General features: G+C 38.0%; 4 protein-coding genes across 8 annotated transcripts; 2 read left to right on the forward strand and 2 right to left on the reverse strand.

The window, feature by feature from the left end:
* The first annotated feature begins 4,117 nt into the window (after positions 1-4,117).
* Positions 4,118-9,251, forward strand: LOC121264089 (transcription factor-like protein DPA). 4 transcript variants are annotated; one of them, XM_041167138.1, is made up of 11 exons: positions 4,118-4,303; positions 4,580-4,826; positions 5,384-5,548; positions 5,715-5,785; positions 5,967-6,010; positions 6,706-6,768; positions 6,868-7,008; positions 7,157-7,225; positions 8,179-8,277; positions 8,738-8,808; positions 8,890-9,251. In XM_041167138.1, the coding sequence occupies exons 3-11, from the start codon at positions 5,454-5,456 to the stop codon at positions 9,059-9,061; spliced, it is 825 nt and encodes a 274-aa protein (XP_041023072.1). In that variant the 5' UTR covers positions 4,118-4,303; positions 4,580-4,826; positions 5,384-5,453; the 3' UTR covers positions 9,062-9,251. The 4 variants fall into 4 exon arrangements, with proteins under 4 accessions (XP_041023072.1, XP_041023073.1, XP_041023074.1 ...); XM_041167139.1 differs by having other exon boundaries at positions 4,580-4,822; XM_041167140.1 differs by lacking the exon at positions 4,580-4,826 and having other exon boundaries at positions 5,380-5,548.
* A 16,827-nt stretch (positions 9,252-26,078) lies between these two features.
* LOC121264859 (dof zinc finger protein DOF5.1) lies at positions 26,079-27,981 on the forward strand. Its single transcript, XM_041168178.1, has 2 exons — positions 26,079-26,283; positions 26,436-27,981. The coding sequence occupies exons 1-2, from the start codon at positions 26,233-26,235 to the stop codon at positions 27,435-27,437; spliced, it is 1,053 nt and encodes a 350-aa protein (XP_041024112.1). The 5' UTR covers positions 26,079-26,232; the 3' UTR covers positions 27,438-27,981.
* An 8,762-nt stretch (positions 27,982-36,743) lies between these two features.
* Positions 36,744-42,543, reverse strand: LOC121264858 (U-box domain-containing protein 13-like). Of its 2 annotated transcripts, XM_041168175.1 has the most exons (6): positions 42,032-42,526; positions 41,560-41,676; positions 39,707-40,159; positions 39,126-39,405; positions 37,583-38,452; positions 36,744-37,149 (listed from the first exon to the last, which is right to left on the reverse strand). In XM_041168175.1, the coding sequence occupies exons 1-5, from the start codon at positions 42,302-42,304 to the stop codon at positions 37,584-37,586; spliced, it is 1,992 nt and encodes a 663-aa protein (XP_041024109.1). In that variant the 5' UTR covers positions 42,305-42,526; the 3' UTR covers positions 36,744-37,149; position 37,583. The 2 variants fall into 2 exon arrangements, with proteins under 2 accessions (XP_041024109.1, XP_041024111.1); XM_041168177.1 differs by lacking the exon at positions 36,744-37,149 and having other exon boundaries at positions 37,334-38,452; positions 42,032-42,543.
* Positions 42,544-55,577: 13,034 nt separating this feature from the next.
* Positions 55,578-58,697, reverse strand: LOC121264731 (H/ACA ribonucleoprotein complex subunit 4). The gene is made up of 2 exons (XM_041168026.1): positions 56,742-58,697; positions 55,578-55,958 (listed from the first exon to the last, which is right to left on the reverse strand). Exon 1 carries the CDS (start codon positions 58,612-58,614, stop codon positions 56,770-56,772), a length of 1,845 nt encoding a protein of 614 aa, XP_041023960.1. The 5' UTR covers positions 58,615-58,697; the 3' UTR covers positions 55,578-55,958; positions 56,742-56,769.
* Positions 58,698-72,089: the final 13,392 nt, after the last annotated feature.

The raw sequence follows: 72,089 nt of genomic DNA on the forward strand, positions 1-72,089 counted from the left end.
TTCTTGCCCATCATCAAGCTTTGATTTATCAAAGACTGACTTTCGTTTATGCAATACTTGTAAACAATTTAACCACAACAAAAGTATACAATCCTTTTTTAATGAGTATTTAAAGCCAATAGGGAGTATTTGAAAAACATAATTTGAAAGCTATTGAAAGTCCTTAATTTTTAAAACAAGACAATTGGTGAACTTTCTTCATTTAAGCTATTTAAGCAATGCTCACCGCCCCTTGTTTTGTTTTATGGTGCAGGAGATGAAGATACAATGTGATGAAAAGAGGTCATTCAATGGAGAAGTTGAGGCCATTTCAGAATCTGTGTTGTTTTCATTTAATTGTTATTGTGAAGTAGTTGGTAGTAATGTAATTTTTAACTTCTTGTAATATTCTTTCTTGGCATGAGTTTTATATTCCAGCCCCGTGTTTGTCATTGTATGCCAAAATATGATATTTGTATGATTGGTAAATAAATGTAATGGTTGGAGACTCCAGATTAGATTTTGATGCTTGCTAGTTGTTGGCTATTGCACTTTATTTTTGCCTGACCATGATTTGTTGTTCAGTCAAAAGAAAGAAAAATGTTGTTCAGTCATGGTTGCTTTTGCAACAATTAACTAGATTTAACTTGTGCTTAATATATTCAAAAATTCATGAGAAATCCATGGGACCTCCTTTAATACATTACAATCATAATCTCAATCACATCCTGAGCTTTACACTCTTATAAAACAATTGAGAGAAAAAAATGTACTAAATTCAACTTCAACAATTTCCTGATTATTCTAAAAAGCTCTTGGTGAAACAAACCTAATTTAAGTAAAGGAAGGAAATAAATAATTACGTATCCTATATAAAACCTCAACCAACATGGAGTTCTAGCACCTGTATCATCTTGGTATGGTGGGAGAGGTAAAACATAATGTATTCAATCACTTTCAACACCTATTATAAGCAATACATTACAAGAAAAATTACATTGATCAAATCTGTAGAAGTAATCCAAAACGTGTACAAGAAAAATTACATCTATCAACTCTAACATTTAAAACTACATTCATCACCTGGCAAATAATTCTCCAACTCATCTGCAACCCATAATTTGCCTATGCATTCACATCCATCTATTCTTAAAATCAAAATAATTACACCAAGGTTGGATACAATAATTCTCAAACTACTACAAGTAGCAAAATACAAAGTTTGGATATAACCCAATGCCAAACAGATTACACTACAAATTCAAACATCTCAAAATTCTTCAACTTCCAATTTGTCAGTTGCAGTGACATAGTTCCATAAACTATGCATTATTAAGTGAGCATCAATCCTCTCATTGGAAAGTAGGCTTTTGAACTTCTAGCGTCTTTGCACGTTGAAGCTTCATTGCTTATACATGTATCAACAAAGGGAAAAAAAAAGTCATGACAATAATATATACACTAATTGCTACGTATATACCTGTAACTACAATCCGCTAAAATAAACTCATATTTACTAAGAGCATTAGTATTGGATTGACAATTCTATTCTTCAAATTTTGACTAATATGTAACTTTTTCACTTTTAGCTAATCATTCAAAACTTAAAGTCTACATTAGATTAGTCATCACACTCTTTATAATAATAAAATATTATTATTTATTATTTATATTTTTTTAATTAATTTATATTTTATTTGTATAATCTTCAATAACCTCCAACAATCATATTTATTTTTATTTTCACAATCTAACAATTTATAATATAATAATCTCATATGTATATAGATGGTAAAATCTCATATGAATAAAAATCTCATATCAATAATATAATAATCTCAAAAAATACTTTTAGACTTGCTATAGTTCTTTTAATATTTGAAAAGAAGAATGGATTTACTGTAACTTATAGTTTGGATGAAAACAATTTAGCTAATTCAATGTGGAGCAAATATGGATGATATTTGTTAAATTTGAAGATGAAAATGTATTTGGCTAATTCAATGCCAATGCTTTAATATATAAACACTAACAGCTATGCAAATTCACAAGGATTGATTCGCACCAAGTTCGAAGTGGCATGCATGACATTATCAGAAAACTACTTGAACAGCCAATGCCACCAGAGTTTCTCTTTATTAGTGATAACATATTCCTTAAACAAAAAAAATGCAGTTGATATTTTGGTTTCAACTCTACTTCATCATCAAACTCAGTGTTGATATTTATGGAAGAAAAAAATGGCTATAAATCCTTTTGCTGCAGCTAGCAAAGATAACAATTAACATCAAAGTATTTGAAAAATGTGTCTAGTTATAATATGGGGCCTAATGCTCACTCTTCCCCCTTCACCCATCACACTATTTAACTCAAATTCAATTACTGGTGACTAACACCCACCCTCTTCAACTGCAAATACAAAAATAAAGATATAAATAACAGAAATAATAGAGATTTCCTTTTGTGCCTAAGCAAAGGCTAATATAGTGGCATCCAGCATATCATTTACCCTGGTCCCTTCTCTCTTTTCCTGTTGGGGGGGGGGGGGGGGGGGTTGATCTGCTTCTGCTAATTAAATTGACAAAAACAAAAATAAATTGGTCAAGTTTGAAGTGAATTGTTAAGGTTTTGAAGCAACATTGAGGTCATCAAAACCCCACAAACTCACAGATCAACCAATGCCATGATTTCTAGACTCGCACAACAATGCCATGTCTAGTTGCAGTCTTTAACATTACAGACAAATATAATGAACACAAACCACGGATTAACCAAAAGCCCTACAAAAATCGCGAGAAAATTTGCAAGCTTTCCTGTTATTTATGCAAACTCAAAGATCAAATAAAAACCCCACAAAACACACTTTAGTACCACACAAAACATAGATCAAAAAATAAAAACAAACTCACAGATCTATTAAATACAAAAACACTCAATATACTAGAAATGGAGAGACCTCATTTCAAATAGAAAAATAAAAATCATTTCTTTCATTTCTTACCGGACTTGTCTATAGAGCACTAGGAGACTGATGGTGGGTATCGGCAGCAAGATCAAGTAGTTGGGCAGAAGAGACGATGAGGTGGGCGGTGGGGGAGAAAAATGCCGAAGAGAAAATGGGGGGAGATCAACGCGGGAGGGGGATGGGGGGTTATTTCTTAGAAAAATTCTATTTATAAGCCTCTTACACCACATACTACATTTTTTATAATTTTTTTCTCTTATCAAATATGTGGTATATGAATGATAAATAAAAAAATTCAATTATTTTAAGAAAAATAAAACCAAATTTTTTTTAAAAAAAATAAAAAATAAAAAAAATTGTGGTATGTAATATGTAAGGCTTATGAATACCAATGCTAAAAAAAAAGGAAAAACCGTGTTTGGAAGTAGGGGAATAGTAGGAGGTTGTATAGCATACCCTTGATCTAAAATCATCTCATCTCATCTCACTATCTAAACGGAACCTATTCGAAAAGATTTAGGTCTGGCTTGGATAGTGAAAGTATTTCATTTCATTTTATCTCATCTCAACTCATTATTATAATTTTTTTAAATTCTCACATAAAATATAATAAACAATTCAACTTTTTCAAATTTTAAAATAATAATAATATTAAAAAATAATATGTTAATAATATTTTATTCAATTTTTAATTTTTATCTAAAATTATTTCATCTCATCTCAATATCTAAACTACACTTTAAAATCATTCTATTCACAATCCAGTACGTAAAATATATTATCCATATTATTGATGTGACATAATGTGAGTTGTAAAATTTAAATTTATAACTATTTTTTACAAATTAAATTTTACCACATCAACATTATATAGTGTGTATTCTATGTAGTGACTAATAAAATCTTTATTATATCTAATATTACTGAAAAAAAAAAAGGTAAAAACTTTAAAAAAATAAAAATAAAAAGTTGATTGAAATTTAAGTATAGTTTAGATTCGAAGATGAGTTGAGATGAGTTGAGATAAGTTATAAATAATAATAAAATATATTGTAAATAATAATGAGATTTGTAAGTTAAAATTAATTAATAATAATAAATAATAATAAGATAGGTTGAAATGAGTTGAAATGAATTAAGATAGATTACGAATATAAACCTGTCCCGGCGAAAACCAAACTTTAATACAAACGGGACCGGAGGGACAATTTGGCCATGTCGTTGAGCACTGTGCCATTTTGAATTCGAATGCTTCGGGTGGATCTATCCGTAGTTTGCGGGAAGCGGGAAGACATAAGAACATGTTGTTAACGTTTCTAGGGTTCCTTCTTTCGAGAGAACGAATACATTGATCGTCAGGTACGTCGCTCTTTTCCCTCGTCTATAGATTTTTCAAAATTTAACCGCAACGTATTTGCATGGATGCCATGTTGTTTAGGGTTTCCCTTTTTCTTTTCCTTTGTCTCGGAGGTTTTCACTTTAAAATTTGGAATTTCCAAGTACAGAGTTTGCTTTGCTCTGTTTTTCTCTCTACACACTATCTTGTATCCGATGGCGTTCCTTTTTGGCTGGGAATCTGGTTAGTCGAAATTTTTTTATTCCGAGAGTAAAGTGATCACATTGGGACATCTGTAGGAGTTGCCAATAGGCCAAATTCTACAAAGAGCCATGTGGAAATGTGCAAGATATTAATGGGACTATAGCCAAATCAAATCCATTGAAAAAACAAGATCATTGTCGGCCCCACCACCAGTTTTCAGGTGCAAACTGTTTCGAATGGGAGAAGATTGACAGGGGACTGAAAACAACGTCGATATCTCAAATAAAGAGATATTCTTGACCACTTCCATCATCCCAGACTTGAAAAGCATGATCTCTGTAGGTATTGGAGTATATTAAGTTTATATCCTTACCTTTTTCTGCCAGCTACCAAGGCCTTCTGTCAACTTTTTTTGAGTTATTATTATCAATAGAAACTCTTTTTTAGTTTTGTAGAAAAGTTCTAAAGAAGTCACGTTTTCACCACCCAATTTGCATGTTGTTTGGGAAGGAGAGATGGAGGAATGGAACCCACCATTGAGGGTATACAAGTTTTTTTGGGGATCAGTTTCATTCCTCTCAAGCCCCAATTTTTGTTTCAACCCAAATGTGGATGGGATACAAGAGACCGGAAAGCATTTTGAAGTGCTTTATTTATGAAATTACCTTTGAATCCGTCAAATTCCACAATACTCAACCAGACGTTTACCTTTCAGAAAAGAACATAATTACAACATTAGTTATCATCAAATTCCTTTCTTGCCTTTTCTTTTCCTCTTAAATTGTAATTTGAAACAAGAGATTGAAAACGTAGTAATTAACATATACAGCTCTTCCTTACAAATACTGCCTGGGGAGTGAGGGTGAATAAAGTGACTTCTGCAATCTGATGGAAGATAGGTACACTAGATACACTTTTGGCCACTTGAATCTGAAAACGTCTAGTGGAGAAGGTCCAGGTGCAGCTTCAATGAGTTGTGGTAATGTGCCAACTCATTGCCAGAGTAACCATGGAACAAACAATATGGCTTCCCATCGTGAGAATGCCAGCATCTTCAATGAGGGGTTAGTATCTTGCTTTTCAGTTGAAAGAAGTTACTCTGTTTGAGTATTTTTATTCAAGAATTTACATGACAAACAATAACTGGCATGCCTACACTGGAACAAGTTAATTGTTTGTTTGTGTTCTTATCAGCTTTGATTGTGTTCTCTTCTTTTTATTAAAAAACAGAAGCAGAGCAGCAAAGAAGAAAAGAGAATCAAGACTAAAGGGTGGAGGACTGCGCCAGTTCAGTAATATTGGTTTGTTCCATATGTGTTTCTTAAATCTCGTGATTTAGCATATTCTCTCAGTTCAGCTTTAAAATCTATCCAAAATAGGAATGTCGAACTCCCAATGGTCCTATGTTTTAGTAATGATGGTCAATGGTGCTACAAGTAAATCTTTGCTGGGCACTTAATTCATTGTTTTCCTTTTTTCCAGTTTGTCAGAAGTTGGAGAGCAAGGTTAGAACAACATATAATGAGGTATAATTTTATATTTTAATTTTGAATTAATTTTTTTGTAAGAAGCTTTATGGAAGAGAATCTAGAGCTGTTCTATGCACTAATTATCTCCTTAATCAAATTAGATAAGCTCTTATTTTCTGGCAATGAAGATATAAGAGTGATTGTGGGAGTTCACTATGACTATCCAAATAATAATTATGCTAACTCAACATAAGAATTTTTTTCATATTTGAGAAGCCATAATTTACTATTAATTTTTATGCTGTTTTAAATTAAAAATATTGGACTTTTAACGATTCACTTTCTATTTCCATCAAAACAATATTTCTGGTTGAAAGCCATAATTGTAATGTTTAAGTTGAATGTTATTAGTAACAGTACAGTGATTGTGGGAGTTCACTTAGGATTGTAGACTGCTGTGTGTTGTCCTCAAACAACTGGGTAATGTATCATGGAGAATATCAATGTTTTTTGGTTTGTCTTCCTTTATAAATCAAGCAATGGGCCTTCTGGCAACCTAGCTGAAAGACAAGAGAAGTAAGACCTTAGGAAATATTGTTTCCACTTCTCTAAATAAACTTACACCAAATGACTGGCCAACAATGGTTGGCCTCATGTTTTCACTAGGATTAGTAGAAGAGTCTTGCTTGTTTGATTGATTACCTCCTGTGCCTTAAATTTTTGAATTTAGTGAATTGATTGATGAGGTTCAGGTCGCAGATGAAATCGTTGCAGAGTTTTCCGGAGCACGTGGTGATGCGGCAGCATCGTCAGAGGTTCAATTCAACTCAATAATTCTAAATATTTATTCTAGAACATTTGCTTCACTTGAAGCTTCATGATTGTGTTGCAAAATGATCATTTTGGTTAATCAGTCTGATGAGAAGAACATAAGACGACGGGTGTATGATGCATTAAATGTTCTTCTGGCACTGGATATTATTGCCGGAGACAAAAAGGAAATCCATTGGAAGGGACTACCAAATACACGAATAAAGGATTTGGAAGAGATTAAGGTTGTGCACAGCCTCCTTGACCATTTGAGTGATACAACAATTATAGATCTCTCTTCCTCCTTCTCTGTCACATAAATATAAACGTACTAAAGAGCCCCATAATATTTCTATAATCCAATCATGTTAATTTTGCTGTTGATCTTCACAGGCATTGCGACTTCGGCTGGTGAATAAGATTGGAAAGAAAGTGGCCTACTTGAAAGGTCTAGAAGAAAAGGTAGTGCCAAGGAAATTATTGTTAATTTACTGTTACCTACAAGAAGTTTCCAGCATTAGTGTTCTACTTATTCTTTCAATCCCAAGGGGTGGCATAGTGGTCCTAGGGTGAGCCGCATAAACCGGATGTCCTGGGTTCGAAACTCTGCATTCACATTCTTAGGACCATCTGATTGGAGAATTTTCCTTTGAATTATCCAAAGTGCACTTGTGGGAAACTCCTTGCTGAGGGCTTGTGCACCCCTAGAATTTAGTTGGACACCTGGGTCCAATAAAAAATAGTTTTACTTATTCTTTCAACAAATAATGGTATCTATGTTGGACATTTAATTTCTCTCATAAAGTCTATTAACTTTCATCCTTGTCTTCATATGTAGCTACATAGTATGATCTGGAGATCCCTTGCTTTAAAAGAGAAATAGATAATTAGGTTTGCAATGTAATTATATTTTGAAGGGGTCTCCAGTGTAAATTTGGGAGCATTTAATTGGTTTTCTTAGTTTGTTTCAATCTTAGACACATTATGTGAGTGGAACACGTTCTGAATTGATTATTTTATTCCAAAAGCTAAAAGAAATGGCCAGTAAGTAGGGCTTTATATTTTAGCGAAGAGATGCTCCTTTGACTTTAGATAGAAGCTATAACCAACAGGAGATTTAACAATACTACACACAATTTATAAGCTATACCCATATCCATGTGATATTGGCATATTTTCTCAAGTCTAGAAAATATTTTGAATTAATTGGGGTTATATATAGTAATATTGTTGTGTTAAACGGGTACATTCATGGCAATTGGATGAGAGGGTGGGTCAAGTATTGAACTCTATGGATTGATCTGATTTCATCTTTTCTATTCTTGTAAGGAAAGATTGTATTTTATTTTATTTTTAATTATTTAAGGGCATAAATGTACTATTTCTCTGTATTTGTTTTCAATAAAAAAAAAAAGATTGTAGGTCTCCAAGATTTGCTGACGCGCAATTGTCAGTTACTCAAGTGTGGAAGTGCATCTCCAGAAGGATTTTCTTTGCCATTTATTCTGGTTCAGGTATATATTTTCTACCATCATTTTCCTTGTATTTGTTACCCATTAGTCTAAAGGAGAAATGTATAGCCGTACTGTCTACATTCCCATCTGATTCTATTTCTGAAGTACATGCTTATTTTGTTTATGGATTAGGATGAACCGAAAATTAGTTAGGCTTATTGATTTTGAGTTAAATAAATAAAGATGAGTCCCTGTTCTTTTCCCCCTCTTGCAAAATTGTTGAAGATTCTAGAAAGTTTCATTCCCCTTAAACTACAAATCAATTTTATTCTCTTTTCTTTTTGAAAAATATATTTCGTTGTTATTAATCAAATGCATGTAGAAGTCAAGTTATTGATTTTGGAAATGTACAGATATACATTTTAGGTGATAGGAATTGATCTCTACAGTTTCTGTTGATGTGGGTGGTGCATTGCCTGACTTTAACCCCTCTCTCTCTCTCTCTCTCTCTCTCCCCCAGACAAGCCCTCATGCTACTGTTGAGATAGAGATTTCTGAAGACATGCAATTGGTTCACTTTGACTTCAATAGGTACACCATTGATTTTGCTTACAGGGAAGAGAACTTGATAGCCATGAATCTCAGACTTGTTACATTGTTTTTGTTTGACAGCACACCTTTCTCATTGCATGATGATGCTTATATTCTGGAGTTGATGAGATACAACCAACAGCCAGAAAGTATAGATGCTTCTCAAAGTTTTTCGGCTCACTCTTCTTCAAGCTCAGTCACACCTCGAGGCACCAAACCGTTTCATTGGAACTCTGAAACACATCTCAAATGAATTTATTATACTTGGAAATATAAGTACATTTGCTGTCCAGAAGAAAAAAAAAGAAGGGAATCTACCAATGTGTATATATTCCTTAAAACGTTTTGGAGATTTCAGCATCAGTCGGCGTTAAAACGTTAGTGCTAATTGTAAGATTAGTCTCTTGAGTTCACACTTTAAAAGTAAAAAGCTTCAAGGATTTTTAATTTTTGCGCAATACTTCCTTCAAATGACTTGTACGACGACATAATATGGGATCCAGAAAATTGAGCGGGGGGTGTGGTTTCAACCCTGCACCCACAGGAGACGGGGGGCGGGGGCCGTGGCCCCCTACCTTGGTAGCAGGGGGTGGGGTTGAAACTGCAACCCGCCCTGCCCCTCGCTCAATCTAGTGATTCATTGGATCTATAATTTCATATTGCTTAAGAATGACTATTGTATTGCCTTGGTCTCCTCTATAAAGGTTGGCCTAGGAGATCAAGGCAATTTATTAACTTGAATTCAAGTTTTTAACAAATTGTATATATTTATATAAATATAAAAAATAATTTTTTTTTTATTATTTTTGAGATGGAGTGGGGTGCGGAGTGGGGTCCCGTTAGGGTCAGCCCGCCCCCTGCCCCTGCTATGGGTCCTTTATGCGGGGCGGGGGCCCTTACCCCTGCGGGGTAGCCTGCCCGCCCATGGGGGCAAGGCGGACGGGGGCGGGGTAACAGGGGGCGGGCCCCCGCTACCCACCCCTAGAATGGATGACGCAATGGTCTCATTTTATTAGAAAAAATGTCATGTTTTTAAAAATTGTTTTCATAAAGTTCTAATTATTATTATTTTAACAAGAAAACACGTCATTAACAGAAAACATTATGAATTGTTCTTGTCAAGCCATGTAGCTTGGGATACAGACATTAGAACATCATCCCGTCATATTTCAATATCCTCAACACTGCAAGCATAACAAGCAAGCCTATTAACTACCTCATTTCCCAATCTCTGAACTTGTTAAATTTTGCATTCTTTGAAAAATTTCATCAACCTTTATATAAAGTATAGTTCTTATAATATAATGAAAGTATCATATATCGTAATTTAAAATTATTATTATTGCTGCATTCTAGATGTGAGCATTTCTGATATTGATGCGGAATTTGGAACTTAATGGGATGGCATCTACCATGCGTATACTTCAAAAGTATATAGTTCTCCTGTAATTTTATCTTAGATTACGTTTGAATAATGAGTTAAAATGAGATAAGTTGAGATAAAAGTTGAAAATTGAATAAAATATTGTTAGAATATTATTTTTTTAATATTATTATTGTTTTTAAGATTTGAAAAAGTTGAATTATTTATTATATTTTGTATGAAAATTTGTGAAAGTTATAGTGATGAGATGAGTTGAGGTTAATTCTCAATCCAAATATTCATTAGTTTTGTTTTAATATTTAGCTCAATTAGTCATGAAGTACCTGTTTAAATAACTCGTAAAATATTTAATTAATTAGTTATTAAGTGTAGAATTAGAATTAGAATTTAGAATTTCTGCTGTGATATTATATAAAACTAGTATTTGTCTTGTAAGTTTAAGTTAATAAAAAGAGGTAGATTTATATATTTAAATTATATCTTAAAACTAAAAAGCTTTATTAAAAAAAATATATTAAGTACGAAAAGAGCTCCGAAGTTTTCAAAATTTTCCAAAAGCGTTGTTAAGTTTTTAATTATATCAATTTAAGTAATGGATTTGAAACCGCTTGCTGATGTAGTGCCTAACTAAGGGTATATGAGATATGCTTTAGATCGGCTGACAGCTTGGTAGTACTGTAGTGACGAGCTCGCCCATTGGACAGTAGCTATAGCTCAAATCGGAATTTCAAGGAGGGACTCTTATAGTCATGTCCAAGGAAGGTAGCTACGCTGGTCGCCCCCATCTCTCATTTTGCAGAAAAAAAAGTAATGGATTTGGAAAACTTAACCATTATAAAATTAAAAAAAAAAGAAATATTCATCATTATTTTTCTTATTATCTCATTGTCATCTCATAATATGATATTAGATGATAAATTTATAAGTAAAATATAATAAATAATTTCTAATTATTTAATGTAATATTATAAGATAATAAGAATATGATGAGAATTAAAATAATAAATAGAATTACTCGTATAATAATGCTCGATCAAATAAATTAATGAGTCTAATTGCCACTTGTATCCCAAACCCCCCAGTGACAAGGAGAGCACCGACATGTATATCGACCTTGTGTTTTTTGCATTTCATGTGTTGGGAAACGCGAAAGTGATTAGATAACGAACAAGTTTCCATTGAGCTGACGTGACAAACAGAGCAATAAAATAATAAAACTTTTTATTAAGCAGTAATACACCATACACTTATTTTTAATTTTTATATTTTTATTTTTTTCTACAGTAATTATATGGTATAGAATTGCCAAATAAAATAATTTTAAAATAATTTTATTCCTGTAAAGGGGATAGAAACTTCTCATAAGAAATATTTACCCATCAGCCAATTTACCACCACACACCCCTACACCCTACGTGGTAAATTGCATTTACTAACAAGTGAACTGATCCTGCCCTGATCCTGCCCTAACCCCTTCTTCTCCCCCCTCAATGCCTGGCATGTAGAAAAATTGATGAGAAAAAATAAAGTGAAAATAAAACCAACCCAAAATTGAGATTGAGGACAGAGAGGACTTGGTGTGTGTGAGAGAGAGAGAACTCGATGAGATGGAGGGGGTGGGGTTCGGTGAGAGAGAACTTGAGAAGAGAGAGCTTGATGAGAGAGATAGGGGGTTCGATGAGAGAGAGCTTGAGGCGAGAGAGGTCGTTGAGAGAGATGGCTCTGACATAATAATAATAATAATAATAATAATAATAAACCACATCAAGTGTGGAGTGTGGGGTGTGACTGATGTATAACATATATCCTCGGTCGGAAAGCCACATCAAGGGGTGATTACTGCGAGCATGCCATTCTAAGAGACCCCTTCGTGGGCCGACTTAAAAGGGATCAATGGATGGCTCGTGAGTGGATCTCATGACCGAACTCCATAGCCACCCCTCACAGGTGCGTTTCGATTCACCTTTTAAGGGATGACTCATGGGCTCCATATTTGGTCAGAGCCAGAGGTGGCTTTTCGGCCACTTCATTTAGGCGAGGGGATCTTTCCTGTTTGTACACTCATTTTATAGGATTTACTCTTTGAAACCAAGTTTATGCTTTTTATTATCCCTATTGGAGAGGACGGACAGTTATTATAACAATCTATTAGAGTAGTAACTCTCATCCCCAAGTTTGAATTTGAATAATAGATACATCTATTATCACTTAAGCAATAGAATGGTTCTGAGGCTCTATATAAGAGGATAACCTAGGTACGTAAAAGGGATTGGATTCATTAGTATTATTGTTATTATCTTCGATCACTGACTTAGGCATCAGAAGTGTTCATTCAAACCCCTAAGCCCTCAACTCTTTGGTTATAGGTAATTGTGAGGTGGCGACGGTGAAACACGTCCAAAATAGTTGGCACCGTCTGTGGAATTTGTTTAGTCTCACACTTAACGTGCTTTTCACATGCTCATTACCATTCGGTCTTAGGTAATTAGGGATTAGGGAAAAACTTCACAAAACATAGAGGAGAAATTTGTGAAAATGGAGGAGATTATAAAGAAACTTTCCATAGAGGTGGACTCACTGCGCAAGGAGAATGAGACTCTCAAGTCACGAAATGGGCCGTCAAGAGAAGACGTGACACCTAGTCAGGCTGTCAGGGTAAAGATGGAGGCAAATAGCCCAGGCGTTGGCAAAGGCCATCAAGAGAACGAGGAGGCGAAGAAGCTGTCCAGCACAAATCTACCATTCTCTACGGAAATTATGACAATGCCTCTACCTCCAAAATTTAAAGTCTTGTCGATAGACTTATATGATGGCTTAAAAGATCTGTGGAGCATCTGGAGAATTTCAAAACCCATATGATGCTGCATGGTTTCCCAGGAGAAATAGGGCTTTCTCTTCGACTCTAAAGAGATTAACGAGAGGATGGTTTGGTGCACTACAACCAAATGCCATAGAAAGTTTTGAAGAACTGGGCCGGTAGTTTTTCACCTAGTTCATGGTAAGTAGAAGGCGCAGGAGATCAGTCGCGTACTTGCTAACAATTAAATAGAGAGAGGATGAAAGTTTGAAAGCGTATTTAACATGTTTCAATAAAGAAAAGATGACAGTCGACGATCAAGACGAAAAAATCATGCTGGCAGCATTGCTGGGCGGTGTTTGGCCAAGGAGCCCCTTTATAGCCGAACTGGCCAGGAGGAACCCTTCCACTTTACGGGAATTCATGGATAGGGCCGACAACTTTGTCAACTTTGTCAACTCTGAAGACACCCTCATCCCCATGCTCGTGGCTTTTCGGGGTTTCTCTTTGGGGGCTTCTCACTACTACTCCTGTTTAGGCGTCTAACCCGAGGGGACCTCCTAGCCCTTATTTGTCAGGTTCATTGCATTCCTCACATGCTCGTTGTGAAGACACTCTCATTGCCTTGACCACCCAATCGAAAAGAATGAATGAACGGGAATACAAAGGAGAATTGGAGAATAGAGGAAAGACCGAGATGGGAACCAAAAGGTGAAGAAAAACCAACATGAGGTAAATAGAGATAATAACTTAAGAAGACACAATGGAGGGTATGTGCACTACTCTAGTACACAAAACTGCAACAAAACAAAGGAAGAGGAACCAAACAATGAGCAACAGACCGAGAAGTACTGCGCTTATCACAAAACAAGAGGTCACAGAACTGAGAACTGTTACAACTTGAAGCGAAAAGTAAAAGAAATGAAGGTTAGTGGCAAGTTGGAACGCTTGATCGCCCAGAACATTACCCCCCCAAGATGCACGAACGATCGAAAGTTAGAGTATAAAAGAAGGAGGAGTGAAAGCCCCAGGAGGCAGGAATCACCAAGAAGAAGGAGGAGGTCACATGAACCTTGTGAACTGAAACCGAGAACAGATGATGCCCGCAAAAACCCACCCGCCCCTGGGCGAAATTCATATGATTGTCGGTGGATATGCGGGAGTTGGCCCAACTTCTTTAGGAAGAAAGGCGTATGCTAGGTGGACGAGATTTGAAGAGGTTTTTTATGTGGAGAGACCCGTCGAGCAACCCTGAGTGCATATATCCCCTACAATATCCTTTGACGAAGAAGATTGTCGAGGGATTGTATATCCACATGATGATGCCTTGGTGGTAACAATGCTGGTGGCAAATTTTACCATAAGAAGGATATTAATTGACAACGGAAGTTCAGCAGACATCCTATTTTGGGATGCTTTCAGCAAGATGAGAATCAGCGAAAGTCAGTTGAAACCAGCACCAACTACGTTGAAAGGGTTCACCGGGGATGCGGTACAACCAATGGGGTCCATTACATTACCAATATCTATGGGCACAAACTCTTATGTCGCCACGACGATGAATGAGTTTTTAGTAGTGAGAACTCAGTCAACATATAATGAGATTATTGGACGACCCACGTTGAATGCTTTAAAGGCTATCACCTCGACCTATCATCTAAAGATGAAGTTCCCAATAGGCAAGGTGCGCGGCCCACGTGGAATAGGTGAGGTGAGAGATGAGCAGTTTTTAGCCAGAGAATGTTATATACAGGAACTCAGACAGGGATAAGGAGATGTCAGTGTTATGGATGCTGAAGAACACGCGATCCTCCCACTGGGACCCCAAGTAATGATGATAGAGCTAGATAATAGAGATGAAGATGCTTTGAAGCATGGGGCAGATGAGCCCTTGGAGTTGGTCACTCTTGAGCAAAATCATTCCGAGAGCCATGTGAAGATCGAGACTAAATTAACATAGGAAGAGAGACAACAACTAATAGATTTTCTTCTAAACCATAAAGATGTATTCACATGAAGTCATAAAGATATGCCCGAGATAGGCGAGGAGGTCATTGAACACAAGCTGAACGTAGACCTAAAGGTACGCCCAGTAAAATAAAAAAAGAGAAACTTCAGCACTGAGAAGTACGAAGCAATCGCGGAGGAGGTGAATCGGTTATTAGCAGTTGGATTCATCAAAGAAGCATAGAATCTAGAGTGGCTGTCCAACATGGTATTGGTAAAAAAAAATTTAATGGAAAGTGGTGAATGCGCGTAGATTTCACTGATCTCAACAAGTCTTGCCTAAAAGATAGCTTTCCATTACTACAGATAGATCTGATAGTAGATGCGATAGCAGGGTATAAAATGTTAAGTTTTATAGATGCTTATTTAGGATACAACCAAATTAGGATGAAGGAGGCTGATCAGGAGAAAAACCACTTTTATAACCGACCAAGGATTATACTGCTATAAAGTGATGCCCTTCGGCTTGAAGAATGTTGGGGCAACTTACCAGAGGTTGGTGAACAAAATGTTTAAAGACCAGATCAGAAGAAACATGGAAGTGTATGTCAACGATCTCCTAGTGAAAGGTATGGAGTTTAACTAACATGTGGAAGACCTTAGGGAGGCTTTTCAGGTTTTACGTCGGTACCAAATGATGCTCAACCCAATGAAGTGTGCATTTAGAGTGCAATCAGGAAAATTCCTCTGTTTTATAGTGTCAGAAAGAAGAATCGAAGCAAATCTCGAGAAACTCAGAGTAATAATAGAGATGAAGTCGCCTATAAACTTGAACGAGGTACAAAAGCTAGCAGGCAAGATATCCATTGATCCATTTATTCCGATCAATGGATAAATGTCTTTTCTTCTTTTAGGTACTTAAAAAAGCACGAGATTGAGATACCAAGTACAAGGAAGCATTTGCTCAGTTAAAGGAATATTTAGTTAAGCCGCCATTGCTTATTCACACCAAGCCATGAGAGCCATTATCACTATAATTAGCAGTGACTCCGAACGCAGTGTCAGTTGCATTGGTACGAGAGGAGGGGAAGGAACAAAAGCCGGTGTATTACATAAGCAGAGCCCTAAAAGGAGCTGAGGCCAGATATCCAAAGGTTGAGTTAGTCGCCTTCGCCATGGTGGTAGCAACAAGGCGATTATGGCCTTACTTCCAAGCCCATCCAATAAAGTTGATCACCTCATCACCTCTGCAAAAGGTGTTGTAGAAACTAGACATCTTGGGACGGTTGGTCAAATGGTCAATTGAGTTGAGCGAGTATGACATCAATTACATACCAAAAAGCACTGTGAAGGGACAGATCTTGGCCAATTTCGTAGCAGAGTTTTCAAACTTCAGAGAAGAAATCCATAAACCACCTGAGAAGAATTCTTGGCAAGTATATGTGGATGGATAAGCCTGCTAAGCAGGAGGAGGAGTTGGTGTGCATGTAGTAACGAGTGAGGGGGAAGAGTCGTACCATACAGTACGATTGGAGTTTAAGGTAACAAACAATGAAGCTGAATATGAAGTAGTACTTGCTGGGGTAGTAATAACAAGGGTATTAGGAGACAAGGCAGCCGAAATGAAAGCCAATTCACAGGTAGTAGTTGGGCAAATCACCAGGGAGTATTTGGCGAGGGGAACCAAGCTAATAAAATACATTCACTAAGTCCAGGAGTAGTGCAAAGGTCTCAAATATTTTCGAATCGAGAAGATATCTTGAGGAGACAATTTCAAAGCTGATCGATTGGCGCGCGGCCTCAGCAAAGTAAGATGAAGTGCTGCCATGAAAGGTTGATTTACAAAGGATGGCTAGTTCACCAGTAGGAGGGGAAAGTTTGCAGGTAGGTGAAAGTACACAAGGATGGGCTAATGATATACAATAGTATTTAAAGACAGGCGATCTCTCCCCATCTTAGGAAGATGCGAGAAAGTTGAAAAGCAGGGTGACCATGTTTTCTATAGTTGACGGAGTTTTTTACAGGCTGGATTTTTCAAACCCATTATTGCAATGTATAACAAATGAGGAAGCAAAGTACGTGATGAAGGAGGTACACGAGGGGATTTGTGAGAGTCACTCAGGAGGACGATCATCCTGAACGATCACTCGCTGCAAAGATTGTAAGGGCAGGATACTATTCGCTAAACACACTCAAAGATGCGAAGGATTTCGCGAAAAAGTGTGTCCAGTGCTAGATTCATGCACCAATCCCAGGTGCACCTCCCGAAAAGTTGCGGTCCATAACGTCCCCATGGTCGTTCGCCCAATGTGGAGTAGATTTGGTAGGCCCTATGCCCCCCAGCAAAGGAGGAACAAAATTCATCATCTTAGCCATCAAGTACTTTACAAAGTAGGCAGAAGCTGAGGTGATGACTACAATAACCACCCAAAGTGAGACAAAGTTCGTGTGGAATGTAGTAGTGTGTAGGTTTGGGATACCTTAGTGTATCATTTCTCATAATAGAAAACAGTTCGATTCTGAACATTATCGCCAATGGTGTGCGGAGCTAGGAATCAAGGTCAATTACTTTTCTCCAGGCCATCCCCAGGCAAACGGAAAAGTGGAAGCAACTACAAAACCATAATGGGGATACTGAAAAAGGAGATAGGCGACAGAAATGGGTTATGGGCTGACGAGCTCTCGAGAATTTTTTGTGGCCTTAAAGAACAATACCAAAAATCTCAACAGGCCAAACACCTTTCGCCCTAGCATATAGAAGTGTATTGATGGCACTAGTCGAGGTCGGGTTACCAAGCTACAGAAGGAAAACACTTTGATCTAGAAAAAAACGTAGCAAGGTTGGAAGAAAATCTAGACCTATTGGAGGAGATAAGGGCGGATGCAAAAATCAGAGTTGCATCTTCTAAGAAGAAAGCAGAGCAGTACTTCAACAAGTGAGTGAGGCCTAGATCTTTCAAAGCAGGTGACTTAGTGCTGAAGGAAATCAACGTCACCATGGGAGAAGAAGGGAAATTAGGCCCTCGATGGGGGAGGCCCTTACGTTGTAGTGGCAAGCCACAGACCGGGAGTTTACCAGCTCAAGGATGCTGCAGGGCGTCAGCTACTTCACCCATGGAATGCAGAGTACCTACGAAAGTACTACGTTTAAGGGAAAGATATGTAGTTTTCTTTTATTTCATTTGTTGATTTGCTTATTGATATAATTTTTCAATAATAAATGCCTACACATTTTGTCCACCTTTTCTTTAGTTCTTTGTTTGACAAATGCAAAAAATATGACCAAGACTTGAAGAGAAAATAAGGAGGTGGGATAAAAAGGCCGAGGGATCTCCTGTTAATACCTTCTCGCCTAAAGGTGATGTGGTCGAGAGATTTCCCACTAGCCTAAAAACTTAAAAGTTAAAATGGTCAAGGGATCTCCCGTTATCACCTTCTCGCCAAAAGGTGATGTGGTCGAGGGATCTCCCACTAGTATAAAAACTTTAAGGTTAAAACGGTCGAGAGATCTCCCGTTAGCACATTCTCGTCAAAATGTGACGTGGTCGAGGGATCTCCCACTAGCCTAATAACTTAAGGGTTAAAACGGTCGAGAGATTTCCCGCTAACACCTTCTCGCCAAAAGGTGACATGGTCGAGGAATCTCCCACTAGCCAAATAACTTAAGGGTTAAAATGGTGGAGGGATCTCCCGTTAACACTTTCTCGCCAAAAAGTGACGTGGTTGAAGGATTTCCCACTAGCCTAAAAACTCAAGAGTTAAAATGATCGAGAGATCTCTCGTTAACACCTTCTTGCTAAAAGGTGACGTGGTCGAGGGATCCCCCACTAGCTTAAAAACTTAAGGGTTAAAGCGGTCGATGAATCTCTCGTTAACACCTTCTCGCCAATGTGGTCGAGGGATCTCCCACTCGTCAAAAAACTTAAAGGTTAAAACGGTCAAGAAATCTTCCGTTAACACTTTCTTGCCAAAAGTTGACGTGGTCGAGGATCTCCCACTAGCCTAAAAATACTTCAAGGTTAAAATGGTCGAGGGATCTCTCGTTAACACCTTCTTGCTAAAAGGTGACATGATCGAAAGATCTCCCACTCCCACTCCCACTCCCACTAGCCTAATAATACTTTAAGTTAAAACGGTCGAGGGATCTCTCGTTAATACCTTCTCGCCAAAAGGTAACGTGGTCGAGGAATCTCCCACTAGCCTAAAAACTTCAAAGCTAAAATGGTCAAGGGATCTCCCGTTAACACCTTCTCGCCAAAAGGGGACGTGGTTGAGGATCTCCCACTAGCTTAAAAATACTTCAAAGTTTAAATGGTCAAGAGATCTCCCGTTAACACCTTCTTGCTAAAAGGTGACGTGGTCAAGAGATCTCTCACTCCCACTCCCACTAGCCTAATAATACTTCAAGTTAAAACGGTCGAGGGATCTCTTGTTAACACATTCTCGCCAAAAGGTGACATGGTCGATGGATCTCCCACTAGCCTGATAATACTTAAAGGTTAAAATAGTTAAGCGATCTCCAGTTAACACCTTCTTGCCAAAAGGTGAAGTGGTCGAGGGATCTCCCACTAGCCGAAAAACTTAAAGGTTAAAACGGTTTAGGGATCTCTCGTTAACACCTTATTGCCAAAAAGTTGACGTGGCCGAAGAACTCACCCACAAGCCTAACACTTAAGGTATGAATAGTTTCGCCTGGAACTATAGTTATGCGCAGGTTACCAAGAAACAACAAAGAGTGCTTATTATCCGTAAACAAAGTTCAAAAGAAAACAAGGCATCTATAAAGATGGTCACAAAGTATCATTAATAAAAGCAGGAAGTCTCATTGCATACAAAGCTTCACAAAAGTTAAACAAATCCCTCACGGGGTACAAAACTTTCAAAAATAAACAAGTCTTATAAGGGGCAAGGAAAAGCATCTGGCATTTCAGCACGACCAAAGAAGTCACAAATATGCAAAGCAACCTTGCTGGCACGAATAGACTTCCAGTCCAAAGTTTGCAGGTTTGTCTCTAGGTTGGCAAGAAGAAGCTTTTGGAGTTGTTTCACACCAAGTTTGAAACCAATACCCAAGGCTCGCGCCCGAACTTTGGGAGAGGTGGCTATTTGGGGAAGAAGCCAGTTGAGGTCTTGCTAGGATTCCTCCAAGGCGAGAGTTAGCTTGGATACCTTTTTTCTCAAAAATAGAGATTTTCTTTTTGGCAGAATCGACAGCCAAACTGAGTTGAAGATACTCGTTGTCGCTATTTTTAAGTTTTTTCTTCACCTCAGTCAAAGCCTTTTCAGCCTCTACTTTCACGCCCTCCGCCACACCCAAATTTATAAATAGCTCTAGCTGTTCGTCCTCTAGGGAAGCCAGGTGAGAGGCGTAGTCAGACTTGTCCATCGTTGCCTCTTCAAGCTCTGCCTTTATTCGGTCATGGCTTGTAACTAGATCATCTCGCGCCTTCAAAGCAAGCTCCGCTCGAGTGACCAACTCATCCTTCTCTTTGTTCAAGGCTTCCACTTGGGTGGCCAACTCATCCCTGTCCTGCGTAGCCATCTCAGCTTGGGGGAGACGAGCAGCAAGATCATCTCGCTCCTGTTCAATGTTCTTCGTTTGGTTTAGGTGAGCAACAAGATCATCTCGCTCTTGCTCAATGATTTTCGTTTGGTTTAGGTGAGTAACAAGATCATCTCACTCTTTCCCGAGTGCAACCACCTCCTAGCGGTAGTAGTCGGCATCTACAGTAGAATTCGCCAACTCTTCCCAAAATGACTCAACCTGAACATGGAGAGCAACCAATTCATTGTCAGCCGTTTGGAAACGAGCTTCCAGTAGGGCCAACTCATGAGCCATTCGATCTTTTTCCTCTTCTAGACGTAATCGTTCTTCCATCAAGTCGGTAGCAAGGCGATCGACCCCCTAAAACCATAAAAAAAAAGAAAAGAGACAGAATGTGTTGAATGTTATTATCTTTTCAAAAAAAAAAAAAAAAGGAAAAACACGAGGAAAAGGGGAAGTGGATACGAAGAGATTACCAGTGCAAAAATACTCTGAAGATGTTGAATGACGGTGTTGAAAGCCTCATCACGATGAGCATGCGAGGAAGGTGAGGAACCCGACAAATGAGGGCTAAGAGGTCCCCTTGGGTTAGACGCCTGAATATGAGTAGTAGCGAATAGCCCCTGAAGAGAAGCTCCATCGGCCTGATCAGGCGGGAGACTTGCAGGTGCATCAACATTTGGGTCCGAACACACTTCAACCTCATCCTGGTGAGATGGTCCCCGAGTAACTTGAAAATCTTCCTCAGGAACAATCAGGGGCAGCTCGCCCTCCCCTAGGAGAAACACTAAAGGGGAGGGGGGGGGGGGGGGAATGGATTAAAACCTTGCTCCCACTGGCGAGAGAAAGGGCTAAGAAAATAAAAGGTAAACTAGGAGTAGCCCCACCAGATATCGTCGAAGCAAGTGGTGAGCCAGAACTTGCTGCTACTCCCTCAACATATTCTGCTGCTACTCCCTCAACATATCCTCCAACATTTTCCACCTTAACATTTTCTCTCTCGACATTTTCCACCCAAGGAGGTTCCACGGGAACATCGAGAGACCAAGTAGCAGAAGGCAGGGGGGACAAAGGTAATGTAGGCAGAGGAGCCTCGAAAGATTGGAAGTTCGTTTGGGTAGATGGAGGCACCAACAAGTCAGGATTCAGAAGGATCATATCATCCTTTCCCTGAGGATTATCACCCCTTCTTTGTAGAAACATCTTCCGATGTGTTTAAGTGTTGTACAACGACTATAGCAGCAGAGACATCACATCATCCAAGGAAAAAGTTGATGGCACCACGAAGGTAGATAGTTTGCTCAATTTCTCCTGGGGCGCCGCCTCCATGCTCCCACTTGCCCGGGAACTCTTTCCACCTTGTTTAGACCGAGGGGGGCCATATTAATGTCACATTCATTTGCCTTTGGCGTCAATTCACTCAGTTGCTCCCGAAGAGGAGCCAACTTACTGCCTCCACTCAATGCAATGGTGAGCAAGGAGTCACGCTTCAAATAGATGGACATATCAGAACGAGGTGAGACATGAGCCCTTTTGAGTTTTCTCTTCTTTGATCCATCGACACCAGGGCGCTTCTTTTTCCTCAAGTCACCTGCCGATGGGGGGCATCCAAAAACTCACATCCTAATATATGGGCCCAACCGGGAACCATTAGGAACTTCTCAATATTGCCGGGGGTCAAAGGCACATCCGAAAAACATAAGTTGGGTGAACCTGAGCCCAGGAATCAACCAACCTCACATGAGCCTCCTCACAAGGAGAAATAATAACCTTAAAGTCATCCCCATCAAGAATAGGAGACCAACACGCCTTAACAGGAAACTCTCGAATAAGAGCTTCATCGGCTGGAAATTCCCAACCCTCGCCAGTAAGCAGTAAAAAAATTTATTGGTCCAATCTTTCACATGTGAATACTTATGCTCCAATTCAACCAATGCCCTCTTGGCCCTAAAACCATCCAAACGCCTAAACTCGTGAAGGGAGAAAAACTCACGGGCTGTTAAGTCTGGATATTGATTGCCCACGGGTTCCAGTACCCTTCGCCACAAAATGCAGCACGCCATCAAAATTCTCCAGGCATTGGGCACTAATTGAGCTGGGACAAGCCCTAGGACGTCTAACACGTTGCGGGCTGGTAGAATGAAGGGCAATCAAAGCCCCATGGTAAACATAGCAAAGTAAAGGGCAACAGAAACAACCATACCTTTGGCATCGATAGCCTTCTGGTTTGGAGTAGGGGCCCTCAAATTGACAGAGTAAGCCATGGAGAAAGAAAAGAGAATAAGAACTCAAAAAGAGAATGAGAACTCGGAAAGAGATCAAGAACTCAAAAGGAGAGCAAGAACTCAGAAATAGAGCAAGAAATGTGAAAGAGGCAGAAGTTTGAAAAATGAGGGAAATTAATAGCAAAGAGGCATTAAATAGGAATGAACATGAGGTGACAGTTGACATGCCCAAAAAATGAAGGTGAAACAGAGCTCAGACACTCCTCGAAAACTGAAACGATGCTTAGGTTCAAGTCCCATCACACCAGATGTAATGAGACTTCGTGGGGTAACTGGAGAGGACATTCCTTTTACCTAGACAATATGGGCCTAGGCCTTCACTTACTTATAATTTGAGTCCAAATACTGAAGGGGCCCATTAAAGCCGAGAAGGGCCCAACCCACTTCCCATTGCTGACTAAGTAACGACCCAGCGGCGATAAAGAAAGGACAGTTATTATAACAGTCCATTAGAGCAAGAACCCTCATCCCCAAGTTTGAATTTGAATAATAGATATATCTATTATCACTTAAACAACAGAATGGTTCTAAGGCTCTATATAAGAGAAGAACCCAAGTACGTAAAAGGGATCAAATTCATTATTATTATTGTTATTATTTTTAGTCACTGATTTAGGCATCAGATGCATTATCTTGAACCCTCAAGCCCTCTACTCTTTAGTTACATGTAATCGTGAGGTGATGGAGGTGAAACACGTCCAAAACACCTATACTAGAATTATATGGTATTACTGTACTTCTTTAATAATATTGTTATTTTTCAATGATTAATCCTAAATACAAGTTTAGAATGGGCCATTTTCGTGCAATTCTTTCAAAAAAGGTAGGATTTACAGTAAAAATAGATTTTTTTCAAGCACTTCCTCCTCCTCTTCTTCTTCTTTATTTATTTATTTATTTATATTTTTAATGACCTTCATGAGGAGGCTTACACGCCCTATGCCTTGCATAAATCATTTTTTTATAAATAAAATTACTTTATTAGTTTTTAAATATATATTAATACTTTTAAGTTGAGGTGGCACTTTTTTGTTGTTTTTTATACTTCAGGGTTGATTTTCTTACGTGTCACATTCTCATTGAGTATCGTGTGGGAGGACTACGAAGCAACCTAGCTAATTAATGAATTTTGTAAATCCAATGAAAAAAAATTTAAATTGAAAATCTATTAGGCCTTAAATAAAAGTTTTAGATTCATGGGACTGTCTTAATACTAAAAAAACAAATAAACCAAAGTAAACAAGCTGAGAAATGCAATACACTATCCAATCATTAGATGTCACATAAAGGAATGGTGATGAAGGAGACTGTGGATAGAGTTTGTTATGGGATCGGAAGGTAATGTTGATTAACGAGTTGGGGATAGAATTTTTCAAACAATCAGCTATGGGTTCGAAATATATATATATATATATATATATATATATATATATATCTCTATTATAAAAGCACCTATTAGTATATGAACAACGATTTGTGTTAATGGTTACATTACATTTAGGGTTGTGTTTTTTTTTTTTTTTTTTTTGGGGAAGGGGGAGGGGGGGGAACATATCTATGATGTGTCTATTTTGTTTTGCCTGATGGTATTCGTATGATTGTGAACTTAAGATTGCATGATTATCCTTATCAGATGTGAAAAAATGTGTCTTTTGCCTAAAATACCCCTAGTTGTGCAATGGAAGATGTGTGTTTGAGGCGACTTTTGGTCGTTTTGCTTGCCCTGTGTTCGAGGATCTTGATGTCTTCTTTTTGGCGCCTTTACACGTTTTTTTTTTTGTTTTTTTTACTTTTCTTTCCAAAAGTGTGAAGCTCTACTCCAGGAGGAAAAAAATCACGCTCGAGGCTAGCATAAGTATTTGCATATGAAGCGAGCAAAGGGCTCTCGCACCAGGTGAGGAACAACATCTCACATTCGGCGAGCAATGAGTGCTCGCAACCTGGGAGAGAAGAAATCCAAGGTTGAGATGAGCATAAGTACTAGCATACAGGCCTTGGTCCTGAGTTTCTTCTCTCTTGGGTTGCGAGCACTCGTTGCTTACTTGATGTGAGATGATGTTGTTGCTTTCCGGTGTGAGCACTCTTTGCTTGCTTCATGTGCGAATATTCATGTCTCCCTTGGGCATGATTTCTCTCTTGGAGGCGAGCTTCACACTTTTGCGATGCTCGTCTTAATACGAGTACTATTACTATTCAAAGTTCCACTGGGTTACGTGTACTTGCCCTAGGTTGCGAGTACTCTTTGCTTGCCCCAGTGAGAGATGTTGTTACTCCTCTCGGTGCGACTTGCGAGCATTCTATACATAATAATTCATAAAATATTTTTTATATTTCTTTTTAATATTATTTGAAAAAAATAATAATTATCTTCATTTTATTTTCTACAACAATTCATAAAAATAAATAATATTTGTTGGATTAATATTGTACCTATTTTAAAAAATGCAATTCTTTATTTGTAGGTTTTAATTTATGCATTAATTTATTATTGGTTTTTAATTTATCATATCTACTGTTCTATTTTGATAACGCGTTTCAATATATATATATATATATATATATATATATATACACACAAAGAAGATGGATGAGTGGAAGCACGGCCTTGAAGGGTGCGTGGAGAAGGCGGTGAGCTATAATAATATTCCCCATGCAAAAGAATTAAAAAAGAAAAAGAAAAAAAAAAGATGGGATGGATGGGGGAGGGAACAGTGCAGACCATGGAAAAGGGTTGCTGGGTCGGGACACTTTTTACACCTCCCCAAGAACCCACTTTTCTTAATTACTATTAACCTAATAATTCATCTTTACCACATGAATTCCTCACATATATAGTATTTTAGTACTACTATAATATAATCATATTTAAACTTGCAGGTATTGCCCCATCGATGATGGATGATATATGTATATGGCCATGCATGACATATCTATCTACAGTACTACTAAATTAATTACATGAATGTTGCTGCTCTCTCTCCCTCTGTGGGAGATTCATACATCACCTTTTCTTCATGCAAGAGGAGAACCACTAACCTCACTAACCTCTTTTTTTTTTTCCTGATCTCTGTCTCCGAGCACAGTTCCCAGAGAGAATACTAAAGAAGCTTATGTGTTAAGAAACTTGATAGCATTCTCTAAACCCCAAAAAGCAGTAGTAGTAGAACAAAAAGAGCCTAGTCTTAAGAAACAATAATAAACTAAAATTTATATACATATATAAATACATAAAAGGGTCCTAGCTACCTCCTTTATTTTTCCTCCTCATTTCCATTGATCCCCCCCCCCCCCCCCCCCCCCCCCCCCCCCCCCCCCCCCCCCAACCTTCCTTTCTCTATCTCCTCTCTTTCTTTCTTCCTTTCTCTTTCTCTGCAAACTCTCTCTCTCTCTCTTGTTGATTTGATTCTCCAACACAGTTCTCCCAAAAAACTCATCCAACCTTTACAAAAGAGAAAGAGCAAGAACCATGGTTTTTTCTTCCATCCCAGCTTATCTTGATCCAGCCAACTGGCAACAGGTAAGGGTTTCTTGAATTTGTTCCTATGGTTTCTTTGCCAAAAAAGCGAAAATTCAAAAGATAAATATTCCTGTTACTTTTGTAATATCTTCTTGAATATACCAGATATTTGAATTTTGTTTTCATCTGCTTTCTTTCTTTGTGTTTTACAGCAACCAAATCATCCCCCGGGAACTACTGCTGCTGCGAGCTCACAGCTTCTTCCACCTCCACCGCCACCGCCGCCACCTCCACAACCTCATGGAGGCGGCAGCTCCGGCTCGATCCGGCCTGGCTCAATGGCTGATCGAGCTCGCATGGCTAACATACCGATGCCAGAGACCGCATTAAAATGCCCAAGATGCGAATCTACAAACACTAAATTTTGCTACTTCAACAATTACAGCCTCACCCAACCTCGCCACTTCTGCAAGACCTGCAGAAGGTACTGGACTAGAGGTGGCGCTCTCAGAAATGTTCCCGTGGGAGGAGGCTGCAGGAGGAACAAAAGGAGCAAAGGGAGCAGTTCAAAGTCCCCAGCAAGCAGCGCCGATCGCCAATCCGGTAGTGCTGGTTCCACCAGCTCAATTCCCTCTAATAGTGGAACCGCCGGGGATGTAATAGGCCTAGGCCCGACTATGCCACCGCTGCGCTTCATGACTCCTAACTTGCATCAACTCACTCACGACTTTGCTGCAAGCGAGATCGGCTTGAACTATGGCTTGAATTACGGCGCGATCTCGGCACCAATGGGAGTGGCTGGTGACTTGAATTTCCACATAGGAAACGCTTTGGGAGGAGGTGCTGGTACCGATGGAGGAGGATCCTTGTTATCGAGTGGGGGTTTAGAGCAGTGGCGGCTGCAGCAAACACAGCAGTTTCCCTTCTTTGGTGGCTTGGATCCTAATTCAGTACCGGGGTTGTTTGGTAGTGGTGTTGATGCATCCAGTTACGTGGGTGGAGCGAGTCAGGGCGGAGTCAAGGCGTCTAGCTCGGGAGTTACTCAGCAGGCGGCTTCAGTGAAAATGGAAGAAAACAATCAGGAACTGAATTTGTCGAGGCAGTTCTCGGGAATCCCTGGCAATGAACAGTATTGGAGTGGTAATACAAGTACTACTGCATGGACAGATCTTTCTGGTTTTAGCTCTTCCTCCACTACCAGAAACCCCTTATAGAGTTTTGCTAGCTTCCACGTGGTTTGATCAAGAAGCTCATCTCCATGATCATGAAGCTTTGGTTTCTTTTTAGTTAGTGTGGCTGCAATCAAAAATTCAAAAATTAACTTCAAAGACGTAATTTCATCCAAATCCATAGCATCTACGTACGTACGTGCCTTTTAAGTTCCTAGCTTGTCCAAGATGAAGAAACTTGCGACGGATCCCGAGGACGTCCTTGTTTCCAGATCAACTCATGAAAACCCTAGAAATATGGTAGGTTAATTATTATTATTATTTAATTTTGGTAATTTCTTCCACTTAATTAGCTCTTTTACATTTTTTGTTTTTTCTTGTGATCATTTCTCTTTTAGCTTTAGATTGGAGTGTATGAACATGTTTACGATAGTGAGTGTTATGAGATCATGAAGTTTTTGAACCAACCAGACATGCTGTCATCATAAGCATTGTCTTGATCAAGGATTTTAATTCAAGCTGTACTTCTATGCTGACAAAATGGCCCATATATATATATATATATATAGCAGCTGACCTTCATTTATAAGATCTTGGTCAAACAGTTTATGTAATTTCTAATTTGACGATCATCCCAGAGATCCATTTTCTTTTTTGGGTAAAGATGACTCTCATGAACCTTTTCTCATATAATTAATTAGTGTTTTGATCACTTTTCCTATATATCTACAACATTGTCAAAGTTTCGTGTCGGTTACTATATATATATATAATAAATGAATGCTGCTCTGAGAAATAATCTTGGCAAAGTTTCAACCAATTAAGTTACTAATATCATGTTGAGAGTTGTAAATTAGGCCAACTTGACTAATTTTGACCTTTGCCCTGCAGTTTAGATATGAGTACTGTGATTTTAATACGATTAATTAATATTGCACAGTTAAAATTAGTTAGGCATGCATGATCAGAGGATTTTAACATACAACCAACTAATTAACAGCAGTATCTAAATACACTTCAATTAATTGGGTAATCAAACATTATCATGACGAATAGACAGTACTAATTAATATGCTACGTCGTTAATTCGTTTCATTCCACTTAACTGTTTCTATATATATGTGTGTGACAGTTGTAATTAAGGATATAATTACTTCCATTTTAAATCATGAAACAGACAGATCATAGAACGCAGATCAAACGGCATGAAACGGTACGGATGGAACATAGATCATGAATTAATTATCATGTTAATAAGAAACGCGATTAATGAAGCGTGCATGGCTTCTGCTGGCTATAGTAATGGTCAGGAATGGATATCTCATCACGTTTATGGCCCTCATGTGGGTTCTATTTCAACTACCAAGATGATGTTTTTTTTTTTGAAAATTTTTAAATATGTTTGGTACTGATTCTTGTTTTGACGATTACGTCAACAATTAATTATCAACTTACGTGAGGTAATTCATCTTGCATCAATCAGCTTCATCTCGATCAGGTATTGCAATATTGAGCTGTCTCCATCTGCATCGCTTTCTCATCTCTTATTTGGAAGTACTGTTTGAAAACCCATATTTATATGTGTGTGTGTGTGTGTGTGTGTATATATATATATATATATATATATATATATATATATATATATATATATATATATATGAGAGAGTCTGAGAGCAGATCACCCCACCCGTCGACAGATGTAATACTTGTTCCAACTTGAAATAATGGCTCCACTTCCACTACGTATAACATGTCGGCTCTTAGGTTCTTACTCATCGCCTCATCGGTTGTTCTTTTGATATCTGAAATTTGTCGGGTCGAACGTAGAGAATGCAGGTATTATCAGAATGAATTTTAACAAACCTGACCAGATCATGTGTCGATAAATATATGGACTTTAATTGATCCCTTGTTAAGAAACTGTACGTACGACACTGGATTATCATATTATTATATGCAGTCAATTGCGCAGTGTTGTATAAGCTGACATTCAGTCATGGGGAATGCGCTCGACCGCATGCAAGAATGCTTGACAGTGATCAGAAAACCCTTACGACCGCGGGGACGACCACCTTTTGCTGATACGATCTGACCAAGTCATCGTTATCGGAGTTAGAGACGGTCTTACTCTATTTTTGTAGTGAGTCTAGTCCTAAATTGACGGTCAGAAAATGGACTTTTTTTCTTTTTTTTCTTTTTAGCATTACGTGACTATCATAATCTGCAGATCATCGGTAGTGAACATTATCCCAAGTCGATCTCATGGCTTTACTAATATATCCGACATCACAAACTATTGCAATAGCAGAGATCCGTTTGGAATATTTCAGAATAACTTCAAATTCTGAGGGAGAGGGAAAAAAAATATTGACTGTTTCTTCTACCATCTTGTGCAGCCATACACAGAGTTCCAGAAGTTAATCATTTAACGGGATTCGGATACAGTGCTTGAGATCCAAAATCCCTGCAGTTTTCCAAGTCGACAACTTTAGTGACTTCCAACTGACTTTCCAAACAACCAAAATTCTTCCATATATATAATATATATGAAAAATAGTTTAGCCACAATTACATAAAATAAATTTAGAAACTAATATAACTTATCACATCAAATTATAAAATTATTTTTATTATAAAATAAATTTAACAAATTTTATGAAATCACGTCAATTTATAAATTTATTTTATATAATTTTTTATATAAACAGTTTTCTATATATACTCACATATATTATATATATATGTATGCATATTTTATAAATTATTACTTTTGCATGAGAAAGAGCATTATTATTATTATGTCCCCTCAATTACTAGTAATCATGAAATGGCAGTGACTGCATGGGTAGGTAAGACTGGATGACATATATATATATATATATATATATCTATATAGTAAAGGGAATGATTTTGTAATAATTTGTAGATGTGACCAAAGACTCAAGGCTATGATCAGGTCATTAAGCCTTAATTTCGTGATTTTGATAGCTATTATATTATATATACTAACACTTCTTTTCATTTCTTGAGCTTCCATCTATCTATCTCAGCTTGCCAATTAGTCCTTGGGGAGTAAGGCAAAGGCTGCGTCTCAAAAGACGCCAAAATGCCACTCAAAACCATGACCCAAAAAAAAAAAACAAAAAAACTCAGAAACAAACAAGGAAAAGGAAAGCCATAATAATTATAAATAGGACATTTGGGTCGTCTTTTGAAAACTGTTAAAGACAGAATTCTCGAACTTTGTTGCTGAAGAATATAAATGTTGAAATCTGGAGGGAAGAACATCACCTGCCTATGCAAACTCGTGAGTCAAAGAAGAATGTCTGTCCCTTTTACGTTTTCCACGCGCGTGAGGGAGTGTCTCGTCACGACTCGCAAGAAAATAAGGTACTGTTCTGTCAGTGTGAGGAAGCTGACAGTGGTGTCTTTTTCCTGTTGTACACGCGCTCCGTAGCAGCGTGGAAGTTTGAATCTGCCTCATTGTTATATACTACTCCGCTCCCATTCGATCGCTCATGTTTCTGACACTGAGAGTGGTCCAAACATCAAGGACTTCACTTGCGAACAGTTTCAGGGTTTGGTTGGTTGGTTGGTTTGTTTGAGGTTTACTGCTCATGAGCTTTTATAGGAATTTGAATGCTGGGTTTCATGTTATAATTAACAGATCGTATTTCAGAAACCAAATTGATGATGCCTGTCTTTTAAGATGATTATAATTATGGCGAAAAATTCTGATAGAAAATTCTATACATTATACTACCATCTGATTTTCATCTCGTTAAGTATGATGTGACACATTTATCACCATTAAATGACATTTATTGTACATTTTTTATCATCTAATGGTGATGAATGTGCCACATACCATATAATATCATCAAAATAGGATGAGAGTGTGGTGTATAACATTACTCAATTTTGAAATATATATGCAAAAAGTTGGATAGAAATGTCTGAAACTATCGAATATCTAAGAGAAATGCTTCGTCCATAAACAAATTTTATAAAAATAAACTCATAAATTAATATAACTTATTGTGGTATATGTGTTGGATGTATTTAAAAGAAAAAAGTTTTACAATCTAACATATCACATCAAGTTACATTAATTTGTAAGTTTATTTTTATGATATATCTTTGTAGATGTAAAAGAAATTATTCATCCACAAATAGATTTTACAAAAGTAAACTCACAAACTGATCACGTGATTATAATTCACCACGCCAACTCACATCAATTGGATGACATCTTTTTGTAGATGTAACACTCCTTTTATTGTAATGAATATATATATATATATAAAGCAAAAAAAAAAAAAAAAAAAAAAAAACAGTTTGTGAGACTTATCATCACTAACATTGAAATAAAATAGAATAAGGTGATCAGAAAAGATCAAGATGTTCGACCAGATTGAAGTTATAACATCAAAACTTTTTAAAACGTTTTATTGAGTGTACAATATATATATATATATATACACACACACACATATATAACATTCTTTGTTTGATGAATTTAGTGGATCGCTGCATTATTAATTATACACAATGCATGCTTATTGCAAAAAAAAAAAAATGTGAGCTAAATCTTAAAAGCAATAAAATAATTAATAACAAAGAACACGTACGCCATCTATCAGTCTTTAAGAAACTTCCGAGATATAGCCGCAATAATACTGTTAATACAAAGATGGAGTACTGTATTCATACATACAAACACACACAAATATATATATATATATATATATATATATATATATATATATATTCCAAACTTGGGGTTGGTCATCTTGAAAGAAAGGAATCTTGGGGAGTGTTTGGATTTGCTTTTGCAAGAACCAAGGCTGCTTGCCAGGAACGAATAAAGCACATTCAAAACCGTCAAAAAACATTGCAACTCTCTCTCTCTCTCTCTCTATCTCTCTCTCTCTCACACACACACACATCCACAGTCACAGTCACAGTCACATAGATGACTATCTTAGTCTATCTCACGGTTGGGCTGTCGGTTCCTTCATGCATGTGTTCAGTAATCAAGGGGAGGGGTACGTAATCATAGTGATCCGAAATTTTCGATATTGAAATGCGGGTATTTAATTTCGAATAATATATCTCAAACTGTATGATCTGCAAAGATAATAGGCGTAGCCGGCCATGTAAAGAAGGAACTTAACTGTACGAACGAATTAATTATAGAGTACTTGGTACAAGAAGGATTTGAAGGCTCGAAAATCCAAGCCAAATCTGTTAAAATGTTCCTAGATGATCTCTTGCCGGCCTTCCTTCTCTCTATTTTTTTTTTTTTTTTCTGTACGTTCAACAATATGATGATCTCTTCATGCATGTTGATCATGCCCACAACCCACATGCATGGATCGATGTGCATGCGAGTCCTCCCTCTATATGGCTCAGACGCGCGCGCGCGCGCGCACACACACAGCAGCTTTACTTTTATAAGGTTCTTAATAACTCTTTAGACAATCTCCATGAACGTAAGAGGCCGTGGAGAAATTAAGAAAGTTAGATATTCTGAGATTCCAAGATCGAGCTGCTTCTGATCAACTTCTCCTCGATCACGTTCTCCCACATGTGCTTAATCATGCACATGATGTCCAGGACTTTAGCTCAATATAGATCATTTCATGAATACCAAATTTAAATTTCCCGATCGACCCAGATGAAACTGGCGAGCTAGCTAGCTAGCTTAATTGTTTCCTAAACGATAAGAAAGTTCAATCTGATAAGGTTATTTTAAAGATTTGTCCCACCCGCACAGAATGCTTTCCAGAATAAGAAATTAATAATCTGGATGGAGCTGCATGGGTCCCCTGCCTACGGGCCAAACAACGCTCTATTTTTGCCAGCTTTTGTAGGTTAGCTTATATATATATATATTAGCATCCAATGAAGTTACTTTTCCAACAATATGTGGCATATATATATATATATATATATATATATATATATATTGCATTGTGTTAGCAGTCGACTGATGATGATTAGCAAAACTAAAAAAGCCTTAATTGATGCATCAATTGAATGGCGCGAATAATTCTGTGCATGCATGAGATGGCCATTAATTCAGCAATTATTATGACAGATATATTATCATTATTATATATTGGCATTATTTTAAGATTAAGTATGAAGAAAAGTACTAGGGCCTGCTATAGTACTAATTAGCCATTACATGATGATGGATGCTTTGTCATTAGTTAATGATCACTCCCACACATTCACATGTATCATTTCAAATTATATATAGTAATTGTGTCTTACCAAACAATTAGTATATGTATATATATAGTACCCAAATTAAGAAAAATTGTATGCCATCATGTATAATAAATCTTTACTTTTCTAGGTATTTGAAATTTGGGATCTTTCATATTAAAATTACAACCCTCGATCGTATTGATAAAAATATATGATAAACTTTGGTAAAATCACACATATATATATATAGGAATTCTATATATGCATCAGCCTAATGGTGTAACCGGTCCGGTTCGATCCAGTTTTGAAAAAAATCTAGGACCAAATCAGTATGTACTGGTTTTACATTTTTCAAAACCAATTACGCCCTGGTTATCCACTTAAACCGGTACCTCCGGTTTTACCGGTTTCCGGTCCGGTCCGATTTTCTGATTTTTTTAAAATGTAAAAAATATTTAATAAAATGTTATTTCTTATGATAAAATATTAGTAATAATTTAATATATATTATGTTTAAAGCATATGATCAATTAAATTTTTATCTTTAAGATTAAACTTTTATTTTATAAATTATAATAACATTATCTTATATATAATTATATTAATAACATATGATCAAACAAATTACAAATGTTCATATTTAAGATTAACATTTTATGTTATAATTTATATATTATAATATGAAATATATAATTATATATTTTTTTCCAACCGGTTCGGTTCGGTCCCGAAAACTACAGAACCGAAATCGGACCGGATCCGGCCGGTTTTCCTAATATAGAAATTAGTCCTGGACCGGACCGGTTCAAAACCGGACCAACCGGTCCGGTTCGGTCCTGTCCGGATTGATTTTTCGGTTTAAATTTACATCTCTACATCAGCCAGTACTATTCACTTTCACACCCCACAGTACCTATAGGTATTTCTTTCATAGGATGTACGGGTATTTTTCATAAGGTATGAAATAATGAATAGTGGGAGAATAATTTTTCATATATATATATATGCTTATTCAGAGCTAGCTAATTCGCTCTTGCATAAATTAAACAGAACAGAAAGAAAAAAAGAAAGAAAGAAAGAAGGAAGATCAAGCATTCAGCTATAGCATGTATAGGTGTAGGATCTCATCCTTTGCAAAGTGCGGTGTCGTGTTCGTCCGCATGCAGAACAAAGTACTTCTTGATGTGTTTTGTCCTCCAAATATAATAATAATTTATGACATTAATTGTCAACAACTATATATTATTGCCATATTTACAAATTGGTCTGTTTATGAGCACAGCATAATTATATTCTTTCTTATAATATATATGTATGTGATGGCCGGGTGAGTGTATATATATATATATATATATATATACATACACATACATACATACATGCAAGTATGTGTGTGTATATATATATATATATATGCATGGAATGGATGCTTGCGTGAGGAAGCACTCCGATCGATATATATTTAATTAAATTAGGTTTGTTTTCTTTTCCCCCAGTTCATATCTTCATAGTTAGCCAGCCAGCCTTCAACGCATCAATCTGGTGGCCGTGTGAGCGAGAGAAAGAGAGATTTTGTAAGATCCTTCAGCAGACCAAAAACAATAGAATATATGCAGCAGATGATTTAATTAAGAAGCAAAAGATATTATTTTATCTAATTGAGCTCCAAAAGCAAAAAAAATTCCAAGAGCGCGGAGAATACGCTAGTCTGTCTGTCTGTCAGGTATATATGTCCTGTCCCCATCCCCCTCTCTCTCTCTCTCTCTCTCTCTCTAGAAAAATTATACTATGATTACTATTCATAGTCACCAAATGTATCCGTTCGTATATTTTAATTTTTTAATAGTTAAAAAAATGATTATTTATAAATTTATATTTTTTTAATGATTAAAGATATTTAAAAAATATTTAAAAAAAAAGAAAAAAATCGATTTACACTGGTATACATATTTAGGGTGCACATTTAATTTGGTGTGCATTCTAACATTGTCCATATATATATATATATATAATCTTTCTACTATGCCAAATTTTACGGTTGTATGTATTGCTCTAAGTGCAATCTCACTTTTTTTAAACATTTTTTAAACAAACTCTTTTAAACATTTAAAAAAATTAAAATGTACTAGTGGTCAAACCTAAGGAGCAAACTAGCATTTTCCTATATATATATATACATATATATTTATATTTATATGAAAATGCTAAATCTAATAAACATATCAATTTGGCCTTTTACAATCTTTTTCTTTTCTAATATTTATTTATTTTTAAAGAAATTTGTGGAAAGATAAGAAAACTAAGTGGATATGAAGTTTTTTATGAGTACAATTAGCATTGTCAATATATATATATATATACACACACATGCGCACACATATATACAATTATAAATTAATTAAAAAGTATTCAATTTTCCGACCAAAATACTTCATACAATTCAAAGAAAAAAACAAAGCATATGATTTTTTTTTTAATATTAAATACAGCGCCTCGCAAGTAATTTAATCTAAATATGAAATAATGAGTAGATCAATCTATATAACGTGTCCAAGTACAGTGAGAATGTTTGAATCATAGAAGTTTTGTCTAACCAACGGTACTGCATGTACCACATAGGTCAAAACCAAACCAAACCCAAGTCAATGCCAACATTGTAACCACTTTATAAGTCGTGATTAATGAAGACCTTAATTAGTCACCAAACCAATTCTTGGAATATCTTGTTCCTCGACTTTAGTGTTGACTTCAAAATAAGAACAAGACCAGGGTTGGCACGTAGCAGACAAATGAATTTACATTAATCTTGTACCGCCAATGTCTGCAGGCACCAACACCTTCACAATATTTCACAGGTCAAGACAAACTACAAGGTCAAATTCCATCCATCTGGTTCATAAAGTACGGACTCCCTACCTTTTTTTATTTTTCCTTTCATATAACTGCTACAAGTACAAATAAATTATACAAAATAAATTCACATATGGTTTCATAAAATCAATTTTACAATCTGAGATATCACATCAAGTCACATCAATTTATAAGTTTATTTTTATATAATCAATTTATGACTAAAGTATTTTTCTTTCAACACACTCGCATCCATGGTCCAATATCCTACAGCCTGCAATGAGACTTGTGAGAGGCCCATTCAAATATCTTGCAAATCCAACTTGACTCTCCAAAGAGAAGACTCATGAGAGTCGATTCGAAATTTCTTGGAAATTTCACTTTTGGCGAAAGGGCTGCTGATTAGTTGAAAAAGAAAAAGAAAGGTTGGATAAAAACGAGACCTTTAAGGAATAGATAATGGCCTCTCTTCACCACATGATTTTTTTTTTTGGGGCCATGTTGGAGTGACAACCACATAATATTCCACCCTCAATGTATTGGCAATTCTCTCTTTTCCAATTGATACTGATTAGCACTACTCTCAAACATGAATTGGCACCGCCTTAAATGTAATGACAATCAGTTTTGCCTTTTTCTTCAGAATCTCACTATCCTTCCCTTCTATTTCTTATCTCTGCCTTACTGCCTAAACAAAACAAAAACAAAAAAGAAAGAAAAGTTAATAGTTGATGTTCGAGAAAGCAGCGACTGTAGCCATATGAACAGATCAATTTTGCATACAGACTGAGATCCAATGGGCCAGGTTGGGATCCAGATGCATATAATATTGTACAAGGAAACGTATGAATGCAGACTCCAAAAAAAATATTTAGGCAAATATACTTTCCATTACAGATTTTGTTCCACTGCAGAAGTTTCAAGTTCATCAGAGAGTTGCATTAATAGGCAATTATATCTGACCTCAACCTTACACATTCCAAAAAAAAAAACTCTTTACTACACCTATCGACTACCTAACATAAATTACCACATTATGACGCCAGTTGACTGACTTTCCCTTAAAGAAGAAAGTATTGAACAATAATATGCTTGACATGAAACAAAATGGAAATTAAAACCTTAGATATCATCTGTGCTATTTGCTACAGATTGCTGATATGATGGCTGAGCCAGAGGATGGGCACCGGCTTGCATCTGAGTTTGTTCATGATGCTCTCCAGATCTACCTATAATCTCAATCAACTGAACAGCCTTCCGCTTGCCCCTCTCTGTACCATTTGTTGCCAGGTCCACAAGGGGAGTAATCACACCAAGTGCCTTAGCCTCCGAGAGATGCTGAGGATCTCCAGCACAAAGGTGCACGAGCACTGCAGCTGCATTCTCTCTATTTTTAGGAGATCCATTCTCGACTAGCATCACCAAAGTTGACACAGCATTCAAAGCTCCAATGGCGACTTTTCCATCAGGGTTACCAGCCAGAAGTGCCATCATGGCCAATGCCTCATCCACCATTTCACCACCAGATTCTGTAAGTAGTGTCATCAGCATGGGTGCAACACCGGCCCTGACTGCTCGCCCCTTGTTCCCTTGATATATGCACAAATTGAAAAGTGCTGATGCTGCATCTACCTTCCCCCTCTGGCTACCTTCACTTAGAAGTGTTACCAGTGCCGGGATTGCTCCAGATGCACCAATAGCCACTTTGTACTCATCCACCATAGACAAGCTAAAAAAAGTGGCAGCTGCATTCTCTCGTGCCTCCATACTCCCATTCTTGAGCACATGGAGGATTCCAGGAATGGCCTCAGAAGATATTATGCTACCTTTGTTATCCTCACAAATAGATAGGTTCAATAGAGCAGTAACTGCATGCTCTTGGGTGTGAATGTCAGGTACATATAGGAGGCCAACAAGGAGGGGTATGGCACCAGCCTCAGCTATCAACACACGGTTATCACCATTGTGCTTGGCAAGAAGACGGAGCTTGCCTGCAACAAGTTTAGAACTTGTTATATAAAATGTAATTTATGAAACTATGAAAGGTTTCAGAGACCTCAGTGAGGAATTAAAAACGCTCGTCCTTGAGTCCTGTATAAAAGGAAGTCTGATAAAGAAAAATCTTGCTCTCTATGAAACTTATGTTTAACAAAGAGAGAATGACAGAACACTGGAAGTGGTGACCTGCGATGAATGTTAATTTTGCACTATTGCAAAACAAACAATATATATATATATATATATATATATATATATAGGTGACTGACAAGCCAAAACCTGTTGTAAGTCACGGGTTATTTACTGCCTAAACACGTGTAGGATAACAAGGTTCACTTGATTGGTTCTCCTTTTCTTCATTCTATTCTACCACGTGCAGTAACTACACATAGAACATCCTCTAAAAATTACATATAAAATGAATGGCAGATTTATTTATATCTTTTACTGCAATCAAGAGCACTTGCTCAAACATTTACCTATTCATATTTTTAAGTCATTGCTGGATAAAATCAAATATTTCAAAGGCAGAGACATACAGACAGGAACATTTCAAAAGAAAGGGAGGCACGTGTTAGCAAAAGTTGCAGATAAGAGTAAACCATATCTTCCATCTTAGAAATTCGGAGGGAAAGCCCATGATGTTCAAACTTTTGTAATGCTCACCTGCAGCAGTCTTCTGGTCCTCGATATTGTCAGAGGTTAGCTTGCTCAGAAGAGCTTCAAGCTCCACAATTTCAATTGAACCAGCATACGCAACCCTACCTTGGTGTGAATTGCCTGATCGTTTAGGGGGTTCCATCCCATTCACCTCACACCATGTGGATATTAGGCTAGATAAAACATAGTTGGGGGTAAGGATGGAATTGGAAATGATCTGCTGTGTCTTTGGACATGTTCCATGTCCTGCTTCAAGCCATTTCTTAATGCAAGCTCGTTCATAAGTCTTCAAAAACAGAAAGTGCTTCGTGAGAAGTTTATAAGTAAAATCAGCACTCTTAAAAAATCAAACTCCGGAACTTTGTAATCGAAAATGGGCAGGCAGAAATGAGAATTTATAATTATTCGTTAAAAAAAACACATTGAGCACAAGTCACTGGATAGAGAAGGTTAACATTTACACTCACTGGCTTCATATTAGAATTTTTCCCACAAGAAAATATATAAAGAAAAACCTTTCCAACACAACAAAAGAATAGAACAAGGAACCAACATAAATTACTCAAATCTTTATTTTAATTACAAACCTGCCCTGTGGAAATGATGACAGGATCTTTCATCAACTCCAGTGATATTGGGCAACGAAAATCTTCTGGTACAACTGGTGATTGGGAACACTTCTCAGTGCATTCCTGGTCACTACAACGTGCAGAATTATTATTACTGGATGATGGACTAATGTTGCAATATTCTGTCGGCAGATAATGTTCAAATTTTTTCAGCAGCATAGACATCTTCTTTACAGTATGATCTACGCCTTCATCATGGGAACCAACCATCTGCCGTAGAGCTAGTGATTCTTCCTTGATGTCTTCAACTTCCATAAACTTGAGCTTCTCGCATAATATACGTAGAGCCCCCGCATCAGTATCCATATCATTGCTCTTGTCATAGATGGATAGAAGTTCCTCGTACAGCTCCAAGTCAGGTGCATCAATCCGTTCCTTGGCTCTTCTAAATTGAGTATGCACAAGATCAACCTGAAAATAGCACATTTGAATAATGAACGTTAACATTAAAAAAACAGATAAAACACAAATAAAACACCATTAGACATGACTGCAAATTTGTTAAGCTAAAACACGAGAGAATTGGTGCTTGATAAAGACCCCATTTTGGGCCATATGCTGACTCTCTAAACTAAAAAGACCCCATTTTGGGCTCCAAGTCAGCAAGAGAGGGCCTGTTTGGAAACCCTCAATAGCAGCAAGGACTCTCCGTGTAAGGGGCTTAGCACAGTGGATGTGCACTGCTGCAGACTTTTTTGCGATTCCATTGGGAGATGTGTCCTTTCTCCAACTTTGAATGAGCCATGTGCAGATTTGAGGAGAGGCCTCTTTCTCCAACTATGGGTCTTTCGATGGTCTCCTGCATGGGATCCGAGCCTTGTGTGTCTGTGAGGGAGATCTCTCCCATATCTGAAAAGAAACGATTTTGTGGCCAAATCCATGTGGTAGGTCTGTGTGCTTCATGGCTTTATTTTTTAGACATTTTTTTGTTTTTGTCGAAGATTCACAGCGATGGATTTGTAGTTTTGCCTCTTGTTTAAGAGGACTGTAAGAAAGATCTGTCTTTTCGAGATTAACTTATTTTTGTGGCCTCTGTTGTTAATGATTTTGATGCGTATAGATGAAACTACTTTGGCAAAAAGCTATTTTTCGTGTGTACGCCTCAGTATGGTGAGAGACCCTGATACAAGTTACCACAACGCCGGAAGATTGAGAAGTTTATTTGAAGGAAAGCTTTTTGTTTGAAGTTTGGGTTTCTATTTTCTCTAAACCATCTAAGAGGTCAAGTTGGTTTCATAAGGTACGAAACCAAGTGGATTTTGTATCTGTGCGAATTGCGTTTGAATCGTGGAGTGAGTTGTTCTGCTACATTGCATCTTGAGCTTGTGCAAATTACTTTGCTACCAGTTGTATTCGCCTGATAGGTGTGCTTCTACCAATTGTGCTCTAACTGTATTGTTTCTGGGTGTCTATCTAATTGTGGTTGTATAGGGAATTTCAGAGGGTGTTGTACTCTCTTATGTATCGGTGTGTAATCCAACCTCTTGACTGGATTTGTGTCGTTTGTAGGTTACTTTGAACGATTTGGGTTTTAATAATATGGATTTAATTACATATATATATATATAACAAACAAATCAGTGCTTGCAAAATTCGCTTATGTCTTTGCTAACAAAAAAAAAAAAGAAGATAACATCCTGACTACAGTTTCCATGACAAGAAAACATGGTTTCTTCATCCTATTGGAAACACTAGTTGTCATTTTTGTATAAAACTAGGATGCATAGAAGCGGACATTCTGTGTGGACGAATTAAACCAAGGCAAGCTCTTCTTGTCCAGCAACAAAAAAAGTTAAAATGTAAACGTTCACCTGCTCTTTAACTTCAACTGAAATGTCAAAATCGTGGTAGGAAACATCACTCAAGGCTTGTTCAAAGTGAACTATAAGTTCCTCAAATTGAGACTTGATATGCTCTCCCTTCAGTACCTGCAAGGATAGAAAACCATACCATGAAAGTTGCAACACACACACACACACACACACACATAAGGAGTCAATCGCAGAGCTTCACACCCGCATCTCGGGATACAAACAACAGAATCTACTTAATGGGCATGTCGATGAAATCAAGTACCCCAACCAAAGTTACATTTGGAAAAAGAAAAAGCCGGGGCTTTCTTTGTTTTTCTCTAGGGTCCCAAAAGAGAAAAATAGTATAATTAAAAATTGTAGTTTTCGGTCACTTTTTCTCACCAACCAAATAGATAATTTGAAAAATAAAGAGTGCTAACAGCGAGAGCGAGAGAGAGAGAGAAAAGAAGAAGAAGGAGAAATTACGCGCCATGTAAATCTTGCTTCCTCGGCTACCAAATTGAAGCAAATCCTTGGCTTTCTCCAGAGCATCCTTTAATATAGCCAGAGCTCTGACTGCCTCCTCCGAGACTCTCTCCTCGGTCTCTCCCAATTCCTCGAACAGAGGCGTCAACAGCCTCAACCTCCTGCCGAGGTCAGAACACTGCTTCCTGATCACGCATTTGAATTCCGATATCTCAGAGATCTCGTTGGCAACGTCGATTAGCTTCCGGAGTACCAAAGATTTTTCCTCCTTGTCCATGCTGATGAAACTCAAACTAACTCCAAAATGGAAGCAAACCGGAGCCTTCAAATCCAACGGCAGTGAAGAATAAAGGGCTGGAGATTGGGAATGGGCTCAGAAATTGGAAACGAAAGATTGTGAGCGAGAAAAGAGCGGAAGGACAGTGGAGGTAGTGGCGTTGGTGCTTCATCCTTTTATGGTCGGTCTTTTTGGTTACTTAATAAAGCGCAGTAGTGGGAGGGAGACGCTATTCTCGTACTGATTTTGGTTTTTAAAGTTGGGATTAGTACATTAAAATAGTTATTAGATGATTGATTAGTGTCCCCACTACTTGGTATTTTGTTGAGCAATCTATTTTAATTTCTTAATTATCTGATATTATATTAGCTTTTTTAATTCAAAACCTTAATTATCTAATATTTTATTATTTTTAATTCATAAACCGGATCGAACAAAATCCAAATAAAATAATATTTTATTGACTAATTCTGTAAAATTTTTACAATAGTTGCATATCTATGTTTGTTAGTATAATTACAAAAAATTAAAATAAAATACAAATGTTTTTTATGCTAAATAGGTGAAAAGTTTCTACATATAATGTATCTTTTGAGTTAATAAAATACTTGTGATAGATCTTTTTATCCTAAATTTGCTTAATCCTTAACCTCCAAATTAGGTGCCGTTGAGTTTAGGAGTAGTAGATCCTATTCTTGTGAGATGAGGGGAGATCCTATTAACGTGGAATACATGTTTATACAAGAGATATATGTATTTTTAGGATTAATAATGTATTTTGAGAGATGTTTTGGTCATAAAGATATATTATAAAAGTAAATCTACAAATTGATATGAGTTTGATGTGATACGTCAGATTATAAAACTACTCTTATTGTAAAGTAGATCTAACGTAATATATAAACTCATATTAGTTTGTAAATTTATTTTTATAAAATTTCTTTATGATTATAGCATTTCTCATATATTTTATATGTTAATAAGCAAGATTTAGAATATGTTTTTTTCTATCTTGAATTCGCTTCAACCTTAACTACCAAATTAAGTGTCATTAAGGTCTCGTTTGGATTCGAAGATGAGTTGTGCATAGTAGTGAGATGGGTTGTGAATAGTAGTGAGATTTGTGAGTTAAAGTTGATGAATAGTACTGAATAATAGTGATATGAGTTGAGGTGAGTTGTGAATCCAAACTGGGCCTAAGTTCTCAAAATAAGAGATCATATTCTTGTGGATCGAGGGATATGCAAGTCACTATAACACAAACGGCCTTTTGCTGCCAATTCTTTTCTGGTGTCCCATAAATTGTCGCTAAACAACATTTGTTGTGGCTAAGTTAACAATGTCGCAAATTGTCAGATATTGTAATGTGAACAGTGTAAATTTCCTCTACGACGATTTTTTCTTTATTTGTGGCTTATACATGTTGCCGCAGATAAAGCTGCCAACTTTCATATGTTAAGCAACAATTCCACTCAGGCACAAAAAACTTTTCATGTGATTGCGACAGACAATTTACTTTTTGTGTCCACTTTATTGCTGCAATAGAATATCTCATTTAACAACTTTCTCCCAAATTCAGTGAAACCTAATTTCGCTGAGGGATGTCAAGTGGGTTCCAAGCTCCGTCCTTTTTTATACACATTGTTCAGAGGAAGTCGTAATATTCACATGGACAATTTCTCTCTTGTTCTGACCCGATCTCCATTAAATCCATGTTTTGCTCACAAGTGGTAGGTATTTGCACATCAACTTCCGCAGCTTTCAACTTGTTTTTTTGGTGCACAACCATTGCCTTGCTACTCCATTCAAGGTATAACCCACTTCAATCTAACATCTAAAGATTGTTTTATGTGCTCTAATATTCTGGCCATAACCTACCTACCAATAATGTTCTGTGCTATGATTTTTTGTCTAATAACGTATTACTAGTTTTGGAGCATTTGTGCATCTAATTTTCTAATTCCATGCATCAGTCAATTATCAATTCTCATGCATTGCAAATAGAACAAAAACCTACATAATTTTCGTATTTGCATTCTCTGTTCTATATTGGCCTTTTTGAATTATTGTATTTCTTGCTTATATGATTGCAAGATGATTGGGCATGTTCATATTGTAGTTTGGAAAATTTAATTTTTGACTTTACCATCACATTGTTTAGGAACTACTCCTTATAATCAATACATCACTACTGTGAAATGCTTAAATTTACATCCTTTGTGTGTTTCTAACGGATTTGGGGGATACCGCATGCCATTTGTTTGATTAAATTCTCATAAACTCTGTTTAATTCTAAAATAAGGGAAATATATATGGTTTCTTTATAGCCACGACATCATAGGGATATGAATGGTTTTTTTTTTTAATAGAAAACTATGTTTCTATTGGTGCTCTAGAGGATGTGTTTTTCATTTTGAGATGGGACAGTGCCTCTGTTTACACTGGGTAAATGTGCATTCACAGTTCATGACAACAACTTCTAATCATGCTTTTAACTAAAGTCATACAAGTTGTGCATTTATGTTTTATGAAGTGAATTGAAAAATGGATAACTCACTCCCCAATATCTATGGATTCTAAACAGCAAATGGGAAAACTCCATCTATAGGTTTTTCCCGCAAAGTTTTGGCCCAGCTTGAGGATCTAAAGTCAAATGTGCGGGATCTATTACAAAAGCAAGCTGAATTCAACAAATTTATGTCCTACTCTATGTCACAGTAGCAATCTCAGAAGGAGTCTCCAAGAGAGACTTAGGTTGCTGAGTAAAGATTTTGAGTAGATTTTTTTTGCATAAATATATTTTGAGAGGCCATGGTGGTGGCCCTTTTGGAAACTAACGGAAGACAACTTGGGAGTAAGTTTTTGAAGTGATGATTGGGTGGTTGGAAACTTGGAAGGTCAGGAGTGTGGGTCAGCTAATGTTTAATCTCAATGGTTGGTGTAATAATTTTTTATTTTGGCTAGAATGGGGATGAGTTATCAGCGCATGCATGTTTTCCCAACAAAACTAATTCTCCATACAAGAAAATATTGATTGTTGTGTTGCCACACTTGTTTAACAGGTAAACTTGCAAAATATAGAAATATGTGTGTATTTGTTGTTATTGTGTTGATTATTTATTTTCCCATATTTATAAGCTATTTTTCATGTTTTTGTGTTGGAATTGGACATCTTAGTGGTGGATGATGTAGGGTCATCTATTGTGGTGGTGGCAACACGAAGTGGACACACACATATAAATATGTTAAAGTGTCATTCCATCATGCATATAAAGCTTTGGGTGCTGATAGGGATAGCCACACTGCACATATTATGTATAGGATTTAAGTTAAACATGAGTATATACGGCTGTTGTTACTAGAGTTTCATTCCCAAAAAATTACATGGTCAGGTTTACATAACATTGTGAAAACTTATGTATGTAGGAAAATGGAACTTGAGATCTAATTTAATGAAGAAGAAAAGGTGAAGCAGCCAAGACAAACAAAGATTTTTGGCCATATGTTAAGCAGCATTGAAGAAAGCACTCTAAATGATTGTATAAAAGTTGTCTTATATATATATATATATAGCTTGCACCATAGTTGATTGAAGAATACTTATCTTGATGTCTTGTATATTTTGACACACTTTATGGAGTCTGGTACATGATATGATGTCTATTACTATAGATACATTGATACAATGAAGTTAAGCATGTAATCTCATATAGGATCCGTGCATGTGTGTGTGTGTGTGTGTGTACATACATATTTTGTCCAAAATCTATATGTATTGGTAAGTGACCTCAGGGATATAAGTAGCAGTCTCATTCCTGAAAACTACAGGAAGAAGAAAAAAAGAGAGCTGCTAGAGATACAAAGAGATCTCACACACTGATGTGATACACTGCTAGTGTGTCACATCTCCTTTCTTTTTTTTTTCTCTCTCTTTCTCCCCCTCCTCCCCCTTTTCCTCTCTCTTTCTCCCTCTCGGGGTGGTTCCCTACCACCACAATTGGTCAAAGGACGGTGATCATTGACCACGCAAGTCTTCGGCTCAGATTTTGACCACCCCGGCCACCTAGCGGTGTCCACGCAGCGGTCGACCACGCACACAGTGTGCACCTCTCTCTCTCTCTCTCTCTCTCTCTCTCTCCCCCTCCCAGGATGGTTCCCTACCACCACAAATGGCCAAAGGACAATGACCGTCCACCACACAAGCCTTCGGCTCAGATCCCAATCACCCCAAGCACCTAGTGGCGGCTGCACAGCGGTCGACCACGCACACAGTGTGCGAAATGGAAACCAACGTGCATGGCGAGTTGCCGCGAGCTCCATGCCGACGGTGCCACTTGGACCATCGGCGTCTTCTGCCTACCCTGAGGTGCTCCCCGACCACCATTGCTGGCAAGGAGAAAGGGCAGGGGTGGCGGGCACAAGGAGAAGGGGAGAAAGAAAAAAGAAAAAAAAAATAGGGGAGAGAGCAGTGTGCCACATCAAGGTGGAATCCCTTTGTAGGATTCCTTTGTGTTTATAGTGTTTTCCTTTTTCCATTTTCAGATTGTGGGTAGAATTATCACTTTCAGTCTCCAAAGACCAGAGAGGAATAAGTATTGTTGCATAAGCTTCTTTGAAAATCTGATATTAGAGCTTCAATTTTTTTTTACCAATCTTATCTTTGTCCATTGATGAGTGTACAACTTTTGAATCACCTTAGAATCTCTTCACTTGTTTTTGGGTTATTTGACCCTTTTTTTTAGGAAAAAAAAAAATCTATGAAGGGCTCTACATTCTGGATGTGGAGGTCATTGCTTTGGCACTATTGGCCACAAATCGATTCTGTGTTCAAAATTTACAGTGAAGAGTTTCGGAGGATGAAAAGGGACGGGGAGAGAGACAATCTTGAAATGAGAGAAAATCTCATACTTCTCGGCATAGTGAAAATAATTATAAGATGATGTCTTGACCTCCTATTGGATGGTGTCAATATTTTATTCATACCGCATCCGTTTTTAAGATTTTCTAAAATAAAAAGGATAAAAATAAATATTATAAAAGTTGCTTGTTAAGTAAGATTCTTGAATCTTCCCTCTCTCTGGCTTCGTTTGGATCATCAATTTATCTCAACTCATCTCAACTCATCATTACAACTTTTTCAAATTCTAATACAAAATATAATAAACAATTCAACTTTTTCAAATCCTAAAATAATAATAATATTAAAAAAATAATATTCTAACAATATTTTATCATCTCAACTCAACTCAATTCAACTCACTTCAACATCCAAATACAACTTCTCTCTCTCTGAAGATGAGTTCCTTCTCTCCTCCTCGTAGTCTTCGTCCTTATGATCCCCACCTAATCGCTCCTTAACCTCATGAACTCCACCTAACCAATCCCTAGCCTCCCTTTTATTTCATTCTTATCCAGCATCTTCCACTTATCTTTCTTCTACTTTTTCCTCTCACCCGCTTTCCCCTAGCCATGTTAAAAAACAAGGCGAATATAGATCTGCTCATTGAACAAATGAAAGCTTTAACATGGGATGACATCATCCTGGTCCCAGCATCTGAAGCTACCGTAAAGATCTCAAATCATCCTCTTATTGGTAAGTTTGTCTCCACTAAAGCTCTAAACAAACATGCTTTGCACTCTACTATAAGGGTGGTTTGGAGCTTTATACCTGGACTCACTATTGAAGACCTAGGAACTAATACCAATACCTTCCTCTTAGCTTTTCCATCCCCTCTAGAAAAAAATAGAGTTTTCCACCAAAGGCCTTTGAATTTTAAAGGCTATCACATGGTGCTGAAGGAATGGCCTCTAGGTTTTAGTCTCTAGGAAATAGATCATTCCCACTCTGCTTTCTGGATTCATATGTATGGATTACCCCTATAAATGATGATAGAAGACAATGCTGAGAAAATAGGCCGAGTCCTAGGACGTTTAATTGGTATTGATCCATCTTTTCCACCAAACATGTGTGTTAGATGGTTTTTAAGAATTCAGGTGGAGATAAATACGGATAAACCCCTTTATGAGGGATTCACTTTGCCCAGAATCAACAAAAGCCCTACTTAGCTTCAAATATGAGCGTTTATCAAAAGTTTTGCTATGGTTATGGAAGATTAGGTCATCTCCAGCAGGCATTTCCTATATATATTAGCATTGCAGAGGAGCCTTGTTTCGATCCATGGATGCATGTAGACCTTCAGGATCCAAGATGCATGGTGCGACTTAAGGAACCTTTGAGAGAACAAGGGCGACGTAGATGCGTTCAAGGGCCATCGCAGCATTGGTGAAAAGCGTCCAGGTTGAACATCTTGGAAAAGCTAAAGCTGTCATCATCAACTTGGAAGACGACAAAAAGAAAGAGTTTTGTATCAAACAATTATTCTCTTGAGCAACTAGCAGTAGCAAGTTGAATATACATGATGATACTGTTCATCAAGCAGTGAGTTAATCCTCAAAAGTCGGAGCAAATGGCCCAGGCAAACCCGCATCTCCACCACGTGGCAAAGATCAAAGTCTCCAAACAATTTCGAATGTACCATTAATTGAGAGCAGCCAACCTATCGCCTTCAACAATCAGGTCTCTCTTATACCAGCATTTCTAACACAAGAAGGTAGCCCCTCCTCATTCCAAGTGTCCCTCTTGGGAACAAAAGTACCTCCTCATCAATCTGACCTGCCAAACCCAAATTCCCATTTGGGTCCATCTCTCATTAAGACCCTTACCAAGACATCTTAATGGGGACCTCCCTTGATCTGTCGAACGCTCCTCTCAATGAAGGCCTCTTTGAAGGGCCCAAGCCCAATCCTTCCTTTTTTAAACAAATCATTGCTCAGCTCCAGTCTAAGAATGGGCCACCCGAATTTACCATGCTCAATCATAACCTCTCTCTTCTGGTCAATCCCTCAGGCAAGGCTTGTATAATATTTAACACATTTCAGTTAAGCCCAACCCAAGCCCACCAGGCCCCTCACCCAGATATTCCCTCCCCCCCCTTCCCCCCGGGAAAGGTTTTTCCCCCAATTTTCATTCCCTCAACAAGAAACAGATGACCTCCCATTACCATCCCATCCCCACCCATCAGCCCATCCTACGAGACTATGAAGAAAAGAAATGATTTATCTAATGAGATGTTCCATCCCCCTCTCCCCCATAAAAAAATGTTATCTTAGTGCAGCTATATCTGTGGAAAATGAAGGAATCGACAGCACTACAAAAGGAGATGAGGCTCAACCATCCCGTAAGGTCCCAGTAAAAATCAAGGTAACCCAAAAGCAAAGAAGGAAAGGATGCAACAGAAGATCCCGAAGAACAGCACCAATATAGTCTGATATGCAAGAACCAAGAATTGAAGGACTTGGGTAACAATGCTTAGACCTAGACTATGAACATTTTTCCCATGAACCTAACGACTGAGGTGGCAAGATCCTCATTGCCACCAAAGATTCCATGAGGCTTCTAACCTGAAATTGCCAAGGTATTGTCCGTCCTCGAATAATCATATCCTTTAGGGCAAATATCAGGGTCTATAACCCTGAGGCTATTTTCCTTTTAGAAACTTTACTATATTCTTATGACACTGTTCGTATGGTTAATACGTTGGGTTTCTCTTATTTTGTGCACGCCCCCTTCTGGAAAATGGGTGGAGGGGGGGGACTTTTGCTACTGTATCAGTCTGGACTTGATATAGAACTTGTTAATATTTCTAGTAATGTAATTTCTATGTTGGTGTATTTCGATCCCTCCCACATCTCGTGGCTTTTAAACCTTGTATATTGTCTTGCTCCATATAGTAAAAACAAAAAATTTTGGGACCATCTTAGCAACATCACAGACTCTTTCAATGGCCCTTCTCTAGTTATAGGAGACTTCAATTCAATTCTCTCTCAGTCTGACAAACTAGGAGGTAAACCGGTTGCTCAATCTTCAACTCCTAAAGGTCTCCAATTGTTTATGAATAGGTTCAACTATGTCGACCTAGGATCTTTTGGTCCAAAGTTTACCTGGACCAACAATAGGTATGGTCACCATTTGATTAAAGAAAGACTCGATAGAGGTATTGCCAAGCTTTCCTGGCTTGATCTCTTCCCCCAAGCATCCTTAACTACCCTCACTCGAGCCTCTTCCGACCATTCTCCGATTCTTTTAGATATTTCGAATAAGAAAAATTTCAAATCTTTCAAATTTAAAGAATTATGGATTCGTGACCCTTCCATCTTCAAAACCATAAAGGATGCTTAGAACATTTCTTTCTCTGGTTCATTCTCTCAAAAAAGCTCAAAGCTACAAAGAAAGTTCTTCATATTTGAAATAAAAAAAAAAGTTTCGGCCACATCCAAACTTGAATCAAGCATCTAACCGACGTCCTTTATTCTCTACAAGACCAAGATTCATCTCCTCAATCCAATACTTTGGAAGCCAATATAAAGAAAAATATCAATGAATTGCTCTTAAGGGAGGAATTCCTTTGGAAGCAAAAATCCAGAGTTAATTTGCTCACCACCACTGATCTAAACACGAAGTTCTTTCATCCATCTACTTCCATTAGACGTAAGCACAACAACATTGAGTGTCTTAAAACAGGAAGGAATCAATGGATGACAGATAATTCTACCATCATTTCAAAGATCCAGGATCACTTCCCAAACATCTTCACCTCTTCTCACCCTACCCCCCTTGTTGGCATTGAAAATATTTTTCCTAGAAAGATTACTGATAGTGAAAATGATTTTCTCTGCAAAATTCTTGCTGATGAGGAAATCACACCCATTGTGAGAAAACTCATTCTCTCAAAGGCTTCTGGCCCAAAAGGCTTTACAAGCTTCTTTTACAAAACTTTTTGGAAAGTCATCAAAATTGATCTGATCACTGCCGTAAAAAGCTTCTTCATTCATGAGAGGCTTCTTAAAGAACTCAATCACACCAATCTGGTCTTAATTCTTAAAATCGACAACCCGAATGAAGTTAGTCAATTCAGACCTATTAGCCTTTCCAATATTTGCTACAAAATAATTGCAAAAATCTTTGCTAATAGGTTCAAATTTATCCTTTCAAACATTATCTCCCCTTGTCAATCCGCTTTTGTTTCTGGTTGTCTCATTCAAGAAAACGTCATCCTGACCCAAGCAATCTTTCATAAAATGAAAAAAAGGTTGGGTACAATGGGACATATGGCTATCAAAATTGACATGGCAAAAACTTTTGATTCTATGGAATGATCTTTCCTTCTTTTTGTCCTTCATCAAGCTGGTTTTAAACAACAATGGATCAATAAATGTATTTCTACTATGTCCTACTCAACCATTGTCAATGGAGCCTCTCATGGCTTCTTTCAACCTTCAATATGTCTCAGGGAAGGAGACCCCTTATCTCCTTTCCTTTTTATTTTTAGAACTGAAGTCCAGTCCAGACTCATTACTCAACAGGAAAACCATAATTATAGCAAAGACATTAAACTGTCAAGAGGAGGGCCTTCTATCACCCATCTCCTTTTCGCAGATGATATGTTTCTCTTTGGTTTTGCCACAGCCCAAACTACTCAAGCTTTTATTGACTGCCTTGACCTCTATAACTCCTGGTCAAGCCAATGCATCAATTAAAGGAAATCTTTTATCCATTTCAGCCGAAATATCACTCCGAACTCAATTAATGTAGTAAAAAACTACTTTAATTTCAGAGTCTCTCCTCCAAACTCTAATTATCTGGGATTAGCTCTTCCGAACGGAGCTGACAAGAAAAAATTTCTCTCTGATTTAATGGATAAGGTTCAAAACAAACTTCAGGGCTAGAAGACAAAGATCATTTCCCTAATACCTAGGATAAAAAACTTTCTTTGAAGTTCTCCTAAAGTCTACTGATTCATGTTTATGGAAGAGTATCCTTAAACAAAGAGAGTTTTTGAGATCTAGTGTTTGTTATCAAATTAACAATGGCACCTCCACTAGATTTTGGTCCGACTCTTGGATTCCTACCATCCATTTCTTCATGCCACTTCCAAATCCTAACAATCCAGTCCTCAAACATAACCTTAAAGTCTCCAAGCTCACTCTCGAACCTAGGCGTTGGAATACTCTTCTGTTGGACACCCTCTTTTCGGATAATACCTCCAGAGAAATCCAGAAAATTCCCTTGGCCAACCACAATTTTGATCTTATACCTGATAAAATAAAGTGGCTTCATCATTCTTCATATATTTTCTCTGTCAAATTTGCGTATGCAGCAATTATTAGTGAGATTAATTCTTCTACTCCCAATGCCCACTCCATCAATTGGAAATGATTATGGAAACTAAAACTACAAGATCGTCTAAAATTGCTCCTCTAGAAAGTTAGCCATAACATCCTTCCAACAAAAACATTGATCAACACTGTCATCCCTCTTGAGGAGGATCATCTTCTTTGCCCTTTGCGTAAAACCGAGCCAGAAGATCTCTCTTATCTGTTCCTCAACTATTTTTATTCAAGAATATTGTGGAGACATTCCAATTGGCCTATAGATACCTCCCTTTTCGCAAATCAACATTTCTCCAACTAGATCAAGAATATAATCAACCATTCGGAGATTCTCAAAATACTTGAGGTAGAGCATCAATCCTTTCAAAATTTTGCCATTATTGCCATGGACAACCTTAGGTATAGTAGGAATAAATTGGAGTACAACTAGACGGTACCTACGCTTTCGGGTTATGTTGAGTCAGTCCATAATATTTTTCAACACTCAAGAGCATGGTCTATGGAATGCAACCAGTTAGGAGAAAATGAAGAAAGGCACCCAATTGGATATCACCTTATCACATTTGATATTGCAGTCAGAAAGCAGGGAAGCATTCTTGCAACTGTATGCTGGAAAGACAATGGTGAAATTTTATTTGCGAAAATAGATTTCATTTACAGTGTAAGTCCGAATCTAGGAGAAGCCTCAGTAGCCTTAATGACCATCAAAGAAGCCGAAAGCCAAAGACTGGAAGAAATTATTCTTGAAGGCGACTCAAAGGTCTCCCATCCAAGCTATCACACACTACTCTCCCATCCAAGAATGGATCCTGAGTCCCATCATTAGTGACATCAAACACCACTTATATTCATTTAAAGAATGGACGGTGAGGAAAATCCATCAATCCCAAAATCGATGCACGCATAATCTGGTGCAATGGGTAGCGGCAATGCAAGCATTTGGTAATATCCCTCTTCTACAAATTCCCCCTTTTTTGTTGCAATTTCATAGTGGAAAAGATTCACTCACTCTTTACGTTTAATTATCTTTACTTTCCGCTGAACTTTGTATTTCTGGATTATGATTTAATATATATCACTATCAACTTGCTCAAAAAAAAAAAAAAAAAGTAAGATTCTTAATACAATAATCTTTTTAAATTTGTAATTTTGCTTTTCTAAATCAAATTTAGGTGTAAAAGAGTCTTTTCATATTTCAAAATAAGGATATTTTTATAAAATAATGTTACTTTTACGAGATATTTTAGAAAAAATACTCCTCATTTTTTAAACATAGTTATGAAATGTATTATAAAAAGTGTTGTGTTTATCCATTTCCATTAATTATTGGATAGGGACATTCTATGCTTACAGAAAGAAAATGCTTTCTTTAATATATGAGAAATGATAGTTTTAGTCATGACTGCGCAAACGTCATGCAATCACTTTGAAAAAGTAAATAAATACGAGACCTACATGAAAAAGTTTAATTTTTTAATAATATATCTCACTCTTTTTCAAAGCGATTGCACGACGCTTGCACACTCTACGACTACATGTAATATTACTCTTAATATATTGGTATTGGTCCCTGCATATGAATTCTATAGTTTTTATTATGGAAAAATGTTTCATCCACAAAGAAATATAATAATAAATTCACAAATTGACGTATTTTAATGTGACAGATCAAGTTTTAAAGTTATTTTTACTGTAAAATAGATGTAACGTATCACATAAAAACTATATAAACCTCAAAATTTTCCGCTCTCAAATCCATCTAAAGTTTCATTGAACACAGCCCTTTTCACCGGAAAAGTATGGCTGCAATACCCTTGGGGAAGAATTTTATAATTGACTGTTTCTGGATAAGTAAAAAACTTCAACTCGTTCCCATATATAATTTCCTTGTTAATTCCAATAAGAAGGCGAGATTTACTCTTTACAGACCAAACTAGTTTATTTGACAACATGGGCACGGTCGGTAAGTTGGAGAAGGGTTAAGTATCTTTCTCCTTGCATTTCTTAGATGCATTTACCTACAGGGGAATGGAAGCATATAGTTTACAGAAATGAGAAGTCAATTAATGAACAAAAAATTATTAGGTACTCTCAAAATAAGGATAATGTGGTACTCACCTTATCATTAGATGTCACGCAAGCATCAATTTTAATTAACATGACATCCTGTAATTAGAGATGGGTGGCGGGGCACTGCCACCCACCCACCCCGTCCGACCCCAGTCTGCAGACGAGGGTTGTGTGAGTATCCCTGGGCGCCAAGGGACGAGATCCAGGATTTACCCTGTCCTCCGGTCCAGCTTATATATATACATATAAACAAATTTTCTTTATAGCCCAGCCTCTCTCTCTCTCTCTCTCTCTCTCTCTTCTAGTTGTTGTTGAGGGTTACTTGTGGCTGTTGTTCGCCGGTCGCCATGAGTGGGACGGCTTTGGGGGCAATCCACCCCCAACATCCAAACGGGGGGCCCACGAAGGCGCGGAGTGGGGGCAGCAGCCCCAAGCTGTAATAAAATGTGAGTACCAATTGTCCATATTTCGTGAGTACCTAATAATATTTACGCAGGACAGCCCGTCTTCCCACCAACGGTTTGCAGCTGAACCAGCAAGGAATAATGCAAACTTGCGGAAGGTATCAAGAAAACTGGTGATCCATCGCTAGAAAATATGTAGATGCAACTCAATTTTATCAAATCCAAACCTCTCATCCCATCATCTCCAACTACATTTGGGAAGTTTCATGAACATCAAAATATACAACACAGGCTACAACTCTTTCTACAATCAACCAGAGAGCATGCAAAAGTTAATCTTTCTACAACGCAGACACTAACTAATTCCTGCCCCTCCAAAAGAGTACCGACTACTTCAATCCCTCTACCAAACTATTTAAAACCATATTAGCATATGTAAGTGAGCATTTGATTAAATGTGTCCATGTCTATATACTAGGTTCTGTAGTTATATATCAAACACATGCTACTGCAATGAATATAATACCTTCATGTTAGAAACTTGGAAAACAACTCAAAAACCATGTAAGTTATAGTAAATTAAGAATATCAAATTAAGAAAACATCATTAACATGCGGAACTAAACCGCAAAAGGTAGTTCTCCAGAAAAAATTGGATTAAAAGGTTACTACGATGCAGTAATCACTGCTGGAGAAGAGCAGATGTACGTTCTAGAGTCTGCTAATTAAAAACCAACATCAAAACCAATTAATCTATTCTTCTTCATCTTTATTCTTGTTTCTTCTCTTTTGCTCATTTCAGCCTCATTATCACCTTCACCGGCACCAGTAAAAAAGCCAGTGGGCGATGCAGCACTACCATCCTAGCCTCCTTTCCTTTTTCTCATCAAAAGGTCCAATCCATTCTCCTTCGATTTGTGGGCTACATTAGCTTTGTAGAGAAAGCATTGCTGCAGGAATTTCAAGGTTGTGGTCAAGCTATAGGCACAGGAGGTGAAGTGTGGTGAGAGAAAATGAAACTTGAAAGAGGGATATTTATGCTCTCAGAAAAAAATTTGAAACTGACCCACGCAAGGATTGAAGAAAATTTACAAAAGCTATCTAGCAAAATCTGTGATCATTAGCATAATGAATTTGCAGAAGAAACCAATAGAACAGCAAAGCAAAGGTAAACTCAACTTAATCAAGTTGAAACAGAACACCAAGTCTCCAACTGGATTTGAGAAGATTATATTCTCACGACTTCAAGGCTGGGAAAGATTATCAACCGCACAAAGGGCATGGAACACTTGATAACTAGGCTAGCCAATAAATGTTACGAGTCAAGCGTAATTTTCATTTCAGATACTACTAACCTAATTCATTCTTAAACAAGATAATTTCAAAACCACATAACGTATATAACTCCAACATTGACTAAACGTCCCAATATCCCCAGACTACTGCATTTAATTCCATAGAAAAAATCACAAACATTACTAGCACATAGACAAAGTTAGAAAAGAGTCGTCAAAATGTTAACAATAACAAATTAACAAACCTAAATGAGATAAAGAAAATAGCCTGCATGCAAATAGAAACAGTTCTTTTTGGGGGGCGGGGGAGGGGATAAGTCATGCAAAGAGAAACGATGAAAAGCAGCTACAGGAAATGCATCAAAAAGTTACACAAAACTATAAAGGACTCATTGCAGATGAATGAAAAACAGATAGGGATACATTCAAGAGTTCTACCAGATAGAGACCAAAATCATAATCCTTTCTACTCTTCCTCGGCATCTTTATTCTTCTTTTTCTTCTTTTTCTTCTTCTCACTCACACTAGCCTCACCATCACTTGCACCATTAGTAATGCCAGTAAGGGCTGCAGCCCCACCATCCTCGGCGTCTTTGTTCTTCTTCTTTTTTTTCTTCTTCTCAGACTTGTCTGCTTCAGGTGAACCAGCTTCAATCTTATCTCTGTGCTCCTTTTTCTTCTCCTTCTCGGCCTTTTCCTCAACTAAAGCCCCTGCATCGCCATCCTCTTTATCCTTCTTTTTCTTTTTCTTCTTCTCTTTCTTTTCAACTTCAACCTCTGCCTCTTCTTCCTTGACCTTCTTAACCTTCACGCCCTCTTCCTTCTGAATCTCTGTAACTTCAGAAGCTTTAGCTTTCTTCGAAGGAAGGGGAACAGGGGTATCGGTGCTTTCATCCAGCTTCCGTTTACGCCCCTCCCCATCATCATCATCATCCTTACTTTTATTCTTCTCTTTCTTTTCCTTCACTACTGCAGGTTCTGTAGCAGCTGCAATGCCTGCAACCACAGAATCCCCACCAGTGGGTAAAACCAGGTTCCTCATCCATTCTTGAGGGGTATTGTCATTTGGCTTCCCATGTTTATCCAACTTCCCATCCGCTATCAGTTTCTTTTTCATCGATGCCCTCGGCCCCAACCCCCACTTCCTTGGGTACATATCCCGATCCATCACTACCCTCTTAATCCTCGCGACAACACCATGATCACAAGTTGCCATCACCGCAGTTGTCATCTCTGCAATCCCCAATGCAATTGCTTCTCCTTTGGTAGTCATGAGCACAAGTTCCTCTCCAACCTCAATATCATTCTCAAACCTCAACAATCCCGGAATCATCAACTTCGCACCATAACAAATAGCATTCACGGCAGAATCCTTCACAACCAACCTCTTATAACTCGTCAAAATCACTTCGAGCGGCATAATCACCCTCCTCAAATAGGTCTCATCCCTATAATTATCGTACATCCATTGTGCATCCAACACATCATGCATGGTAACCATGTTATCTTTCTCGCCCAAAATCCCCGACCTTACCCTCCGCAGCTCCTGCATATGCCCTCCAACTCCAAGAATCAGACCCAAATGCACACACATCGTCCGCACATAAGTCCCCGCCTCACAAGAAATCCAGAAAACCACCAAATGCTTATCAGCGTCATACTCAAGAAGCTTACTTTCATATATAGTCCGAATCCTGAGCTGCCTCTTCACCGCAGAAATCAAAGGCGGCCTCTGAAAAACAGCTCCAGTGAGGGTTTCGAGTGCCCGAGCAACCTTAGACACATCGGGTACCGCAGAATGCAACCTAGCAACACAGACATACTCTTTCCCAGCGCCTTGTTGCGATTTGACGAGTCTAGTGGCTCGATCAATGCAAACAATCAGGTTCCCAGTGACTTTGGGATCGAGGGTACCACTGTGACCCGTTTTTTCGACCTTGAGGATCCGTTTGATCCAGGCAACTACCTCATGTGAAGATGGGTTAGCGGGTTTATCAAGATTTATAATACCGTACCTGATATACTGTTCGAGAGGACGCTTGAGAGGGGAGTAGCCGGAGGGGAGAGGAGTGTAGTGTCCGGTACGAACGTTGAGGCGGTCGTAGTTTTTTAGAAGAATGGGCCATTGAGAGGTGTCAATGGAGGGAGTGAAGCTCTGGGGCTTGATCATGAAGTCCCCAGAGTCGGAGCCCTTCTGAGTGGGCTCCGAACCCAGAGAAGAGAGTGGCTCGGGCAAGACGACAGGGGTCTCATCCTTGGAGCGGTGCTTCTTCTTTTTCTTCTCCGAGCGAGAAAGCTCCATCTCGGACATGGCTGGGCAGAGCTACTGTGAGCAGAGCGGCTGGTTTCTTCACTAGGGTTTTAGTGGAGGCGATTGCAATGCGAGGGGGTTTTGGAAGAAAATGGGGATTTTATAACCAATTTGGTTTTTTTTGTTTTTTGGGAGTAATTATCGGGTCCCACTACTACTGTACGGACTATTTTAATGAATTAAAAAAATAAAAAATAATTATATTTTAAATTTTAAATTTTAAATTTTAAATTTTATAAATGCCAATATAAATAAAGATTTTTAAATAATATTATTCATAAAAAATATATTAAAAATATTTTCTTATAATTTTGATAATTATAAATAAAAGTTATATAATATATATCGTGAAAATACTTAATAATTTTTGTACGAAAATATTTAATAATTTGTTTTTATGAGATTTAGGGATTAGAAATAGAAATAAATATCTGGATAGCTGGGCTGAACTGTAAAGGATGATAATTCAGAAATTTGGGTCGGGGTATAGGTTAATTCAAAAAAAAAAAAAAGAAAAAAAAAAAAGCTCAAAATTTTCTGCTCGGAGATGCCCAATGGCCCATATCAATCAAGCCCAGTTTCAGATAGTAAAGCCCACTTTCAAATGATAAAGCCCACTTGCAAAAGCAGAAATATCAATTACATCTTTTGGGTCGAATGGGGGTGAGCTTTAGGAGCTTCCCAAACACTGGACTCATCACTCACCTTCAAGAATTACGCTCGTCATCTTAATTTTTGGGCCTCAAAATCTGAAAGAATAGCATCCTCCCTCTTTTAGCGATAGTAGGAAATGCTCTTAGAGCATTAGCATTGATCTATATATATACGTATATAAAATCACCTCTTTTACATATTCACTTTACCATTAAAGCAAAATTTTCACATTAGCTTATGCATATTTGAGACAAAATAATAATAAATATTATTATTTTTTTATTATTAATTTTTTGCTAAAATCAATTTTTTTATATATATTTTACAATTAGCATCCACTACATACATTTGACATTAATAATGCAAATGCAATAATAAAAAATATAATTTTTTTATATATTATATTAAAAATATAATAAAATGAAAAAAAATATATAATATATTATAATAATAAAATGAATATACAAGTGAATGTTTGTTGTGTTGTTCAAGGAGGGAGAAAAGAAAATGATTGTGAGAGAGAGAGTGGGGGAGAGAGAAATAATGATTAAAATATGATTTGTAGGGTGAATAGTGGTTATCTAAATTTGAATAAGCATTATTCATAGGTAGCTAAATATTTGGATATGTATAAGACAATGTGAATGATTTTAGGGTCATATTATGCAAATATGACTTTGCATATGCATATGCATAGACCAATGCTAATGCTCTTAGTATTATGACTAATGCTATATATGGTCGTGAAGTGCGCAAATTTCATGCAGTCATTTTAAAAAAGAGTAAGGTCCACTATTAAAAAATTAAATTTTTTTTTCATATGGGTATAGTATTTATTCACTTTTTTCAAAGTGATTGCGCAGTGCTTGTGCATTCACGACTACAACTATAATTTCTCTAGTATAATAATTGCTTGTTTGAGATTGTTGTAAAGTGAAAAAAGCTGAGTTGTATCAATGAAAAACTATTTACTGTTTAGTGCTATTAGTGCTAGAGTACTTTTGTTAAAAGGTTATATTTTTAAAAGTTGTATATTGGTACGTAAGAGTTTTTCAATCAAAGTTCCTCTTCGAAATGGTCGTTCCGTTCTTGAGGCTTTAACAACCTCCAATAATAGCCAGCCACATCAGCAATACTCACTGCATATTATGAGACTCCTTACATCCAATCAAATAACATAGGTGAAGGTCTAACGAAACAAAGTAGTCATCATTCAATTTGTAAGTAAACTTTGGGAACCAATTTCAAAGAGGAAAGTTCAAGAAGCTGAAAACCATCAATTGATTTAAAAAAAGTTCACATTTCAGTTTCCTAAACTTTCTAAGCAGCCAAACACACACTAAAAAATAATATCACGAATGTTCTCAATATTTCAACCCATAACGTCGAGTGTACAAAACGACTAATGGTGGTTTCTGGTTCTAACAACGGTGGTTGTGGTGTATTGGTGGCAGATTTACAGCACCAAGACTGGTTCTCTTGTGGGAATGAAGAAGACAGTGTTCTCAAAGGGAGAGAAAAGAGAAGAGCAGAGCAACTGGGTCATATATACACGAGTACCGGTCCTGTACGAGAAGAGAGAAGAGCTTCTATCTCGTTCTTCTTCTCCCGTAGGTGTTTTACCAGGGAATGATTTTCACCGAGAGAAAAACCAAAAGCCACGCCACCATTGATGACTTCCAAACTCGTTTCTTCTTCACATTCTCAGCCAAAATTCTTTTCCAGAAAACTTTATTTTCTTTTTCTTTTGGCTAGTGAGAATATTAATTGCATCTGTATATTCAAATTGACGAACATTAACCAAGATTTTAGTTTCAATCAGGCTCAATCAAGTTTGACCTCTAACCTACCCAGGTCTAAGTTTTAGATCCAAGTTGAGAGTTTTCCATTTAAGCCCAACTTAAGCTTGAAATCTTTCTCAATCTTGTTAATTTTGGACAAGAAGTCAAGTTTGAGGAAGATAAAGATCCCAGTATTTTTAATGGCTAAAAGCCTATACCTGCACTTGCTAAAAGTCAAGTTATGGGAGAGAGGGTCTTCGGCGAATTTTTGGAAGAGAAAGTCACAATTTTCGAGAGGGCGTTGGACGAGGTTGTGAGATTCTAGAAATGGAGGGTAATGTCTTATGTGGTACAATGTAAGTATCATGGGATGACAACGTGACAACCATTCATTGGAGGAAGTTTTTAAGGGTTTAACAGAAGCTCGGTTTAGAAAATATTCTCTTTCAAGAAACGCTTAAACTTATTGGGAGGAACTTACTGCTACTTTGAATGGCTTATCTTTCACTATTTCTCATCAATTTAGGGGACAAAATATGGTTGCCAATTTTCTAGCAAGGTGTGGTGAGGAAGGTTGTGATAGAAGGTATGATGTATATGATGTACTCCCCATGGAAATAAAAGGATTCTTGCGATTGGAGCGATTGGGTTTGTCTATATTCGTAGGTAGTTTGGGAAGTTTTTCTATGTTTTATTGGTTTTAATTTGTTTGGAATTGGTTTTGGTTGATTCATTTGTTTATATGGTATTCTTCCGCCACAAGTAAGTGTTTTTTTTTAAGAAAGTTCGGAGGTGCCGCCCTCCTTCAGGAAAAAAAAAAACACTAGTCAGCTAGACCTCCCCACTTCTTTTCGTCATTGCTATTGCCTCAGTTCGTCATCGACATGGCCTCCATTCGTCATGGCCTCTGTTCCCCTCCATTTGTCATCGCTTATTCCTTCCCCTTCGTTTGTCATCGCCTTATTCTATAATAAACTAGGATACTTCTCAACAAATTAGGGTTGCTCTCTTCAAGGGGAACTCCTTCAAAAATGGAAATGGGAAAAGAGAGAGAGAAAATAATAAAAGACATGTTAATGCTTTACCTTCCATGTAAAAAAAAGCTAACTTTATCTTGTGTTGTGGCAGAATATTATGGAAAGCAAAAAATTGTTGTGCCTTGTACATCCACCCTTTTGGGTCATCACCATGGAAAGTGGAAAAGTCTGGCTAAATGGTCCTTGTCTGGACCTCACCCACTTGCCTTTTGAGTTGCCCTCTTCATTAGTGGAATGGAGACCAAATGAAGATCCCTCAAGGCTCTGATTTTGATTTCTTCTTTGTAGTTCACCTATTATCATTGACAGTTGTTGGACTATGGCATCAATTTGCCTTTCTAGGGTTTTGTATTGTGAGTCAATGGTTTTTTTTAGGGTATTGAGCCCATCTTGTAGCTGCGTAAGCCTAGTTCCTTTTGTCGTGGGTTGTAATAAGCAATCTCAGAGACAACACAGGAATCGGTGTCTCTCTGATACCACTATTGTAACAAACCAAGATATTTCTCAACAAATTAGGATTGCTCTCATCGAATAAAGCTCCTCTAAGAATAGGAAAAGAGAGAGAAAAGAGGAAAATACAAGATAATTGTTTTAGCATTTAGAATAATTCCTCCAAGGATGTTGCCCAACATATATGCTGTCAGAGTCCCTAACGGAAACACTGCAAACAAACGTAACAACTAGAAAACTAAGTCCATGGGCCATAACAAGGTTAAAAGTCGGTCCATAAATGCAGGAACTGAAATAAAAAAGTATAATCAGCCCAGGCAACACACTCTCGACCCAACACACAATAAACCACTAAACGAAATAAATCTACTAGCACTGGCAGATCCAACTCGCAAAGTCTTCTGAGCCTAGTTTCTATTCAGCCCAGTCCACGACAAGTGCTTCAGTTGAAGTGAAATTCATCCAAGTACACTAAGTCCCGATACCCACTTCCTTCGACCCCTCCAACCTTTGTACAAAACTAAGAGAGAAATCCTAGATCAGAACCCCCACTTGTTACATATTCCTTTTCAGACTGTCATTGGATTTCTGGGCTAATTTGCATATCCCGACAGTCTCAAAGTGGCTTTGACTGATGTCGATGGGGGGGGGGGGGAGTTTACATTAATTTGTGTGGGAATTTTTATCTGTGTTGCAAGTCTGCACAAGCTTTCTCTAATGAACTTGGAGGGATGCCCAGTTACTACTACATGCTTGAATTCTCTATTAGGTATTTACTTTGTTGGTGCTTGGTCTTTTTTCCCTAATTCTTTTAGAAAATACATTATAGACTATATTTTATTTTTTTGATAAATGCTTTTATTATGTTTTTGTACACAGAGTGTCTTCTCTATAAGTGCGTGCTTGTGAAAATGGTAGTTTAATTTTTGGAAATGCTTACGGCTTTAAAGGAAGCATGAAGGTTTATCATGCTTCTACTTGAGAATTTCATTGATTTATTGGGACCCTTGACACTTATTTTTACTGGGTATCTAAGGCATTTTATGGTTGATTGGGTTCTATTAATATGAGAAAATACTTTAACTACAAATAAATTATACAAAAGTAGACTCATAAACTGATGTAGCTTAATGTAGTATATCAGATTGTAAAGTTACTTTTATTATAAAGTAGATCTAATGGATTCTATAAAACAACATCAATTTGTGAGTTTATTTTGTATAATCTTTTTATGTCTAAAGCAGTTCTCGTATCTATGTGAAGCAAATATAGAAAATAAATGTTCATTTTTCAAATTTTGTGTACTCAATATTCTATTCAATATTTGGTTTTGTTAGGATAAACCGGCTATCAAAAACTAATTTGAAGTATAACAGTGGAAGCAAATAAAAGAAATAACGACAATCACATAAAGACACCAAGATTTAAGTGGTTCAACTTAAAACATAGCTTATGTCCACTGGCGAAGTCAATCTTCAAATTAGGAATTCACTATCAAAGATGGAGTACAAGAGAAGTATAACAAAACACTCCTTAATCCCAAAATCCCAATACACCCAAATGAGCTCTCAAGCTCACAAATAGAACTCACAAGGAGGTCTCTCTCTTGTTGGCGCCCTCTTTGAGTTCTGACCGCTCCAAATGAACCCAAAAAGCAACAATGCATGAAAAACAACATGTATTCCTAATTTCAGAACATTCGCTCGAGTGGAGTGTCGAGCGGAGCTCGAGTGGACGTTTAGGGCAGGCACTCACTCGACAGTTAGTTAATTGTCGAGCAAGTGTCGAGCGAACTCACGGGTTGGACTCCCGCTCAAGCTGACTGTCAAGCGGGTGTCAAGTGAACTTTCTATTTGAAGTTTCGCTTGAGCAGACTGTCGAACGAACTGTCGAGCCAAGGTTGCTTGAGGTAGGGTTAAGCAACAGTCAACTCAAACCTAAAAAATGGCATTTTCAACAGGAAATCAAGTCAAACTCAACAGGTTTGGTCTGATATCTATCTTACATTATTTTTGTGCTAGCTCTTTCTGGTAGCATCTTTCATCATATCTATAAACTTTCCAAAACTGTGATCCTTGATTCCTGTTTTGTAGTTTCCATGAATAGAAGAACATGTTTGAGGGTAAAGAATTTATATCCATGCCTATTAAAATGTACAAGCTGCATTTTTATCTGTCATTTATTCTAGTTAGTTGGAGTTAAAGGCTCAACTATTGAACCAAAACCCCTAGGAACAAATCTTATTTATACAATGCTCAAATATGTGAGTGTGTCGTTGTCCATTTTGTTCTATGAACTAATCTATTGTACATGAGCATATGTGAATGAACCATCTTCATTGATGTTGATGTCTCACTTATTTTTTTGATTGGTTTGTTCATTGTTTTTCATGCCTAAATTTTGATTGTGATTATGAATGAGTTTTGAACTTTCAAAGTTTATGTTTTTAACTATGTAGTGTTGGACTACTGTCCTTCAATATTTTCTCTTTTCTCCTTTCTGCACTCTGAGCTTGTAGTATAAAAGTGGTTTTTGAGTAGAATGAATAAACTTAGTTCAGATCACATTGATTATTGGTGTTCAAACTAGTAAAGTTGAATGGATAGTGTGCATGTCAGTTGATATGTTTAACACTAACATCTACTATATGTTGGCATGCCCAGTTTGCTCTCATTCATTACCTGCCTATATTCAAGTGTAGGTTGCAGCTTATGGGATATAGCCGGTTATTGAGAAAGTGGTGGGTTATGTCTTTACTCTATTTAATGTATAGAGATCTTTCTCATAATGGCTTTAGTGGTTGTGGTGATATTCAATTTCTCATATAACTCATCTCACAAATACCTGTAAATAAACTCTAGTTTTACTTAGTAGATTTCTGCATGGTGCATGTAGAAATCTTGGTACTAATCAACTGAATAACCAGTTGAGTGATATGTTTGGAAGGCTTTCAAAGCTAGAAGAGCTATATGTAAGTGTTACTAACATGGCACAATTTCTCTCTTTTTCGCCTTTTGTTTGTTTTTAAATGGATGTGTATTGCTTACCTTCAAAACGTCTTTTCAGAAGGTTTCCTCTTAGTAGAGCTTGGATAGAGACCAATAAATTGGTCTCAGAACCCTTTTTTTTTTTTTCTTTTTTTCACCACATTTGTACTGTGGTTGTTGTTTTTAGGGTATTTTGTTGGGGAATATCACCCTCTTTAACATGTATCATCTTTTATTTTAATGAAATTTGCTTGCTTAGAAAACATAAAAATAAAAAATAAAATGGATGTGTATTGCTTTCTCTTGTTTGCCGCCATTAGGTAAAAGAAGTGCTTACAAGATCTATACGGTGACAGCCAATAAAACGAAGTGTTTGATAGAAAATTTATTGCTTTGATATTAGGAATGTAATCAAAAAGCATGCGTGATTACTATGATAATGAGTTTTGGATTAGATTAAATTTTAAGATAATTTAATTTTATGTTTGTGAGATAATAATGGGTGTAACAATTAGTAATAAAGAGTTGATATGTGTGGAGTTGATACTATTAAGGCCTAAAAATAGTTCAACAGGTTGGAAGGGGAGAAAAATTTAATCCCGATCCTCTGTGGTGATTTGGGCCACGCTCGGTGTTGTGTGGAGCCCCCGGCAGTAGTCTGGTGCGGCCATACGATGTCTGTAAGTACATTCATGACAGTAAGCAGTAAGTAAATGCAGGAAAAAATAAAAAGATGAGGACACACAGATTTACTTGGTTTGACCTAATGCCTACGTCCACGGTGTTTGGGGAGGGAAGAATCCACAATAATATGATTTTTAACAGTCTTACATGGTCTCTTATCATCGTTGTACAATGGAGATCAGAGCTCTATTTTCAGGTGGAAATCTTGTCGTTGGACTCCCTCTGGAAGAAGTTGAAGTCCTCCAAGTTGTCTGGAAGAAGCCTCCTTTATTTTCAGTCCCTCCAATCTTTATGTCTCATTGTCATGTCCCCACTCCTTTATGTTACTTCTCTCCTTTTCCTCCCGACATCATGTCCTTCCTAAGCCTTTGTCCCCTCATTGTCGATTTTTCCTATCTCCTTCTATTGTCTCCCCGTAGAGGCTCTTTGATGTGCTAGGCTTGGCTTATTAGAGTTTGGGATATTTTATCTCCTTCAATTTCCCGCGATTCTTAAGGTCGATTCGCTCCAAAAGAAGGTCTTGAGAATCTTATAGATAAAATATACGACAGAGGTAGTCCGAAGAAATTTGTAGAAAAGTAAATTTCGAGAATGAGTCCTTGGTTTTCTATTTCGTGTGCGTTAAACAATAAAGATTTTCGAGCGTGAGAGTAGGTGAGAGATGGGCTCGACCACATAAGATGAGAGCGCGGAGCTTGGCTTTAGTGGGAGAGGTGCTCGACCGCGTAAGGTGCAAGGGCGGAGCTTGGCTTTGGCAGGAGAGGTACTTGACCGAGTAGGGTGCAAGCACGAAGCTCGGCTTTGGCTGGAGAGGTACTCGATCGCTTAAGGTGTGAGGCGAAACTCGGCTTCGGCGAGAGATGTCCTCGACAACGTAAAGTGCGAGTGTGGAACTCAGTTTTGTAGGAGATGTACTAGACCACGTAAGGTGCGAGCGCAAAGCTCGGCTTCGGCAGGAGATGTCCTCAACCGTGTAAGGAGCGAACCTGAAACTCGGCTTTGGCGGGATATGTGTTCAACCGCGCAAAGTGTGAGCGAGGAACTCGGCTTCGACATGAGATGTGCTAGACCGCACAAGGTGCAGTGTGAAGCTCGGTTTCGGTGAGAGATGTACTCGACCACGTTAAGGTGCGAGCGTGGAGCTTGGTTTTGGTGGGAGATCTCCTCAACCGCGTAATGTTTGAGCGCTGTGCTCGGCGGGAGATGTCTTCGACTGCGTAGCCTACAAGTATGGAACTCAGCTTTGGCAGGAAATATGCTTGATTGCATAAGGTGAGAGCTTGATTTTGGTGGGGGATTTGCTCGACCGCGTAAGATGCGAGCGTGGAGCTCAGCTTTTATGCTCGTGAGGGTGGTCGGGCAATCAAGTGACTTGCCCGCCTATTCAGGCTTTGAAGGTAGGGTGGTCCCTAACCTTTTCCATCTGTTGATACGTTATGAAAATGGTGATAAACTAGGTAGTCAAAAGATTGGACCCACTTCTTTGGCGTGATGGAGGTTGAGCAATTCGTAAGATTGGACTGGCCTTGTTGCTGTGAGGAAGGTCGAGCAGTTTATTAGACTGGACTCGCCTCGTTGACCCTTATAAAAGTGAGGAAGTCGAGCAATGCATAAGACTGAACTTGCCTTGTTGACCCTCGTAAAAGTTAGGAAAGTCAAGCAGTGCGTAAGATTGAACTCGCTTTGTTGTCCTAGCGAAGGCCGAGCAGTGCGTAAGTCTAAAATCGCCTCATTGTTCTGACAAAGGTTGAGCAATGCATAAGATTAAACTTGCCTCATTGTTCTGGCAGAGGTCGAGCAGTGTGTAAGACTAAACTCGCCTGTCGTTGTCGAAAAGCGTATATTCATCCAACGTTTTTTTTTTCCCGATGATGTTGGTGAATTTTTCCTTCTCTGATGTGAATTGTTGTTAATGTTTCCATTTTGGTGTTAATATTTAGAGTTTGTTTGTAGTATCCCACGCAAAGTGGTCAGGGAGCCTGTCAACCACCTGGGCCCACCTTAGGCGGTTGTCAAGCCCATCGACTCGTTCTCCTAGGTAACCCACACCAGGCAGCTGTGGAACTCGGAGGTACGTTAAATCCGAAGTCTCATTCTCGAAGGTAATCTGCTGGCATCGATTATGGCATGAGTGTGGACTCCCGGCGTTTGCTGGTGGAAATGTCGTCCCTGGAGTAACGTTGGGATATGCATACGACTGAACCCGCACTCCACTATGAAAGGGGTCAAGCAGCTTGGAGACTAGACTCGCCTCTTTAGCCTTACGGGGGAGGTAGTAGTCGGGCAGTTAGTTCGTAAGACCGGACCTGCTCTTCACCATGATGCAAGTCGAGCAGTTCATAAGACTGAACTTGCCTTGTTGACCCTCATAGACATGAGGGAGGTCGAGTAGTTCATAAGTCTGAACTCGTATTGTTGCCGCGATGGAGGTCGAGCAGTTCGTAACACTGGACTTGCCTCATTGACCCTCGTAAATGTAGGGGAGGCTGAGTAGTTTATAAGACTGAACTCACCTTGTTGTCATGGCAGAGGTCGAGCAATTCATAAGATTGGATTTGACTCGTTGACCCTCGTAGGTGTGAGAGAGATGAGTAGTCAGGGCACTTGACCATACTACAAAAGCTAAACCGGTTAGCGTAGATAATTTCCAGTCACAAGTGTGAGATTTGCACACCTGAATCGTCTCATTGGTGTGCTACGAAGATTTGATGTGTGCTGGCGAAGCCAATAAGTAGCCCATGTTTTGGCGATGACATAGGTTCTAGGTGTCTGCATGCATATTAATGCCAAGAAATAGATTCTGATGGAGACATATTAATACCTCCGAGCAGTGCCCAAGTGGGGTTATGTAGGCGGTGTTTCGCACCATAGGAATCAATTATGTTAATGAAAATAGAATTTACATAAATTTAGAGAGAGACTAACTGAAGTGTTCTAGCTTCTGTATCCAATTTTTGCTTGACCAAAATTACCCATTGCTAGTTGTTGTTTCTCCTATTCCTTTCTCCTTCTTTCTTTTCTCTTTTCTTTCTTTTTCTTGACGTGTACTGCAGGCCAGTCAAACAATCTTCGTTGTATGGGACATGCAACATGTGCACAAGGGACTCTGTTGGTCGACCTATTTTTAGTGTGCGACGCTATGATCTCCGCCAGTTAATCAAGCTACAGGAGCCAATTTTCTATGTGGCCCAGGAAGTTGTGGTCGAGGTATCGACTGTTGGGGCCTAGGAATTGAAAGGTGGTAAAATGGATGATGACCTCAATCTGGCTAAGGAGAGTGGCGGCTGAGCAACTCCGAGCTTAGGTTGAGAGGAATGTGCCTGCAGTACATGTGTCCTAACAACTCTTGGTCTGAACAGCTTGGCAGTGGCCATGCATGGTGTTGGTGGGTGGCCAAGAAAGTTCTGTTGTCGAGCAAGGGGTGGTGCAACACGTTGCATGGGCCATGCAACGTGCCTTAGAAGGAGCTCGCAAGGCTCGTTTAGTACGATGGTTGTGCAATACGTTACATGGGTCAGGCCTCTCCATGTTGCTGTGAGGCTCTGTAGCCGAACGACTCTAGGAAGCTCTCACTGTGCATGGGGGGGACGAGGAAGATGGTCGTGTATGGCATTGGTGCATACAGCCACTCATTTGTCCACGTGCATTGGCCGGGACAGAATATTGGCCGAGACGAGATGTTGGACGGGACGGGAGTTAGCCAGGACGAGATGTTGGCCAGGACGTAGTGGATGGGATGCTAGTGGCCGGGATGGGCAGGGTGGGATGGGATGGGAGGTGGCCAGGATGGGAGTTGGCTGGGATGAGATGTTGGCTAGGACGCAATGGACGATATGCTAGTGGCCAAGATGGGCATGGCTGGATGAGATGTTGGCCGGGATGCAGTGGATGGGATGGACATGGCGAGACTGTGCTGGGGAGGTGCACGACAGGATGGCATTGGTGGAGAAGTTTGTGGCCGTAGTCCATGGTGGTTGTTGCCCGCTAGCCACTACGAGCGTTTGTGTAATGCGTGTCCCAGATTTGAGGCTTCAGCGGCCGTCATGCTTTGGGAAGGGGAGGATTCACCGAAGAAGAAACCACCGGTGGCTATCTTGGGCCCCCTTGTGGTTGGAGAGATGGATCCCGCCAGCTCGTAGGTCTCACATGACTCTTGTCCCGAATGTGGGGCTTTGGCTGCCGTTGCTGCTTGTGAGGGTCGTTGGTGGATGTCCCCTCTTGTGGCTGCCAGCTCGTGGGTCTCGCTCTGAGTGGACCAGGTGAGGTGATCTCCGCTGGTCCCGCCTGGCAATCCAATGGTGCCATCCCCGGCAGCGAGGCCTCATGTGAGTGGAGGCGTGCATTTAGCCCACAGCTGTGTGCCTCTGGTGTGCACCCCCAAGCCTTTGTGCATGGCACTGTGCATGCAATGCTCAGGCATGTGTTATGTGCACTATGCACTTCCATTGTCCCCAATATTGGTGTCCTTTGTGCATAGATAGTGAACCTGATTGCATGGGTGATGAGTTGTATCCCACCTAATCTTCTTGGAACAGTATTACTTATCTAGAAAACTTTTATCTACTCGCTTGGTGATTATTTAGCGCATTGGAAAACGTTCTTCTCCTATCTTTGATGTAGAAAGTAACTCAGATCTCATAGACGGCGCTAACTGTTAATGCCTAAAAATAGCACAACATGCCGGAAGGGGAGAAAGATTCATTCCCGGCCCACTGTGGCGATTCAGGCCACGCTTGGTGTTGTGTGGAGCCCTTAGAGGTGGTTCGGTGCGGTCATACGGTATACTTGCATACATCCATGACAGTGAGCAGTAAGTAAATATAGAGAAAAAACAGAGACGAGAACACACAAATTTACATGGTTTGGCATAATATCTACGTCTATGGAGTTTGGAGAGGGGAGAATCTACTATAATATTATTGTTTTACAGTCTCTCATGGTCTCTCATTCTCGCTGTACAATGGAGATACGAGCTCTATCTTCAGGTGGAGATCTCGTCGCTAGAGTCCCTCTCGTGAGGTTGAAGAAACTAAAGAAGTTGAAGTCCTCCCAATCGTCTGGAAGAAGCCCCTTTTATTTTCAGTCCCTCCAGCCTTTATGTCACGTCTTATATCCTTTATGTCATTTCTCTCATTCTCCTCTTGACACCATGTTCCCCTCAGCCTTTGTCACTTCCTTGTCTTTTCTTGCTCTCTGCTTCTATTGTCTTCCAGTAGGGGCTCTTTGATGGGCTGGGCTTAACTTATCTAGGTCTGGGATGTTTTATCCCTTTCAAATATGTTTGTAAATTAATTCTTTGTTGTTAAGCTGTTTATAAATCATCTATTCATTTTTGTTTCAATAGACACCCAAAAGCAAGGCAAGGCAAGACAATATATATATATATATATATATATATATATATATAACCAGTTACGACCTGACAGGACTCTTTAGGTCGGGTCAGTTTGGCACATCCATAAAAGCGAGTCGGATCGAGTCGGGCCCAAAACCCGCTTGGACAGGTCGGGTTGCAGGCCTAATCAATATATTGAAAACATCCATAAGATTACAAATATATTGTAAATCCTAAAGTTTTAAATGTTCTAAAATTCAAATATAGATTGGGTTTCTTAAAAATTTAAAATAAGCCTTGTATTTTAAAAATCTTAAAAACCATCAAAGTAATCTTTCTTATTTGTGTAAGATTGAAATCTAACAACACATGTCAAGCATCCTCTTTATTGGTGTAAGTTTCAAATCCTCCTTAGACGTTTAAAAAAAAAAAATCCAGCTCCGTAGACAGTTGAATCCCGCTCATGCATCACACAAATATATGATTCTCCTCATCACCTTCCAATAAGTGCAAATAATAATATTCCTACATCTTTATCTTATTCTAT

The sequence above is a fragment of the Juglans microcarpa x Juglans regia genome, chromosome 5D (genome assembly GCF_004785595.1).
Source record: "Juglans microcarpa x Juglans regia isolate MS1-56 chromosome 5D, Jm3101_v1.0, whole genome shotgun sequence".
NCBI classification, from domain to species: domain Eukaryota; kingdom Viridiplantae; phylum Streptophyta; class Magnoliopsida; order Fagales; family Juglandaceae; genus Juglans; species Juglans microcarpa x Juglans regia.

Excerpts from the sequence above, each read along its gene's own strand:
- LOC121264089 (XM_041167138.1), top strand. The coding sequence starts at position 5,454 with ATGAGTTGTGGTAATGTGCCAACTCATTGCCAGAGTAACCATGGAACA. Across the intron at positions 6,769-6,867 it reads ATGCGGCAGCATCGTCAGAG|TCTGATGAGAAGAACATAAG; the intron begins GTTCAATTCAAC and ends TTGGTTAATCAG. Across the intron at positions 7,226-8,178 it reads TGAAAGGTCTAGAAGAAAAG|ATTGTAGGTCTCCAAGATTT; the intron begins GTAGTGCCAAGG and ends AAAAAAAAAAAG.
- LOC121264859 (XM_041168178.1), top strand. The coding sequence starts at position 26,233 with ATGGTTTTTTCTTCCATCCCAGCTTATCTTGATCCAGCCAACTGGCAA. Across the intron at positions 26,284-26,435 it reads ATCCAGCCAACTGGCAACAG|CAACCAAATCATCCCCCGGG; the intron begins GTAAGGGTTTCT and ends TGTGTTTTACAG.
- LOC121264858 (XM_041168175.1), bottom strand. The coding sequence starts at position 42,304 with ATGGACAAGGAGGAAAAATCTTTGGTACTCCGGAAGCTAATCGACGTT. Across the intron at positions 40,160-41,559 it reads CAGTTGAAGTTAAAGAGCAG|GTTGATCTTGTGCATACTCA; the intron begins GTGAACGTTTAC and ends TGCTATTTTCAG. Across the intron at positions 38,453-39,125 it reads GGACCAGAAGACTGCTGCAG|GCAAGCTCCGTCTTCTTGCC; the intron begins GTGAGCATTACA and ends AACTTGTTGCAG.
- LOC121264731 (XM_041168026.1), bottom strand. The coding sequence starts at position 58,614 with ATGTCCGAGATGGAGCTTTCTCGCTCGGAGAAGAAAAAGAAGAAGCAC.